At 42.5% G+C, this 72,089-nt stretch overlaps 1 pseudogene; it reads right to left on the bottom strand.

Moving 5' to 3' along the window:
• Positions 1-59,649: 59,649 nt before the first annotated feature.
• On the bottom strand, positions 59,650-61,059 carry LOC127623916 (putative nuclease HARBI1; annotated as a pseudogene).
• Positions 61,060-72,089: the final 11,030 nt, after the last annotated feature.

Genomic DNA, 72,089 nt, shown 5'->3' with positions numbered 1-72,089 from the left:
TTCTATTATTTCTTCTTGATACATGAACACCCTCACTGCTTTTGTTCCCTGAGGAGGTCTCTTGCATGCATTCTCCCTGCATTCAAAGCCATTGTTTGTGCTTTAAATTTATAAGTGAATGAGAGGGGCATTAAACACTTAATTATTAATTTCACATTGTGACATGAATAAACAAGACCAGATCAAAAATCTGAAATGGATCAGAATTACTTTTTGTGGGCAACAAAGGGCTAATGTGATGAGAGGAATAAAAATGTTTAGCTGTGTTTGACAAGTGAAACAGTTGAGGCCCTGTGGATCTAAATTTAATGTATGCTAATGACCTACCATAAGCCTGTGGAAATTGCTGTTGGTATTCTCCAATGAAATGCTTTCTTGGGTCAGATCAAGAGAAATACAATTATGGTGCTTTGTTTCAGCTTTTGAAGGGATAGCACTTTATAACAGTTATTCTACTGTAGAGGAAGAATCGAGAAGTGAATTAGGATTGAGCGTGTAACCATGTTAACTATATTTTATTGATGTGTATCACTATGGGCTACAGTAGTCTACCAAATTGTTCAAATTGTTATGCCTCTTCTGACCTATGTAACTATGTACTATATACTGTATTGATATATTTATCATTCTGTGCTTTTGTTTTCACATGGAACACAAAAAGAGGTAGTTCAACTGCAGTCAGGCTTTACCTTTAGCAACACTACAAGGTAATTATAAAAAGTAACTAACTATGTTGAAGTTATTTAATGAAAAACATCTTTATTTTAATTATTTTAATATAAATAATGTGGGGGCCTGGGTAGCTCAGCGAGTATTGACGCCGACTACACCCCTGGAGTTGAGAGTTTGAATCCAGGGTGTGCTAAATGATTCCAGCCAGGTCTCTTAAGCAACCAAATTGGCCTGGTTGCTAGAGAGGGTAGAGTCACATGGGGTAACCTCCTCGTGGTCGCAATAAGTGGTTCTCAATGGGTGATGTGGTAAGTTGTGCGTGGATCGCGGAGAGTATCATGAGCCTCCACATGCTGTGACTCTCCGCGGTGTCATGCACAATGTCTCAGAAGCAGAAGCAACTGAGACTTGTCCTCTGCCACCCGGATTGAGGTGAGTGATCGCGCCACCACGAGGACCTACTAAGTAGTGGGAATTGGGCATTCTAAATTGGGAGAATAGGGGGATAAAAATAAAGAAATAATAATAATATAAATAATGTAATTAGTTAATATTTAGTTCCATTGAGAGTATTTGTCTGGCACAAAACAATGAAGATCTCAATTAGGGTGACAATGGGAATGAAAAAATTTGCATTTATGCTACACAATGAAATACAACTTGTAATAAATTGAATATTTAACAGAAAAACATGTTGAATGTAGTGACACATGGAATCTTTCTTGAGAGCCAATGAGAAATTGACAGACAGAATTTGCATGTCCCGCCCCTGGACATATGGATATAAAGGGAAGCGGGCGTGTGTCTGTCAGTCAGATTTTTTCTTCGGAGCCAAGCGGTTGTGTAGCAGCAAGCTTAAGTTTACTACTGTTCCACTCACCTCTGTTAGCGAAGCACTGCTCTTGGATCTACGGCTCATTACCAGCAGCTTTCTCCCTCTCTACATGCTGTGCAGTCCACGCTCCTGGGCGCTTCGACAGCGGTTCTGTCTAAAAGAGTGTTTCCTCCTAAAAGAGTTTGTTTTCTCTAAAAGAGTTTAATTTGCACTCACAAAAGAGCAATACACAGGAGACGACAAACATCCTTTTCAGGGCGCATCTTTTTAAAGATGCCTTTCCTGATGCAGTTGATATTTCTGCAAGACTGACGGTCATAGGCGCTGCCTTGTGTGCCTGGGTAGCGATCAAACTGAGGCAGTGTTTGTGGATGGTTCATGTACTCACTGCAAAAAACATGACAATGGCAGCTTTCATTTCTCAAAGTGAATGCCACTTCAGCCACCCCCCGAGTCGCTCCTTCTTCGCATGGGATTGAGGACGAACCGGCAGGCGATGGAGGCGATTTGGGGATGGCAGCAGGCTTGGTATCGCCGGGTAAATCTCCATGAACCACCCGCCCCCCGGCGTGCTCACTTGTTTCTGTCCGGGCTCGAGGTAAATGCAGCTCACCTCATGGCCAGCCTACATTCTCCCACGAGCCCCCGTAATTGGATGATGACTTCGCCGCTGCATCAGAGAACGTTCAGGCTTCTGATGCAGAGGACTCGACTGGGTTTAGCCCGCCCAGTTTGAGGCCAACGCGCAGATGGGCAACATGTTTACGCCGTGAGGGTGGGATTGGACTGGAAACCTCTGTTGTCCCCACAGCCTACATGGCTTGACGATTGGTACCTTGGGTCAGGGTGCTACTCCCAGTGGAGGGGGAAGCGGTCCCCCTCCACCTTGAAGGTGTATGTAGCCGCTATTGCGGCCCACCATGACGCAGTGGACGGCAAATCCTTGGGTAAGCACGACTTTGATTTTCAGGTTCCTTAGAGGTGCCTGGAGGCTAAAACCTCTCCGGCCAAGCCTGTTCCCCTCCTGGGATCTCTCAGTGGTCCTCTCGGGCCTTCAGAGACCCCCTTTGAGCCGCTTGACTCAGTTGAGCTCAAGACCCTCCCCGTGAAGACGGTCCTCCTGATAGCACTTGCTTCTATCAAGAGGGTTGGGGACCTGCAAGCGTTTTATGTCAGGGACACTTGCCTGAAGTTTGGTCCGGCAGATAATCACGTCATCAAGACCGCGACCGGGCTACATGCCCAAGGTTCCAATGACCCCCGTCAGGGATCAGGTCGTGAACCTTCAAGTGCTTCCCCGGGAGGAGGCAGACCCAGCTTTTCATTGCTGTGTCCGGTAGGTGCTTTGCGTATCTATTTGGACCACACGCAGAGCTTTAGAAGTTCTGAGCAGCTCTTTTGCTGCTTCGGCGGACAGTGGAAAGGGAACGCCGTTTCCAAACGGGGTTAGCTCATTGGGTCGTTGATGCTATCTCTCTGGCCTTCCAGACCCAGGCCTGTGGCCCCCTTGCGCGTTGGAGCACACTCAACGAGAAGTGTGGCATCCTTGTGGGCACTGGCCAATGGCACCTACTTAGCAGACATCTGCAGAGCAGCAGGCTGGGCAACACCCAACACCTTTGCGAGACCGGTTGCTCAGCCTCAAACAAGAGGACCGCCCTGTTGAAGACCACATCAGCGACTTCCTCGCGCTGGCGAAGTTCACGGACTTCCCGGACTCAGCCCTGGTGGTTTTCTTCAGGGACACATTACACATTTCGTCAGGGAGCGTTTGCCGCCGGCTACGCGTGATTGGACTCTCCACGACTTCCTAGAGGCGACCTTACTGGTCTGCGGCTCGCCGTACACCGTGGGCTTCGCCGAGAAGGACCCTACCTCTCCACCCACTGTGGAGACCCTTCAGCCGTCCGGGGCTCCTCCTGTCACGCCTACCCCGGTCTGCAAGCCAGAGCCTATGCCTGCCCTGGCCAGCGAGCCTGAAGTCACGCCAACCAGGAACAGCGTTCCAGCGTCGCCAGTCGCCTTCCATGAGCCAGCGCGGCCCACTTCGTCTGCCCGGAGGAGGGAGAGAAGACGGGCTTCCGCCTCCCGGCCCGCGCCAGCCCCGGTCTGTGAGCCAGAGCCCACGCATATCACTGTGAGCGAGCCTGAGTCCTCGTCAGCCACGGTGAGCGAGCTAGAGCCCACGCATGTCACTGTGAGCGAGCCTGAGTCCTCGTCAGCCACGGTGAGCGAGCTAGAGCCCTCGCATGTCACTGTGAGCGAGCCTGAGCCCTCGACCGTCCCCGAGCCAGTGCCTGTAGCCTTAGACGTCAGTGAGCCAGTGCCGATAGCCTCAAACGTCAATGAGCCAGTGCCGTTAGCCTCAAACGTCAATGAGCCAGTGCCTGTAGCCTCAGATGTCCCTGAGCCAGCGCCTGTAGCCTCGACCGTCCCTGAGCCAGCGCCTGTAGCCTCGAACGTCCCTGAGCCAGTGCCTGTAGCCTCGACCGTCCCTGAGCCACCGCCTTGACCATCCCTGAGCCAGCACCTGTAGCCTCGACCGTCCCTGAGCCAGCGCCTGTAGCCTCGACCGTCCAAGAGCCAGTGCCTGAAGCCTCGACCGTCCAAGAGCCAGTACCAGAAGCCTCGACCGTCCAAGAGCCAGTGCCTGAAGCCTTGACCGTCCAAGAGCCAGTGCCAGTAGCCGTGACCGTCCAAGAGCCAGTGCCAGTAGCCGTGACCGTCCAAGAGCCAGCGCCAGTGGCCGTGACCGTCCAAGAGCCAGCGCCAGTAGCCATTACCGTCCAAGAGCCAGTGCCAGTAGCCAGGTCCGTCCAAGAGCCAGCGCCAGTGGTCGTGCCCATCCTAGAGCCAGCACCTCTCGAGCCTTCCAGGGCTCCTCCTCCCGAGTCTTCCAGGGCTCCGCCTCCCAAGTCTCTCAAGTCTCTCGAGTCTTCTAGGGCTCCTCCTCCCGAGCTTTCCAGAGCTCCGCCTTCCGAGTTTCCCGAGCTTTCCAGAGCTCCGCCTTCCGAGTTTCCCGAGCTTTCCAGAGCTCCGCCTTCCGAGATTCCTGAGCTTTCCAGAGCTCCGCCTTCCGAGTTTCCGAGCTTTCCAGAGCTCCGCCTTCCAAGTTTCCCGAGCTTTCCAGAGCTCCGCCTTCTGAGCTTTCCAGAGCTCCGCCTTCTGAGCTTTCCAGAGCTCCACCTTCTGAGCTTTCCAGAGCTCCGCCTCCTGGGCTTTCCAGAGCCCTGCCTTCCGAGCTTCCTGAACTTTCCAGAGCTCCGCCTCCCGAGCTTTCCAGAGCTCCGCCCTCCGAGCTTCCCAGAGCTCCGCCTCTCAAGCCTCTCGAGCCTTACAGGGCTCCACCTCTCAAGCCTCTCGAGCCTACCAGGGCTCCGCCCCTCAAGCCTCTCGAGCCTCACAGGGCTTCGCCTCTCAAGTCTCTCGAGTCTTCCAGGGCTCCGTCTCTCAAGCCTCCCGAGCTTTCCAGAGCTCCGCCCTCCGAGCTTCCCAGAGCTCCACCTCTCAAGCCTCTCGAGCCTTCCAGGGCTTCGCCTCTCAAGCCTCTCGAGCCTATCTGGGCTCCGCCCCTCAAGCCTCTCGAGCCTCCCAGGGCTCCGCCTCTCAAGTCTCTCAAGTCTTCCAGGGCTCCGTCTCTCAAGCCTCCCGAGCTTTCCAGAGCTCCTCCTCCCGAGCCTCCTGGGGCTCCGCCTCTCAAGCCTCTCGAGGCTTCCAGAGCTCCGCCCTCCGAGCTTTCCAGGGCTCCGCCCCTCAAGCCTCTCGAGCCTCCCAGGGCTCCACCCCTCAAGCCCCTCGAGCCTACCAGGGCTCCGCCCCTCAAGCCTCTCGAGCCTCCCAGGGCTCCGCCCCTCAAGCCTCTCGAGCCTACCAGGGCTCCGCCCCTCAAGCCTCTCGAGCCTTCCAGGGCACCGCCCCTCAAGCCTCCCGAGCCTTCCAGGGCTCCGCCTCTCGGGCCTTCCAGGGCTCCGCCTCTTGAGCCACCCGAGCCTTCGACGGCTCCACCCTCAGAGCTTCCCGAGCCTCCTACGGCTCTGCCTCTCGAACCTCCTACGGCTCCGCCTCCCGAGCCTCCCTTACGGCTCCGCCTCCCGAGCCTCCTACGGCTCTTCTCCCCGAGCCTCCTGCGGCTCCGCCTCCAAAGCCTCCTGCGGCTCTGCCTCCAGAGCCACCTGCGGCTCCGCCTCCAGAGCCTTCCTCGGCTCCGTCTCCTTAGCCTTCCTCAGCTCCGTCCCCGGAGCCTTCCAGGTCTCCGCCTCTAGAACTGCCTACGGCGCCACCGCCCTCGGCTCCACCTCCTGAGCCATCCTCGGCTCCACCTCCTAGGCCTTCCTCTGCTCCGTCTCTTGAGTCTTCCTCTGAGCCTCCAGAGCCTCCCTCAGCCCCGCCTCCAGAGCCTCCCTCAGCCCCGCCTCCAGAGCCTCCCTCAGCCCCACCTCCTGAGCCCCCAGAGCCTCCCTCAGCTCCGCCTCCTGAGCTCCCAGAGCCTCCCCCAGCTCTGCCTCCTGCTCCTCCAGAGCTTTACATGGGTGCGCCTCCCTTGGCTCCGCCTCCTGGGCCTCCAGAACCTCCCACAGCTTCGTCTCCAGAGCCCCTCTCAGCTCCGCTTCCGGGACCTGCCCCTGTCCTGAGGTTGCCTCCCAGGCCTCCTGGACCTGTCCCTGTCCGATGGCCACCTCCCAGGTCCCCTGATCCGGCCCTTGCCTTGAGGCCAGCTCCCAGGCCATCCAAACCGGCCTCTGTCCTGTGGCCACCTCCCAGGCCCCCCGAACCGGCCCCTGCTCTGCGGCCATCTCCCAGTCCACCTAAACCTGCCCCTACCCGGTGGAAGCTTCCCAGGCCACCCGACCTGGTTCCCAGCACACACCCCCAGAGACTGCTAATCTGCCCTCTCGCCCTCCTTTGTCTGTCTCCGTGTCCCTTGTGCCCCCCTTGGCCTGCCTGTCCGCCCCTCGTTGCTCCCTGGACTGCCTGCCTGCCCCTCGTCGCCCCCCGGACTGCCGGTCTGCCTCTCATTGCCCCCTGGACTGCCTGTCTGCCCTTTGTGCCCCCTGTCATTTGTCAGTTGTTCTTCCTGTTTTTTGTTTTGTTGATCGTCTGGTATCCGATCCTTGAGGGGGCTATGTAACGGTTACCCTGTCTTGTCTCACTGTTGCCCTTTGTTTGTAATTTTGTCACTTTTGTTATTCCTTAGTTTTCACTTTTGTCACCCTTGTACCTCCATAGTCTTGTTTTCCCTTGTGTTCACTGTTCATTGTTTTCACCTGCCCTTGTTAATTTGCCTTTGGTTTCTGTTAATCACCTTGTCACCTAGTTTGTGTTCTGTTTGTTCATTGGCCCCTTTTTCCCATGTTTTTGTATTTATATCCTGGTTTTTGGTTTAGTCCTTGTCTGTCGTTGAATGCTGTTGTACGTAGTTTGTGCTCGCTCCCATGCCTGTGTTCCAGTGTTCCAGTTCCTGTGTTTTCGTGTTTTGTTTTCATTTGCCCATCGTGGTAGTTTTGTTTATTCCATGCCTGTGTTCCCGTGTTCCAGTTCCTGTGTTTTCGTGTTTTGTTTTCATTTGCCCATCGTGGTAGTTTTGTTTATTCCATGCCTGTGTTCCCGTGTTCCAGTTCCTGTGTTTTCGTGTTTTGTTTTCATTTGCCCATCATGGTAGTTTTGTTTATTCATGCCTGTTTGTTTCCTTTAATCAATAAACCTGCATTTGGATCCTCATCCCTTGTCTGACTCTGACCTCATTCGTTACATTGATCTAGATGAAATATAAAAGATTGACTTTTTATTTCCTGATGTCTGTCGCTGCGTGCTGTTTGATTGACAGGCGCCTGCTGGCTAATGTTTGAGTGCTAATGCGATTACGTGCCTAAATGATCAAATACAGTTTATAATTCAGCCAAAGCCTGTCTTAATGAGGATTTAATGTAAACGCAGTCGTTTATGTCTAAAGTAAATGTAAACAGTGGGATAAAAAGCATATTTGCATCAAAATGTTGGACTTGAACTGTACATGTAACTGAATTGAACACTGTCTAGTAGGCTATGTCATATAAAGGCTATTAATCGAATAACATTAACAAGGAAATGAGAAAACCACTCAATAATTTGGCTGAATAACTTGAGTAGATTTAAAAGTATTAATGTAATAGAATAAAACACTGACATTTTTTATAATAATATTGTTTAAAAATATTTTTTAATAATACTGAGCCCTGATGTAGAGAGTGCGTTAATTGGTATAATAAATTACCAGTAAAGTATAAATGATAAAATAATTTATAATTATGCTTAGCCTTTATAAAGATCAACATTTGCAGAGCAATACTTCAGAAGAACATTCCACCAGTCACACACTGTGGATATATAAATCTAAATCAATATAAAAAAATATATATATAAATCTAAATCAATGTGGCCCCCCATGTGCTACTTAATGAATTAATTCACACAAAAAGGAAAATTCTCTTATAATTTACTCACCCTCATGCCACCTGTCTATGACTTTCTTTCTTCAGAACACAAATAAAGATTTTTAGAAGAATATTTCAGCTCTGTAGGTCCATTCAGTGTAAGTGAAGGGTTGCCAAAATGTTGATGCTCCAAAAAGCACATAAAAGCAGCAGAAAAGTAATGCGTACAACTCCAGTAGTTTAATCAATGACTTCAGAGCTGATTTGACAGGTGTGGGTGAGAGATCAATATTTAAGTAAATTTTTGCTACAAATTCTTCTCTCTGAATAGTAGATGGAAATATGCATGAAGAATGTGAATCACCAAAAACACAAGAAGAAAGTGATAGTTAAAGTGGAGATTGACTGAGCAGGGAGGATTATTAATAGTAAAAAAGGAATTAAATATTGATATAATTAAACATCTATCATATCTCTTCGGAAGACATGGATTAAACAACTGGAGGCACATGGATTAGAAAAATCACATGAATCAGCATAAAAGTAGTCTGAGCTTCAATATTTTAGCACCGATTCACTTTCATTGTATGGACAAAAAGAGCTGAGATATTCTTCAAATTAAAATCTTAATTTGTGTTCTGCAGAAGAAAGTCATAGACATCTGGGATGGCATGAGGTTGATAAATGATGAGAGAATTTTCATATTTGGGTGAATTATTCCTTTTTAAGCGTGATGTAGCCCATGTACCAAACAACGTTTCCCAGGCCTGCTCTACCTCTTCTATTGTGCAGGACATGACGTGCCAAGTGATCCTGCTTATTTGGCATTTTTTTGCATTCATTGCATTGTTTGAACATGTTTTATGCACAACAATAATACTCTTTCGACATTAAGGGAAATTTAGACCCTACACATAAACTGATTTTAATGTAATTGTTTCATACATTATGATTTAAAATAGTGAACAGTGTATTGAAAATACATTTTTAATCTTTTCATTTCTGTTATCATGTCTCCCTTTTATTTTTTGGAATCAGATTCAGGTAGTGTTTATCATAGATAAGTGATGTATTTTAAAATTTGGCATACAGTGTTCATTATAATGGGGCGGTACTCAATACTCATGAGTACTTTTAAATGAACTATGCTTTTACTCTTACTTGATTAGTTTTTAGGACACCTACTTTTACTCTACTCACACTAGATTTTTTGGAAGTAACAAAAATGATTTTTCAGAACTCTTTCCACCCCTGGACAAGACTGATAACAAGTTAACAAGACAATTAACCAATGAGAACAAGAAACATGAACAAGAGGGAAACAGGATAATCACATGACTAGACAAGGCAGTGAACTAATTTCAAAATAAAATACCTGAAAACATGAACAAAAACACATATAAATATGACAATACGCCTACACATATAAAATGATAGTTCCTAAAACATCTTGATAAACTATTCTAATCAATTGACACTCTTAGATTATGGGGGATGGGGGCCTTTGAATATTGTCTTGGACAATGGGATGCCTTAGAGTCAAAAGGTTAAGAACCACGAACAAGATCATGCGGGAAGTGTTGTTTCCGAGAGTCCGTGCACCCTAAGACTCCCACGTTATGCCAAATCTCTGACAAGCGCCATCTCCTATCAAACATTTAATCAGCTCCAGCATGTTTACCTTCTCCTTTGGTCAGCACTGGTAAACCCAGGTTTGGACATTACACAATCTCTAAAATTCAACATACTGTTTCCGATTTCGCTGTGAGATCAGTCTGTAACCACTGCCTTATATGTTTGCTGGTATAACTAACATAAATCACCACAAGAATATTTAAAACCTCTACACCAGACTAACACATATGCATTCTGAGACACTTTTAATGTATCTTGGTAACACCAGCTTTTGAGTCTCATGCAAGAAAGTTCAACGACCTTTCATAAAGTATTATGTAATATTTTATATCGAAAAGTGTAAATCAGAACCACGAGAAAGCTCTATGATTGATTGACTTCTGACATAAAGGCAGTTGCTGGGAGGGACTCTTGTTGACTTTAACATACTTTTTGGCACTCTGTCAAAAATGTTCTTAGGGGTTTAAATTTCGATGGATGAGGGACTGGAATGTCATGCTGACCTTGAAATGATATCTTCTCTCAACTATCAAATGCATATTTCATTCAAAGACTGTCTCAACCCCAACAAATTGGACAAAATTAATGTTTTAAAAGTGTTGAGCACCACTTGAAAGTGCTTTACCAGACAGAAGCGGAGAGTGAGATAGAAGATGATTAAAGTAAGGTAAGATACTAATATGTGATTTCAGAAGAAATTATTTCAATTTACATTCTGCCCCTTTCCAGGAAAGCCATTTAAGATTGTTTTTTTTCCGACTTGTCCTCGTCTGATTGTGGGGAAGGAAGCAACATCTTGTCAGCAGGAATTTTGGCGGTAAACCAACACCTGAGCAGACAGGATTAACAGGGGTTTTACTTGATTAGAGCAGGACTCCAGATGACACTCTTGAAGAAGAATGCATTATGAACTGACTAAGATGCCCAGGCTAAATTAGACCAGCAGGATAATCTAAAATGCACATGGCTACATGAGGTGTGTAGACATGAGGTGTGTACATTTTGTGTGTGTTTGAGGAACTCAAGAATTTCAGAAATGAATAATTTTATCTTGAGATTACATGATAAAATTTTAAGTTAACAAATATAAATAGATATAATATATCTTACAGTAATCATACAGCAAGATCAACCTCAACAGCTTTCTGATGTCTCAGAAGTAATATTGTTTCATTGTCACAATGTCAAATATTGTCATGTGGTGTGACAGCATCTTACAGCATTCTAAATCAACAAAATACTTTTTTAATTTAATAAACTAAAAAAGACTTAAAATGTTTTTTCATAGACTCAGTATGAACAAGCTAACTTTTGTTTAATGAACGTCATGCTTACTGTTGTAACCTCTGTTTCCTGATGGAGGGAACGAGCGGTTTTGTCGAAAGTAGTGACACAAGGGGTCTTTCTTGAGAGCCTCGCATACCTCTGAACTTGAGAAAAGGCCAAAGAGAAATTGGCATACAGAATTTTCATGTCCCACCCCCGGACATATGGGTATAAAGGGAATCGGGTGTGCGTCTGTCAGTCAGATTATTGCACTGAGGAGCCAAGAATAAGGTACGGATGTTTACAGTGGTAGGTCTAGTGTCGTGGCAAGGGGGACATAACGTCTCATTCCCACCATCAGGGAATGGAGGTTACAAAAGTAACCATGATGTTCCCCTTCTGTCACTCACTTGATGTTGTTTTGAATATAGTGACACAAGGGGTCCCATTTAAAAATGCCATGCACTAGACCATGTTATTTGAACTGCTGACACAGGTGCAAGCAAGCTACTGCGTGCTAGAAGCAACTGTTTCAGCTGCACATAACCATCCCCAATGCCCCCAGAAAAAGGTGTCATATACAGACCTTAGGTTCCCAGAACCCCTAAGGGGGGACAGCCTCCCCTCCAACCTCTACTGAAGGAATGAAAGCACTGACCGTACTGTGCATCTCTGTGGGTCTACAGACCGGGAAGAACACCAATTTGCGAATAAGCGCCACTTTAGGCCGTAAATCTGCCTGGTAGAGGGAGCTCTGGCTTGATCGATTGTTTCTACAACCGCAGGTGGTAGGTCACTCAGATCTTCCATGTCCCGTCCAGGAGCCAGATGTGGAGGTTACAGAGGTCTGGGCGTGGATGCCAGAGGGTGCACCGACCTGGAAGTTCCTTCCTCAGGGGAATTTGCCAGGGAGGTGCTGTCGCGAGGAGCATCAGTCCAAGTCCGAGTGGGCCAGTAAGGAGCCACTAAGGTGACTTGTTCCTCGTCCTCCATGACCATGCACAGCACCAGTGCAAGAAGGTTCACTGGGGGAAATGCGCAACCCCAGGGGCCAGCTGTGTGCCAGCGTGTCTGTCCCAAGAGGGGCATCTGTTAGGGAGTAACAGAGCGGGCAGTGGGAATTGTCTTGGGAGGAAAAGAGATCTACCTGTGCCATGCTGAACCGCCCCAAAATCAGCTGGACCACCTGGGGATATGAATGGCATGCAGCAACCTGAGTCACTGCTGACTCCAAAGGAGGAGATGGCGGGCGAGTTGTGACATATGACGAGAGCACACGCCGCCTTGGCGATTTATGTATGCTACCGTCGCGGCTCTGTCTGAATGGATTAAGACGTGCTCTCCCCGAATCAGCGGGAGAAACCTCCGCAGGGCAAGGAATACTGCCAGTTGATGTGCCAACGCAGTCCAGGAGCCAGTGGCTGCGTGCCCATTGCACATGGTGCTCCAACCCAGTTGAGAGGCATCTGTGGTGACCACAACATGTCTGGACAACTGCTGTAGGGGGACTATGGTACGCAGAAAACAGAAGTCAGTACAATGGTTGAAAGTCTGACGGCAGGAAGGGGTGATTAAAACACAGTATTTGCCGCGGCGCCATGCCCATCTCGGGACTTGTGTCTGAAGCCAGTGCTGAAGTGGTCTCATATGCATCAACCCGAGCGGCGTGACCATAGCCGAGGATGCCATATGCCCCAGGAGCCTCTGGAACTGTTTTAGGGGAACCGCTGTGCCAGGCTTGAAGAGAGCGAGCCTGTCCATTGGCGCTGTAGGCTTTCTAAGTCAGTGACGATGTCATCCTACAGGCCTTGGAATGGATTACCGGATAATCCCACCAGATGGCGGAGTTCTCAGGGTACAGGTGGAACAAAACCACCCTATACACCTGGGGGACCTCCGTGTACCCATGGGCCACAAAATGAGAACATAATTGTGGCAGTGGGGGCGTGGTCAAGCGCCCGTCAGGGAGAGGAAGGGCGATTGCACCTGAGCTAAATTATGTCTAACACCTGTCTTTAATTCCAGTGAGCACGGGGAGAGCGGCATAAAAAAGCAGGCACAGAACCTCCAGGGACAGAAAGAGTCGGACCAAGCCTGTATGAGTAACTTATGAGTTGTTATGTAAAGCTGATTGTGAAGCTGTAACTGCACGAATTAAAAAATTACCGGTGAAGTTGAAGCCTGTTTTCTTGTGTCTTTCTTCCCTCCGGGGAGAAGAGTGTCACAATAATCCATTCCCAAATGCTGCCTCAGTGTGATCGCAGCCCAGACACACGAGGCAGCGCTTATGACTGTCAGGAGCGGAGAGAAAACAGCTGAATCCAGGAACTACACAGAGGCGGAAAGACATCTTTAAAAAGATGTGTCCTGAAAAGGACATTCGCCACCTGCTGTGTATTGCTGTTTTGTGAATGAAAATACTCTCTTTTAGAGGGGAAAGATACTTTTCTTTTAGAGGTATACGCTCTTTTACAGAAGCTCTGTCGAAGTGCCCAGGGGTGTGGACTTCACAGCGTTGAGAGAGGGAGAAAGACACTGGAAACGCACCGTAGATCCAACAGCAATACTCTGATAGAGCTGAGTTTAACAGTAGTGAGATTTAGATTGCTGCTGCACAACCTCTCGGCTCCGAAGAAAAAATCTGACTGAGAGACGCATGCTCGCTTCCCTTTTATACCCGTATTTCCGGGGGCAAAACATGCAAATTCTGTCTACCAATTTCTCATTGGCCTTCTCTCAAGTTTAGAGGTACATTCAACAAAAGATATGAGTGAGTGACAGAAGGGGAACTTTTAATAAAGCATATTTAAACATTTGATTTAATTTAACATTACTTCACTCTAACAGTTCCCATTTTGTAGGTTAGGAAAGCAATTCAATCCCTTGCAAAAGCATTGCCAGTGATGGACATGAACTTTAGGTATTTCCACATTTCTTTCTGAGGCAGGTTATATGTCTTTCAAGGGTTGTCTAATTTACCAGGGTTCTTTCTTTCTTTCTTCCCTGTCTCTTTACTCACTCCCCCACCTCCGCCCTCAGTCTCTCTCTTCATATTATCATGCCAGGAGGGCAGGTGAAACACTTGGTTACATTTCATGAATTTAGCTTTACATAATTCACGCTCAGGCCTAAGGGTTAACTACCCTGGGGCAGAGGAACCATGGCTGTTTGAAGTGCATTTGTAATAGGGCAATATTTGTTGTCTTGATTAAGGCAATTGCCTAAAAGACAGATCAATTGACTTTCTAGCATGGATGAAATTATGACTTTAAAGTCCAATAGGGGTGGATTGACACAGCAGTCCAGGGGCCTCATGTATAAAACTTTCTTCCTAAAAGTGTGCGTAAGCACAAAAGTCAGATTTCGCGTAAATCTTTTTTTTTTTAATCTGATTTATAAAACCATACGTAAGGCAGAACCTGCGCATAGATCCCTTCAGGCCCGGCAGGTTAACACCTGCGCATAGATCCCTTCAGGAGCCTGAAGGGAGCTTAGCCCACCCTGGCCCCACAACCATAACAACTAATCACAAAATTTGTGCGATGTTCAATTTAGCTCCAGATTTATTTTATTTTTTTTAAGTGTAGGCTGTCGAACAAATAGCCTTAGCCTCATTCAGCTCTCTACCTTTGCCGTTAACAAACATGCTGAATGAAAAAGCAATATTAATAATGATACTGTTGTTTTAAATTTCAGAGAACATATTACTAAACACTAGTGCATTAAATAATGTGCAACATATTTCTTATTCCAATAGTACAAAAGAAAAGGACTTTTGCTCATCAGGACAAAGCTACCACCTCTTCCATTTGCGGCAATGAGGTCAGAGAATTAGTTGGATCAAGTTCAACGGCATCTTCGGATTGTGTCAAAAACACAATTACACCTAAACAAAAATGCCGAAATTCTGTCCCAAATGATCTAAACAAGGCAAACTTAAATAAGCGTGGCAGGTGTTGTGACATTTTTAGCAGTCAATGAGCTTCCACTATGTGGAGATCAGGAAACATTTAACAATGAGGAGAATTGCATAGCTGCAGGGTTTTTTGCCAAGCTGTTTAAATACATATTGGAAAAAGATAAATACCTTGCTGACTTTACGTCAAGTATCTCAGAAAATGCAAAGTACACTTCCAGAACCATCCAGAATGAAGTGTTTGAAATTTTGGCATACATGGTTCTGAAAAAATATGACACTGGTGATTCAGCTGCATTCTATTTAAAAAGTGATGGCACAAGGGATCAGAAAATTTGTCTGTTGTAATCCGCTTTGTGTGCAATGGTGTGTCAGAGGAACATCTCATTGGCTTGTTAGAACTACAGCAGCTTGATGCAGATTACATCACCACCGAAATATTAAGACACTTCTCATACAGGATTCAGTTCTGACAATATACTGTTATAATGGAGCATCAGTGATGTGTGGGGTGCGAGGCTGTGTTCAGGCTTTATTGCAAAAAAGGTTGGGCAGGCATATCCGTAACATCCACTGCAATATACACCCGCTTCACCTCTCCATCATACATACAATTGAAAGTGAACCTTGTGCCAAAATATTCTTTGACTTGTCAGGCTCCCTTTACTCTTTTTTTCAGGCATCATTTTGTCTGTCAGAGGTACAGTTGCCCATACCTCAAGAGGTTGTTAGATATCTGCAGGACAAGTCATTTTGAAGTTACCAAATATGTTGTGGAGAATGAGGAATTAATTCTTGACATTTATTCCAAGGTTTCCGATGATGACAATGCCTGCAAAAAAGCTTCTGGGCTTCTCTCTCAGCTGAAGCGATGCCATTTTTTTTAAGTTGGCAAATTTCAGATTCATCTTCTTGCCATTTTGAAACCAGCCAATACCATCCTACAGTCTCACCATGTTTATTTGTGCAGTGCAGCTGAAGGACTGCAGGTATCTCTTAGAGACAATCTAAGAGAAAATGACAGTCAATTGCAGCTGGCATGTCTACTGATGAACACTCACCAAAACTCCTAAAGAATATGAATCCCTTCTTTGATGACTCTGTCATTTTATCACCTATAGGGCAAGAAGGGCAGTCAGGCTCTGAATGTTCCACTGAAGCTCTAAGGCGACAGATGTTAAACATTGTTGATACAGCTGTAGCAGAGATGGAAAACAGGATTTCCACAAATAATTTAGAGTTGATGCAAGCCCTCTCATGTTTGATGCCAAAATCCAACAAATTTCTTGATATTCAGCTGCTTTAGCCTTTCTGTAGTCTTGACGGAGTTGCAAAATTTGAGCAGCATAATGAAATTCTTGTTGCCAGATCAATGCTGACCAAAATGCTTCCAACTGATGCTGAATGTACGGCTGTTTGCAAACTCTTGCAGGAATAAAAAGATGCATTTCCAGGTCTTCATAAACAGTATGTGTCTGCCCTGGTCATGGGCATTTCTACTGCTTCATGTGAGAGCTCATTCTCCACTCTGGCAAGAATTTTACACTGTCTCACCGCACAATGCTTCATGAGAGGAACAGACATTATGTTGGCTTGAGAAAGCCTGGCCAATATTTTTAAAAGCTTAAAGTTTGAAAGTTAAGTTTAAGGATGTATGTAGATGATGGAAGACAGACAGACAGACAGACAGACAGACAGACAGACAGACAGATAGATAGATAGATAGATAGATTTATTATGATATGAACTTGTTTTCAAAGAATATATCTTGAATACCCCTTGGAAATTTTTTTTAAATCTTTGCAGACATAAATCTATCCTAAGCAATTTCGCTTCTCGGAAAACATTTTAAATAGTTTTAAGGGTGTTTTTATCGAGAAGTTAAATATTCAGCACTGGAAACAAAACAAAAATTATTAAAATTCTTTGTGCAGCATTGTCTGATATCATCGGATTACTAAGATTTTAAATTTGATTGGTAGCCTATTTTATATAAAAAAAGAGCTGAATGGCAAATGTATTTTATTGGACTAGAATGGGGGTTTCATTGCTATGAGGGTCGAGATGAATTGGAGCTGGCAGCACATTTGATGAGCATTTTGTGTGCATTGATGTACCTGTTAGCAGCTTGTACAGTACTGTTTCTGATGAGACATGTCTTCCCAATCGTCCGTTCGACCACTGAATGTGAGCAGCAGTGCCTGTCTTTTAGCTACTGTTCGTTTTACAAAGCCATTTCACGTCAGTAAAAGTCAAGTGCGCATCGCATTACAGATCTTTAATCAAATGCTGTACTTATCTCACGCTCTCCCTGTGCTCAATGGAATTATAGACAGGTGTTAGACATAATTTAGCTCAGGTGTAAGTGCCCTTACCGCTTCCCTCTCTCTGGACAGGCACTTGACCACACCGCCGCTGCCACATACCCCACCGCCCAACTCAGGCCAGGGAGCCATCCGGCCTGCCTACCACTCCCCCACCATTTCTGGAGAGAAAGTCAGCGGCAGCCATCTGCACCCCCGGTCTGTGGACCACCTTGAACTTAAAAGGCTGGAGAGCCAGATACCACCGGGTGATCCGGGCATTAGTATCCTTCATGCGGTGAAACCATTGGAGTGGGGCGTGGTCCAAGCAGAGGGTGAAGGCCTGCCCCAGCAGGTAGTATCGGAGAGTGAGGACCGCCCACTTGATGGCCAGACACTCCTTTTCCACGGTGCTGTACTTGGTCACCCTCAAGGAGAGCTTACGGCTGATGTACAGCACTGGGCGCACCTCCCCCTCGACCACCTGCGAGAGTACGGCCCCCAGCCCTCTGTCTGAAGCGTCCGTCTGTAATAGAAAAGGGAGAGAGAAATTAGGTGCATGTAAAAGCGGCCCCCCACAAAGTGCGGCTTTAACCTGCGTTCCGACCACTGGACCGGGTCTGGAGCCCCCTTTTTAGTGAGGTTTTTTTGTAGGAAATAGTTGTCAAGGGGATCTGCCAATAACCCTTTGTCAAATCCAATGTCTAATAAAATCGAGCAGTACCTAACCAATCGAGCAACTTATCAATGTGGGGCATCGGGTATGCATCAAATTTAGACACTGCGTTGACTTTTCTGTATTCCACACAGAACCGCACCAACCCATCGCTCTTAGGACTAGAATAACCGGGCTGGACCAATTGCTGTGGGAATCCTCTATTACCCCCATATCGCGCATCACATCTAATTCCTCCTGAACTATTTTCTTTTTGTGTTCTAGCAAACTATAGGGATGTCTACGTACCACCACTCCCGGTTCGGTCTCGATGTGGTGCTGGATGAGGTTCGTACGACCCGGTAGAGGGGAGAACACGTCCGCAAATTCTAGTTGCAACTTGGCAACCTCTGCAAGCTGATACTGTGAGAGGTGATCTCCGCAAGTGACCGGAGTGTTATGAATAGGTGTTGTGTTTACTTCCGGCCCGAGCTCTGCCCTCTCCGGAACTACCATAGCCAATGTCACAGGGACCGCCTCCCTCCATAGTTTCAGGAGGTTGATTTAAATTGATTTAATTCCCAAAAGTTCATAAAGCTTGCATAGTGTACGTGACATAAAGGTTGTGCCCTGATCAGTGAGGATTTCTTTCGGAATTCCCACCCCAGAGATTATTTTGAAGAGTGCGTCAGCAACACTACGTGCTGAGATGTTGCTCTAGGACTACTAGGACTAGGACTAATAAAAAGCGATGTCCGTTTGCTGACCGCTCTAATAGCCCGATTAGGTCCATGCCAATTCTCTCGAAAGGGACCTCAATTAGCGGAAGAGGGCGTAATTGCGCTTTTGGGGTGGCTGGCAGATTCACCAGCTGACATTCACGGCATGCCGTTTACCACCTGCCGACATTGCCTCCAATGCCCGGCCAATAAAAACGGGCTATCAAGCGGTTCAGTGTTTTTCTTTCCCCTAGGTAACCTGCCATCAGATTATAGTGAGTCGCTTGGAAAACCATTTCCCGCCGGCTCCGCGGTATTAAGAGCTAGTTTATAATTGCGAAATAGGGATATGAAAGTGCGACATTCGGGCAGAGTCGTTGACCATCAATCACAAGGGCATGCTTGAGGGTCTCGTCTCGCGACTGCTCCAGAGGCCAGGGCTCTCTCCTGGCCAAGGAGGTTCCGGATCGTGTGCCGGTCCTCTGCTTGAGCCCACAGGATTTCAAAGAACTGTCAGTCCTTGTCTTGGCGCAGCTCAATCAGGGACTGTTGGTGTGTCTGATGCATCCCGGCAAGGGACTGGAGGATCGCGGTCAGCTGGGAGGACTCCATGGGGCATACTTTGAAGTTCCTGGGTTTCGGCACCAGTGTAAAGCGTTAAGAAGGGTAAGGAGGACACGAAGGCGAGTTGCTCCTCTCAAGGTAAGGATCTTTAATGGGTGCTCTGCAGTGCACACAGCTTCACAATAATATCACAGCTTGTTTACAAATCAGTGTCACAATAATCAGTTTGCGTCCCAGACTCTCTCTCCCTCTCTCTCAAGTGCTGGTGGCGTGGGTGTTTTATCCGCTCTCCCCATGCTCACTAGAATTAGAGACAGGTGTTAGACATAATTTAGCTCAGGTGTAAGTGCCCTTACCGCTTCCCTCTCTCCGGACGGCCACACCGCCGCTGCCACAGCCTACTATTGGCTTGATAACGATTAATTCTGTTTCAAGTGCTTAACTACATACTTTTTATTCTAAATGTGAATTAAATGAAAATCTGAGTTTATAATCAGTCTGTTCAGGTCATTATTTGTCCAGCTGGATTCGCCATTCACACACACTCCAGTAAAAGAGTGTGTACGCACAGTCAAGTGTGGCTGGAGGGTGCGCAAATATTTAGGGCAAGTTTATTTTTATAAATTACGATATGTTCATGGGAAATTGATTATGCACATTTCAATGCCCATTTTGTGCGTACGAAACGTTTATACATCAGGTCCCTGATCTTTTCTTTTCTCAAATTAGAATGATGAACTTCTTTAATATTAAAATCAACAGCAATTATTCACACAAAGGAAACAGATGTGCCCCCTGAATGTATTCATAAAGATACATTGTGCTTTATATATTTTACAGAACATCAGCCAGATATAAACCTTTGCCTGTGGATAGTCAGAGAAATGTGTCAGACTCTGTGGTGTAGTAAAAAAGCAATCTTGCTGTAATCCATATCTCTCGCTGACTGTAATTGCTCCTTTGAGCCTCGTACTTACACAAGTATGTGAGAACATGTGGTCAGTGAGTCCTGGATGCACCAGATTTCCATGAAAACACCAGGGATCAAAAGAGTCATCATCAGGGAGCTCATGGGAAGGAACTTGACATGTCATCTCAAGTTATAACATATCCAGACTTGTGATGGGGCCAGAAACTGTTTTTCCATGAAAATGTATACCAAAAGACCAAAGGCACGGCATTTAAATAATATATACAGATCTGTATGTGTTCAATGTTATACTTGTGAGCATCATCCTTACTGCATGTTTGTGTTTGACTGCTCAGTGACCCCCATCTTTGGTTGGGACATTGGAAGTCAATATGAATACAAATGAAATCATGATTGAATGAATAATTTTCCAGTCAGAGTTTCACATCCCTTTAATGAAACAGTCCCTGCATTCAAAATGGTATAAATTATCCCCCAAAGGGCACTTTGAAGGGTGAACCATCATGATAGTAATGCTGTAAGTGAATTTCCAATAAAACTGATTCAAAAAGTGAGTTTCGATTCACCCTTATTATGGAGTCCAACACCTTTTTGCCCTACAAAGCTCTCACAGTGGATGGTAAAGTCTTTGAAGGGAATAGGGCATAGGGTGATCCCTTCTGGACACAGTGTTTTCATGCTTTGCTCTGTCATTCTTCTAAAGTCTTGTTGACTATCTGCATAGCCTGCTGTAAATATTGGATAATTTGATGCACATGCTGTGTGCACATGTCTTAAGTGTCATAAAAAATAAATGAATTGTAAATTTAAATGAGTTATGGATATATATATATATATATATATATATATAACTCATTGGAAGTATTGTCTGCTCCCTACTTTAACTCTGAATATTAATCCGCAGCACAAGAAATCTAATCGGGTGCAGACTTCTATAAGGTTACGTAGTGGGCTAATGCACATAACTGGTAATCAGAAGGTTGCTGGTTCAATCCCCACAGCCACCACCATTGTGTCCTTGAGCAAGGCACTTAACTCCAGGTTGCTCCAGGGGGATTGTCCCTGTAATAAGTGCACTGTAAGTTGCTTTGGATAAAAGCATCTGCCAAATGTATAAATGTTAATGTAAATGTTATAGAATTAAATCGCAGAATTTTGCGCTTTAATAATCACACTGGGCCATTTAAACAACTGCTTATCCGGAGGTGTTAAAATACAGAAATTGAAAAGCCTTCATGTCAAACTAAAACCTCAATTTAAGTTGCAACAGAAATATGTTAATACTGTATAGTAAAATGTAATATTCACTTAAACGTATATTCACAATATTAATAATTATAATAATATTTTTTAAGCAATATCTTACAATCAAGAGTGCTGTTGTAGAGAATATTTTTTTTTCTGGATGCTCTTATATATACTGTAAAAATCTGTCGACGTTGTGTGACACAAGGGGTCTTCCTTGGATGCCAAATCATACCTCTGAACCTGAGAAAAGGCCAATGTCAAGTTGGCAGACAGAATTTGCATGCCCCGCCCCGGACATACGGGTATAAAGGGAAGCGGGGCAGCGAATGCCAGTCAGAATTTTTCTTCGGAGCCGAATGGTTGTGCAGCAAGCAGCTGAGTTTCACTCCTGTTCCACTCACCTCTACCAGCGAGAAGCATTGCTGTTGGATCCGCACGGCGCATTTCCAGCTGGCGTCTCTCTCTCTGCACACTGTGCAGTTCACGCCCCTCAGCGCTTTCTTTCTGTTTAAAAGAGTGTCTCCTCCTAAAAGAGTTCTATTTTCTCTGAAAGATTCTGAGTTTTCCACTCAAAAAAAAGAGCAATACACAGCGGCATTGAACGTCCTTTTCAGGATGCGTCTTTTTCAAGATGCCTTTCCGCCCCTGTGTTGTTCCTGGATGCGGTTGATTTCTCTCCAAGAGCGACGGCCACAAATGCTGCCTCGTGTTCCTGGGTAGCGATCACACTGAGGCAGCATTCGTGGATGGTTCATGTTCTCACTGCGAGAACATGACCATGGCAACGCTGCGGTCGTGGCTCTCCTTCCTGAAGGTGAATGCCACTTCAGCCGCCCCCCGCGTCGCTCCTTCTTCTCAAGTGCTAGTGGCGTAATCCTGTGCAATCCACAGGATTGAAGGCGATACGGGGATGATGACGGGCTCAGTTTCGCCGGGTAAATCCCCACGAACCACCAGCCCCCCGACACGCTCGTATGCTTCCGTCCGATCTCGGGATGAGTGTGACTCACGGCCAGCCAGCATTCTCCTTAGAGCCCCTGGGCTTGGATGAAGACATCACTGCTGCATTGGAGAGCGTCCAGGCGTCTGACTCGTAATACTCGACTGGGCTGCCGCCTTCGGGCCTGCCCACCCAGTCGGAGGTGGACACGCAGATGGCCGACATGTTTTCCAGGGCTGCCGTGAGCGTGGGCTTGGAATGGAACCCCCGTCCTCCCCATAGCCTTCGTGGCTTGACGACTGGTACCTCGGCGCCGGATGTTCGCTCCGGAGATGGTACCAAGACCACTCCATCCTCCGGTGGAGGGCCGGGAGGAGAATCCTTGTTTTCCTTATTTTCATTTGCCGCAACCTCTCCAGGTTGCGGTACCCAGATGTTCAATAAAAGAGCGATTTCCCCACTGCCTGGGTCATCCAGCCAGTTTGCGCCGTTCACACGGCACTTGACGAACAGGAATAAACCAAAATGTAATGCTGTAATTGACACCTTTCATGATTAAAAAATGTTGGCATCTATCTTATATATATATATATATATAGTTAATTGTGCTGCCCTAATACATTTACACACTATGTACAAATAACTACAAATGCTTATCAGATCACCCTGATACATAATACCAGAAAAACTACCAGATACGCAAATATTAGAAAACTTTCCATGTGTCACTTTCTTGTCCAGAGGTGCCAGTGTGTTTTCACATAAAACAGACAACATTGTGGGTTGATAGCTTTTAATTTTGGGCTGAAAGCAGAACAATCAATGTTCACATCTGTGTCATTTTCCTAAAGCCAGCTCCTCAGCTAGGGCCAAGAGTACAGAATATTTGATGAGCCAACATAAATTTGAGCAATCGCTTCACTACAAAACCCGAGGAGTCCACGTGAGGCTTCTGACCACCTGGGAAATCACTCTTTAGGCATCTATAGAAGCTCTCGCTTCAGTGCTTCATCTGAAGCAGGCAAGGCCAAGGCCTCTGAATACACATTAGGATGATGCGACTGAAAGAGCTGCTGTGCCCAAAGGGGAAGATTTTGCTCAGTGGTGAAGGGAATGCATATTCATGTGGTGTTGCCAGGTTCAGAAAGTTGAAACTGGAGGGTGGGAAGCTCAGTGGAGGGGCTGCGAGCCGACATGGCGGCAGTCATCAGGAGCGATGCTTGTCTCTAGATGGATATCACAGTGATGAAAGATGAAGTGTGAGCAGCCATCCAAATCTAACAGGCAGGCTGAATGCTGAGCACAAAGCTGTCAATGCCAAAACTTCACACATACATTCACATACCCAGGGGTACAGCTACATATTTTCGAGGATGCATTCTGGGGAGGTGGAGGGTGAGGGTGGGTGGTGTCCCCTTTTTAAATTTTCTTCTTTTGAGGATGGGGGGCTGTGGTGCTTCCCCATTGTGCCCCCTTAGTGTGCTGCCAGCAGCCCCCGAAATGTGGCGCCCATATGCGTTGCATACAGTGCATATGGTTTTTGCGCATCTACACACACCATAAACACACTTACACTCATCTTTCTCTCGCCCCTCTCTTATTCTTTCAATGTTTTTTCTCTCACTCTTTCCAGGGCTGCCAACTCTCACACACTGAGCACGAGAGTCACACAATTGACACTGTTCTCATGCTCTCATGCCACACATCCCTTTTCTTGCGCAGTGATAACATCGCAGACAGCGCAAAGACAGAGCAGGCAGCACCGTGCAGCAGCGGGTTATTCAGACCAATCAGGGGGAATGCAACAGTACAGCATCTCTCAATCTCCTCTCGCAAAAGTTCTCAAAAGTTGGCAGCCCTGCTCTTTCTCTCTCTCTCTCGCTGCAAAAATAAATAAATAAGGTTCTTGTAACTATTTGCCAATAGGAAAAAAAAAAAAAACATGTTCATACAAATGACTAAAACACATAATTTGCCACTACACTCCACACCAACACACAATTGAATCACCTTTCCCTCTGGTGCTACTGATAGCGTATTGCACAAGCAACCACCGAGACACAGTTTTTGATCCTAGGGGACCAGGAAGTAATCACTTTCACATAAGAAAGTGTGATTCAGAAGTTGCAGTTTTGGTCTAAAATTAAATTTTGATCCACTGACACTTTACACTTTCTTAGTTTACAAATTTTAAACCATGACCTGCACTGCACATAAATAACTAATATTGGCATTATATTCATGCTGGTAAGCCACAGGGGAACTGGCCCCCACAGTGAGTCTGGTTTCTCCCAAGGTTATTTTTCTCCACTAACCAACATCGTATGGAGTTTTGTGTTCTTTGCTACAGTCGCCTTCAGCTTGCTCACTGGGGTTGTAAACAGAATTATGAATTAATTATTTATTTTTTATACACAATATACAATCATATTTAATCAAATCACACAATGATGACTCTAAGACTTTACAGATATTACAGTTTTCATTTTCTGTTAATGCAAGATTTTCTATAAAGCTGCTTTGAAACAATGTGTTTTGAAAAGCACTATTCAAATAAAATTGACTTGACTATTTTGTTACATTGTTTTGTAAATTTTTCCAAGGAAATATTGTTTTTGAATGCCTCCAAAACTATCGCCGATCTTTATACACAAATAACGCAGTCTGCATAGGGCACCAACTCTAATGCCTAGGGGGGCACTAGAAACTCCACCAGCTGCCCTTCTTCGCATGGCATTGTCACGGAACACAGACGATCACTTTGCAGCTCACGCCGCATCACAGCATCACCCCCCAAAGTGTGAAATGGGCTTTTATTTTCCCCAATCTACTGCCACTGACGCATTGACGAGGTTAATGAATGAAATGGCAAAAGAGAAGAGTAGATGTGTTGGATAAATATAAAAATACTAAACTGTGTATTGCACATAAGTATTCTCAATTGGGCAATTTTAACTGTTCATGAGATGGATAGCCTGAGGGAAAAAAATGTTTCCTGTGCCTGACAGTTCTGGTGCTCAGAGCTCTGAAGCGTCGGCCAGAAGGCCGCAGTTCAAAAATGTAGTGTAATGGTGAGTGGGGTCCAGAGTGATTTTTCCAACCTTTTTCATCACTCTGGAAGTGTATAGTTCTTGAAGGGGGGGCAGGGGGCAACCAATAATCCTCTCAGCAGACCAAACTGTCCTTTGTAGTCTTCTGATGTCTGTTTTCGTAGCTGAACCAAACCAGACAGATATTGAAGTGCAGAGGACAGACTCAATGACTGCTGAGTAGAACTGTATCAGCAGTGCCTGTGGCAGGTTGAACTTCCTGAGCTGGCAAAGGAAGTACAACCTCTGCTGGGCCTTTTTCACAATGGAGTCAATGTGTGTCTCTCACTTCAGGTCCTGTGAGATGGTAGAACCCAGGAACCTGAATGACTCCACTGCTACCACAGTGCTGTTTAGAATGGTGAGGGGGGATCAGTGTTGGGTGCTAAGAGCTGATTGGTTGGTCTAGTGGTAGTATTATTGTAATTGATGAAAAAGGTTGTGGTTTCAAGTCCACCTTTTGAAACTTTTTATTTAAAAACAAAACAAGATTGCATCCACACATCTGTGGATGTACAGTATATCTTGAGTGGAGACTCATGCGTTTGCATATTTATTTTCGATTCATCTCAAAAGGAGCGAGTAGAACACACGTGTGCACTAGAGAATATTACAGCTGTCACTCAACACCCCTGATAACATCCAGGAGCACTCATTATAACATTCAAAATAACACATTATCGCGTCCGATCACCACTCCTTTTAATACACATAAACTAAATGGAAAATCATGCTTAAAATGTTCCCAAACCCCCCTGGACATGAAGGAAAAAGTACCATACACCCAACCACTAAAAAAGTTATGTCCCTTTACATGAACTTCTGTCAAGACTTTACTGTACCCTAGAAACATGGGATGCATATGAGATTTCAAGAAGACAATATAGAAACACCGATCAGCCACAACATTAAAACCACATTCCTAATATTTTGTAGGTCCCCCTCATGCCGCCAAAACACCGCCATGCAGCATCTCAGAAAAGCATTCTGAGATGCTATTCTTCTCACCTCAATTGTACAGAGCGGTTATCTGTTACCGTAGACTTGTCAGTTGTCATTCTCTGTTGACCTCTTTCATCAACAAGGCATTTCCATCCACAGAACTGCCTCTCATTGGATGTTTTTGGTTTTTGGCACCATTTGGAGTAAATCAGCAGTTACAGAAATACTCCAACCAGCCCATCTGGCAACAACAATCATGCCACGGTCCAAATTGTTTTTTTCTTCCCATTCTGATTGTTAATTTGAACATTAACTGAAGCTCCTGACCTGTATCTGAATTATTTTATGCACTGCTGCCACAAGATTGGCAGATTATATAATCGCATGGATGATTGTTGGTGCCAGATGGGCTGGTTTGAGTATTTCTGTTACTGCTGATATCCTGTGATTTTCACAAACAACATTCTCTAGAATTCAAAAAGTACAAAATAAAAAACTTCCAGTGAGTGGCAGTTCTGTGGATGGAAATGCCTTATTGAAGAGAGAAGTCAGCAGAGAATAGCCAGACTGGTTCAAACTGACAAAGTCTACAGTAACTCAGATAACCACTCTGTACAATTGTGGTGAGAAGAATAGCATCTAAGAATGCTGTTATGAGATGCAGGTTGGCGCTGTTTTTGTAGCACAAGGGGGACCTACACAATATTAAGCAGGTGGTTGTAATGTTGTGGCTGAACAAAAAAGCTATTTGAAACGGATAACAAAGACAGCAAGAGTAACAAAGACACATAACCAGTAACTAAGACATAGGCTATAACTAACAAACTAATATTACTGCAAATGAACAAGATTGACATTACCAGTTGTACAAACAACATTATTAAAAGAACTTGATTCAGTGGTACACACACAAATGTGTCTTGATGTGACTTGATACTTTAAGTCTACTTATTTTATGCTCTCCTTAATTAATAAGCTGAAAGGCAGTGGCAAAAGCATCAACACGAAGGTTCATGCGCGAACGTGTTGACATGCTACCTTCTAGACACGAACACTGACGAGTGCCAATGAGCAAATATGGCAGCCTCCATTTTGCGCCCGTTGAACAAAGGTGCCTTAATTTGTTCCTGGCAGGCAGCAGATGTCCACTGGCTAATATTCCGATACAACATTGTACCCTCATCAAAATCAGAGGCAGACATGTTAATGAGAAACCAGACCCAATGTCTATTAATCTACTCTATGCAGACCCTCTCAACCACAATCTGTCTGATGACCCTTTTTTCTGCTTACTCTCACACTTAAAGGTTATTTGATTTTAAAGCCTCCTGTTATTGGGGTGCAAGACTGCAATATAATGATGAAAATCCTTTTAAATTAATCACATAAAAAGAAGAAGAAAAACTAGTAATTCCTTAAAAAAACACAAGGAAAAAGTTAGCTTTAGAAAATAATTTCGTGGATTTCCATTTTTCATGTTCAGTTTCTTATAACATATCAGTTAATTCCTTTCCTCTAGCCTGATTGTATAAGCGGCATTTTAAGATTTTAAGCAGATTTTTGTATAATTAGAACACTGCACTGGGACACTTTTTGTATTACCTCACTTATCTGTGTTTGTGGCGTTTCAGACAAGCTATACGTTTGCAATCAAACCTGCTTTGGCTATGTTGGAACTATTTTCATTAACAGAGAAAAAAAATAGAGCAAATGCTAATTACTTTAAATTAACTCCTTGTTTATAGAACTTTTGTATAAAAACAAATCACATTCGCAATCATATGGTTGTACTGAATAAATAACAGCACTCTTGTGTAATATTGCTCAACACATACTTTAATAACACATCTTTACCACACTCTTGTTGACCTTGCTGAATCTATAAATCATTAAACTACCCTCTCAATCCTCCATCTCATAAGATTTAGGGGCAAAAGTGCCTGAACTCTTTCATGCTGCGTTATCATTCCCGAAGGATTAGAAAACAAATTATGACCAACACAACTTGAGTGGCTCGACAGGGCAGTGCAAGACATACACACTCTCACAAACATACAAGATGCACTGCAAATCTATTAGGTTTAGGGTGAGGATCTGGAAACTGATCTGTGACCCCCAACTCGTGTTTTTGAGAAAATTGCGAGTTACGCACACTGGAAAAGATGCAGTACATTTATACAGTGTGTCTAAGGGATGTAATCTTATATTAATTTCACCATGTTATTTAATTAAAACCCTGTGCAGGAGTGAAATAAATCTGCTGATGGTAATTATTTGCAAATTAACTTGCATGCAGATTTGGAGAGGCCCAGATGATATGAAAATCATAGGAGGCTACTTCCAGCTCGTACTTCCTCCTCTCTCACAGCTTAACGAAGTTTATTTTCTGCCTAAATTACCATAATAAAGAAAAACCACCCTTAGAGGAAACAAATAAGAAACATAATGCTACATATAATAATAAATCACTAATTAAAAATAGTACAAAAGGGAAAGATGTGAGATAAACAATTTCATGTTGTCAGAGAACAAACAGTTCTTTCTATTTTCCACTTCCAACTCTGCTCCAATTACCTCACCCGCTGACCTGTAGATCAACCAATCACATTGCCCTGTCAACCCTGATTGCCTGGACCTGCAAACAGTCCAATAGCTCAATATATTACAGCATTGCTCAAACCCCCACAGACTGCTTTGAATACCCCATCCATTCCTATGAATATACCTTTATACAGTAATTGTAAAAAAATTAATTAAAAAAAAAGACATTGTAGCTCTGTGCCAAAACCTAGTGCTGCTCTCCATAGCCTTGATGTATATAGCCTACTGTGACGAGGGTAGACAGAGAATGTGGATCTATATACAGCTTTTATTCATGAAGAAAGAAAGAAAAGAGGAGGAGGAGGGAGGGAGGAGGAGGAGGAGAGAGAGAGAGAGAGAGAGAGAGAGAGAGAGAGAGAGAGAGAGAGAGAGAGAGAGAGAGAGAGAGAGAGAGAGAGAGAGAGAGAGAGAGAGAGAGAGAGAGAGAGAGAGAGAGAGAGACAAAGAAAAGCAACAGAGACCTAGCACAGAACATAATAACATATGCAAGAACCAACAAACCAAACAAGAAAACTAAGGGCTTAAATACAAAAAGGAACAAACAAGGGAATGAGGAACACCTGGGGAAACAATTAGGGAATGAGAACTAATCAGGGGAAAACCAATCATAAAATGAAACTATAAAGGACTACAAAAACCAAACAGGAACTAAACTAAACTTCAACATAAAAGCACAAAAACAAAAGACAACAGTGAACATGACACCTACAATGGCAGCTGCTTTCTAAGGCAGAGTACTAATCATTATGGAAAGTGATTGAGTGCTCAACATGGAAGACACAAATCTCAATTGATTTCAGTAGAGACGTGATATTCTAATAATGTAATATTGCAATAAGCATGAAGTACATATCACACAAATATTAAAATCCATTAAAATAAAAATCTATTTTTTATTATACAGGGCTAATTTTTATCAATATTTGTTGCTGTATTGAATTAAATAAACATTTATCATAAAAATACCATTTGTTTTATTAATTTATTTTTATTAAGCATATCACAGTGCATTTTGGGATCGCCTTGTCCATGAAGGATACATGCAATGCTGCTATTTATTTTATTAATTATTTATCATTTTTTTGTATTTTTTCATCCGTTCTGATTTTGCTGGACCTTTCTGCTGCCTTTGACACAGTCAACCATCAGATCCTACTCTCCACCCTCTCTAAACTGGGTATCACTGGAACTGTGCTTGACTGGTTCAACTCTTATCTCTCAGAAAGGTCCTTTGAGGTAGCATGGAGAGGGGAAGTATCCAAGCCACACCAGTTACTTACTGGGGTACCTCAGGGATCAGTGCTTGGGCCACTTCTCTTCTCCATATACACAACATCACTGGGACCCATCATCCAGTCACATGGTTTCTCTTACCACTGCTACGCTGATGACACGCAACTCTACTTGTCTTTCCAGCCCAACGACACCACAGTGACCGTTCGAATCGCTGCCTGTCTGGCAGACATCTCGGCCTGGATGAAGGAACACCACCTTCAACTCAACCCTGCCAAGACAGAACTCCTTGTCTTTCCAGCCAACCCTGCTGTTGAACACAACATCACCGTGCAGCTGGGTCCAACTACAGTTTCAGCCTTCCAAAGCGGTCAGAAATCTAGGGGTAACCATTGATGATGAGCTAAATTTCATGAGACCACATTTCAAAAACTGCAAGATCTTGTAGATTTACACTCTACAATATCAGGAAGATAAGACCCTTCCTCTCTGTACATGCAACACAACTGCTCGTTCAGTCCCTTGTCATAACTAGACTGGACTACTGTAATGCTCTCATTGCAGGCCTTCCTGCATGTGCTATTAGACCTCTCCAAATGATCCAGAATGCAGCAGCACGTCTGGTCTTTAATGAACCTAAGAGAGCACATGTTACACCACTCTTTGTCTCTCTCCACTGGCTGCCGGTTCATGCACGTATTAAATTCAAGGCCCTGATGCTGGCATATAAAACAGTCACTGGGTCTGCTCCAGCATACCTAAAAACATTTATGCAGAGCTACGTTCCCACCAGAAGCCTGCGGTCGGCTAAGGAACGTCGCCTTGTCGTACCAAAACAAAGAGGCACCAAAACACTTTCCCGGACTTTCAGTTTCATCATACCACGGTGGTGGAATGACCTTCCCAACTCAATCCGGAAGCTAACTCACTCTCTATCTTCAAAAAGCGGCTAAAAACACATCTTTTCCAAAAGCACTTAACCGGTCAATAATAAAAAAAAATAAAATAAAAAAAATATATATATATATTTACATTTCTTGTTGCACTTAAATCTGTTTTGTATACTATTATGATGATAGTGAAACTTTGTAAGATGGCACTTTTTGTACCACTGTCTCCCTAAGATGATTCGCTGATGTTCTTCCTCTTTTGTAAGTCGCTTTGGATAAAAGCGTCTGCCAAATGAATAAATGTAAATAAATGTTGTATCATTATTTACAAAGTAAAGGAATAGATCGCCCAAAAATGAAAATTCGATCATCATTAGTCTCAACCTCTTGCTATCCCAGATCTGTATGACTTTCTTTTTTCTGCTAAACACAAACAAAGATTTTTAGAAGAACATAAAGCCCTGTAAGTCTTCACAATGCAAGTGAATGGGCGCATACAGATGACATTTGCCAAATACATTTGATCATAGAAAACATTCCCTGTCTTGGGTGAGTTAGGATCAATAATTTATTTTAAGAATGTGAAATTATATAGTAAATACTAGTAGAGAAAATTATTCATTTCCCAGTGGGCTTTAACTTCCTGGCTGGTGTCTTGAGATGTTGCTTCAATATATCCACATAATTTTACTTCCTCATGATGCCATCTATTTTGTGAAGTGCATCAGTCCATCTTGCAGCAAAGCAACCCCACAACACGATGCTGCCTCCCCCAAGCTTCACGGTTGGGATGGTGTTCTTCAGCTTGCAAGCCTCACCCTTTTTCCTCAAACATAACGATGGTCATTATGGCCAAACAGTTAAAGTTTTGTTTCATTAGACAAGAGGACACTTCTCCAGAAATTAAGATATTTGTCCCCATGTGCACTTGCAAACTGTAGTCTGGCTTTTTATGGCAGTTTTGGAGCAGTGGCATCTTCCTTGCTGAGCAGCCTTATTTCGATTATGGGACTATGGATGTAGATATTTGCCTACCTGTTTCCTCCAGCATCTTCACAAGGTCCTTTGCTGTTGTTCTGGGATTGATGCACTTATTGCACCAAACTACGTTCATCTCAAGAAGACAGAATGCATCTCCTTCCTGAGTGGTATAATGCCTGCGTGGTCCCGTGGTGTTTATACTTGTGTACAATTGTTGGAAATTGCTCCCAATGACTAACCAGAATTTTGGAGGTCCACAATTGTTTTTCTGAGATCTTGGCTGATTCCTTTTGATTTTCCCATGATGTCAAGCAAAGAGGCACTGAGTTTGAAAGTAGGCCTTAAAATACACCTCCAGTTTAGTACACCTCCTATCAGAAGCAACTGGCTAATTGTCTAAAGGCTTGGCATAATTTTCTGAAATTTTCCAAGCTGCTTAAAGGCACAGTTAACTTTGTGTATGTAAACTTCTGACTCACTGGAATTGTGATATAGTCTATTAAAAGTGAAACAATCTGTCTGTAAACAATTGTTGGAAAAATTACTCTTGTCATGCACAAAGTAAATGTCCTAAACGACTTGCCAAAAACTTAGTTTGCTAATATAAAATCTGTGGAGTGGTTAAAAACGTCTAGGTTACTGTCGTAACCCCCATTCCCTGATGGAGGAAACGAGACACTGTGTCGGTGAAGTGACACTAGGGGTCTCTCTTGAGAGCCTCAGTTATCTCTGAGCTTTGAGAAAAGGCCAATGAGAATTGGCGAACAGAATTTGGATGTCCCTCCCCCAGACATACGGGTATAAAAGGAGGGAATCATGCATTTGTTTATTCAGGTTTTGTACTGAGGAGCTGAGAATAAGGTACGACTGTTACAGTGGTTGGTACGGTTTTGTGGCAAGAGGGACACAACGTCTCGTTCCCTCCATCAGGGAACGGGGGTTACAACAGTAACCTAGACGTTCCCCTTCTGTCACTCACTCGACATTGTGTCAGTGTAGTGACTCTATGGGTCCCTATGCATTATTGCCACGACACTGAACCGTGTTACGTGAACTGCTAATGCGGGTGTGAGCAGGCTGTTGCGTCTTTACAGCTTTAGAAATGTTAAATATTAACAAATCCATTAAAACTATATTTGAATACACGAATCGATTCTAAATATTTTTGACATTTTTACTGTTTTATAGATATTTTATATCCTTTAACCCTACCCCAACCTTTAAACATAACCACATTTCAACAGCCACAATAATTTATTCAGAAAAATAGAAAAATTCAGAACAAAAGTAGTCCAAAGGTGATGTGCTCCCTGATAGCATACGATCGCATTGTATGGTGGAGATTAGAATTGTAATTATTAACCGGTGTAAATCTTCTCCTGATGCAATCCATAACAGTGCTGGTGGACACCTTCAAGGTGGAGGGGGTCTGCCGCCCATCCAACCTTCTGTGCAGAAATGAGAGCACTGATGAGACTGTGCATTTCTGCGTGTCTTCTGATCAGGAAGAGTACCAGATGCAAACAGATGCCACTTTAGGGCGTAGAGACTTCATCAGCTCGTTGTGTACTTCTGGGTAGGGGGGCTGTGAGCGGCACCTTGACCCGAGGAACCAATCATCTAGCCACGAGGGTTGAGGGGAGGATGGAGGGTTCCAGTCCAACCCCACACTCACAGCGGCCCAGGCAAGCATGTCGGCCATCTGCGCGTCAGCCTCAAACTGGGCAGACAGACCCGAAGGTGTCTGGTATCACCTCAAAACGGACGGAAGCAAGTGAGCGTGTGGTTCATGGGGTTTTACATGCCGAAGCCGTGCACGCTGAACTACCCAAATCACCTACATCGCCAGCCGGGTCGAGAAAGGAAAGTCGCAACCGCAACATTTACATGGTCAAGTTCTCGCATTGAGAACAAGACCATCCACAAACGCTGCCTCGGTGTGATCACGGTACACACGAAGCAGCGCCTATGACCGTCTGAGGAGGAGAGATATCTGCCACATCCAGGAACTACACACAGACAGAAACATTTTCAAAAAGACGCGTCTTTAAAAAGACATTCAACGCCAAATGTGTTACTCTTTTAGAGAAATGAATGCACTTTTAGAGGATTTTTGCTCTTATAGAGGATTTTTGCTCTTTTAGAAGCGCTGTCGATGCACCCGGGGCGTAGACTGCACTGGTGTGCAGAGAAGAGAAAGCCACTGGTAATGCGCCGTAAGGTCCAACAGCAAAAGCTCTATAGAGGTGAGTGGAACAGTTGTGAAACACCAGCTCGCTGGACACACAACCGCTCGGCTCCGAAGAAAAAATCTGACTAAACAAATGCACGATTCCCACCTTTTATACCCGTATGTCTGGGGGAGGGACATAAAAATGATTCTCATTGGCATTTCTCAAATTTCAGAGACAACTGAGGCTCTCAAGAGAGACCTCTAGTGTTACTTCACCAACACAACGTCAAGTGAGTGACAGAAGGGGAACTGAGTTTATGAATGGATGTAAACTTCTGACTTGAACTGTAAATTTACTGGAGACGTATGGATTACTTTTATGCTGCCTTTATGATTTTAGAGCTTTCACATTTATGTACCCATTTACTTGCATGCTGAGTACCTACAGAGCTGAGATATTCTAAAAATCTTTGTTTGTGTTCAGCAGAAGAAATAGAGTAATACACATCTTGAATGGCATGAGGGTGTGTGAATGATGAGATCATTTTAATTGTGCATGAACTATTACGTTAAGAATTTGGTCTAAACAACATATCTTAGGCATCTGCTAAATTCTGTTCTCTTACGTTCTCAAGGTAGTTGTTTACAACAGGGCAGCCTGCCATATTAGTTGTTCATCTGATTTATGAAATTGATGTAAACTGTATGTGTAGTGTGTGTGGGCATATGGCTATGAGATTAGATCACATTACACATTTTATGAATGACTGCCAACTGAATAATCAAATATCAAGTGTGCAGTTGTGTACATTAGATATTTTCACAGAAAGTAGGTCTCCTACAGGCATCACTCTTTCTTAATTACTGCAAGTTTTAGAAGAAATTACTAATTTTATAAAATCAGAATTGGTACAGATGCAGGTTTGGACTGATTTTCTCTGAGAGTGAGAGCTGAGCTGTGTGTTTCTCTGGCACTGAGGCAAAGCCACTTAATGCATATGCACTAAATTCACTGAATGTCTCCATTTATCACAAACAATCCCAATAAAATGAAGTGCAGGCAGTCAGAACAGAACATATCTCTTCAAATTATATACCACCGTGACAATACATTGGATTACTCTGACATTGATTAAACTCCTCTCCCTTCATATTTCCATGACTTTGCAAAAGTGGGAACAGTTGATTCAGCACATTGAACATCTCTGGTGAAGCTCATGGGAAATTTTAAAGATTACATTTGTAAACTATATTAGTTACACGTTTCTGGAACGCTACACCAGACTGAGAACAATCTGAAATAGCCAACATTTCTCTTTCAAAGGGTGGGTCTTGGTTCAGGTTTAAGTTTAGGTCAGGGTTTGGCTCTGTTCATCTGTCCCGTTATCGTTCGCTGTGAATGGAGAAAGAAACCTTGAGAGATTCAAGGCTCACTTTGGGGGCCAGAACCCTTGTTACAGCACGAATATAATGCCAATATTAGTTAGATACTGTATTTATGTGTAGACCAATTCATGGTGTAAATGAGTAAACTAAGTAAAAGTTATTGGCCAATTTTTAAACAAAATTATTTTGCCTGAACTGTAAGATTAGTGACAAAATCTTTGGAGTCCATCCTGTATAAACTGTGGAAGTCCACGCAGATGTGTCTTTTGTTGTTTGGCTGATGAAGGCTTTAGTTGGCAGTTAATTCTTTGTCTATTTATTCCATATCAAGAGATTGTAGTTTATCTTTTGACCAAGATGATACAAGCAACAGTCAGTGAGGGGCATCGCAGTCCAGCTGGAAGCTTATGGCAGGATATTTTGGTGAAGTCCATCCTGAGTCCAAGGTTCAGACAGTGGCACATGAAGAATCCCATGTCTTGGAGTTTGCATCAATTCATCCTCTGTGAAGTCCATCATAGTAGACTGAAGTGAAGTCTGGCTGGCACAGGCTGCAGTTGGTTGTCATCACTCAGCGACAAATAGCAGTGGGAGTCAGACATCAGACAGGACCAGAGCTGGATCTGGCAGGTTCTGGTAACCTCGTGATAGGGAAAGGATCTTCCTCTTTTTGTGGATTTTGATATTCTAGGAATTATTAACAGGCTGCAATTTTGCAATCATAATGAATGATGATGGATTGTATTGTGATAGAAGGTCACTTAAACTTTTCGCATGTGAGTTTCTCCTGTACTGGACCATCCAGCATGAGTTCTTTTATGCACGCTGTAATTAAAATAACATTTTAGTGGATAGATTATATCACAGCAGGTGCACTGAATGTCAGATTATATATTATGAAAAATATAATGTGTTGTTTAGATTTTTATAATGATTGATTATGATTGATAAGATGTGATCGTGAACATGCTTGCTGGCTATGCGTGTCAGCTTATTTTAGTTGCAATGCAAGATGGGATTCTGAGTTTGTCTCGTCACATAAGCATACAGAATGAGGAGCATAGACGGTTCTAAAATCCTTGCCCAAAGCCCAGAAACCTACAAGGTTCGCATAGATTAGCATAACACGGCAGTTCCATAGACGTTCTATGGGTGGTACAATGGCGAGGAGACAAGAGGCCGTTCTTTTTTAATGGATATCTATAGAGGAGATGCTTCACAATGCTAAATAAACCACTTTTGTGAGGAAACAGCTAATCATTTAATGAATTAGCCACCTGTCTGCTAATCTTCAACATGTTTTACACCAAAAAATATTTTGGAGTGAACTATGTGTGGAGTTTACTATAATATGTCAGGCATGATTTTATGACCGGAAGGTGTCAGTTTACGGCTCTCTCCATTCATTTGTATAGCATCAGCAAACCTTCATAAAATGCTAGTTGACCGTTATAGCTGTACACTCTCTCCAATGATAAAAATGTGAAGCACTTCCACTTTCCCAGCCCCGGTAGTGGTCGGAATGAGTGATGGATGGAATGCGTGAATGCTCGATTGGACTGACTAATTTGTATATTCATTGTTTGATGTCAGAAAACATGGCCGCAGCGCTGCATCAAAACAGTGCCCTCTGATGATAATAGCTTTAATTTAGTGATTGTTTGAAAGTGTGTGACAAATAAAATAAAGATATTGTGATGTTGAAAGACTATTTGAGCAGCAGGTTCATTATGAAAACCGCATTAGTTCCTCTTTTGCTTGTAAACTGCAGCACAAATGCAGATTGCACCGGTTTGATAGTACGTGCGAATGGGTTAAGTACTGTGGAGCTAAACCATTCAAAGCTTTGCAAGTAGTTGAAGGGTGATTGGGCCTTTATGTCATCCACAAACTCTGGAATAATCTCCCCTTACATGTGACATTCACTCCTTCTCTAGCCATTTTTAAATCTTCCCTCAATAGCTATCTTTACTTTTAACTTTTGGTACAGTTTGATATGAGGCTGTATTTTTCTTAATGTGAGTAAAATCCATAAATGTTTGTACGAGCCAACTCAAACGATTTCTTACAATTTTTACCTTAATAAATGTGGCCAAGTAGTATAAATATACATCGTTTCTATTTTGTGTTAAAAATGTTCGTGGCCCCTTTAAGAAATCTCTCTCTTCTCGCGATACTATTCACTGGTTTTGGATGCGCACGCGACCAGAGAAGCTATTTTCAGTGTACAGAGGAGCTCCATGTGGTTGCTCGTGCATCGGTCTGGTTTACTGGTTTAAACTATCGTCTTTCTGGATGTATTTGGATGTGCGGGATGTGTGACGAGTGAACCTCGTGGTAATTGGTGAAGGATTGGCCACTGCCGTATTCCAGTCTGTTTTGACATATTCAAATATGTGGTACCATATTTTGATTTGGTATTGAGTAATATAGTTAAATCTGATCTATAGCAGTGGGTTTCACAGTATTTCAGTGTGAATTGAGTTAGGCATTTTGTGGATTTGCCATTTATCCACTGGTTAAAATCTAAATGTCATTTTCAAATTTACTGTGAAGTGTATCCGCAATTTGATTTTTTGTTTAACTAGTGAAATCAAATATTTTTTTTTGTTGTGAAATCTCTATACAAGTTAAACTTTTTTTTCCTTCAATTAGACTTTTATGTGTCTAATTGTGCTCCCATCGACCGCTGTCACTTATTTACAACAGCAGTGAGAATAAAAACCCAATAAAAAAACATAATTTGCTTCCGGTGTGTATTTTTTTCCCCATTACACCCGATTACATAATTATGACCCGTAATGAGACCGAGTTAGATATGGCAGATTTCAAATAAAATATTTTCATGGGAGTTGTGTGCCAACCAAGCAAGTGCCATTGAGATTAGGTACATCAGGAGGTACTTTAGATCTCTTTGGATGGAACTGCAAGTGAAGCTTGTCTCTTTCTCTGTGATCCTACCTGTGTCACATTAACACACACATCTCTGTAATTTGACCATCCGTATAATAACACCCAGCCTGATCTGAACTCAGATTGGCCTGAAGACATCACCAAGCTTCCTCCCTCACTGGATCCAATCCATCATGCCTTCAAGTCCTCTGACCTGCTGCTTGTGTCTGCTGTTTCATAAACACAACTGGACTTTGTTAAGAGCTGGCTGCTGCAACCAGCTCACTCTGAAACCTGAAGAAGGGAAATTCACCACCAGCAGAATTCCAGCAGCTGGGGACGTTTAATTCCTATTTATCTTTTGCCAATTTCCTAAATTCTTGGGATGCATCCAGTGGGATCACTCACTACAATTTATCATTACAGAATCTTTTTTAGCCACTCACTCAGATCAACTAGGTGTCTGGTTGTAGCAGGGTAAAGCAGGGGTTGGGCCTTTAACACATCGAATTTTGGCACACAAACATTTGTTCCTCTGAAATGTTCTACCGAACCTAGTCAAAAGTGCCATCGCATTTATGATTAATGTTGTATGCCCGACAAAATAAGCAACTAGTGGAAATATGAGCATTACTTCTTTAAGAAGAACTACTTAAGACAGAGAGAGAACAGGGTGACAGCAATAAATAATGACCTGGGGGTTTTGGACGTTATTTGTTTATGAAAATCAAAAACTTTACCAGGAATTTGATAGAGCTGTGTGATGTTTTGTTTTAAGAAAGAGAATGAGAACAGTGGCGAGAGAAAAAAAAGAATTTAGTGAGTTATCGGGTGGGTTAATAGCATAAGACGAGGAGTTTGAAATCTATTCAATTTCAGGTTTATGTGTCTCATAATGAGAAGATGAATCTTAAACTTGGATCCCTAGTTTTACTCAAAAAATAATCTTAATCCCAGTATTATATACTGTATATTGTTCCCTATCTATCACTCACTGTTGTGCAAGTTGTGTCGATGTAGTGACACAAGGGATCACTCTTGGGAGCTCGAGACCCCTTGTGTCACTCCGCTCTCCCCTGAACCCTCGCGGCTTGATGATTGGTTCCTGATCCTGCGGCGCCGCTCACTGCCATGCCCCGCCCCAGTTCCTTTCTTCCCGGAAGTGCATGAGGAGCTGACAAGGTCGTGGGAGGCACCTTTTACTGCCTGGTCCCGATCTTTCGGCTCCCCTGCCCTCACTACCCTCGATGGTGGGGCGGAGTCTGAGGCACCACATTTGCCGCCCCACCATCGAGGGTAGTGAGGGCAGGGGAGCCGAAAGATCGGGACCGCAAGGCCCCACCCACCAGTACGTCCGACGAGATTGCGTTTTTACGAGGGGGACCGAGGGGACATTCTAACGAGCGTCCGGCATCAAGTTTGGTTCACGGCAAGATTGGTAGACCTGAAGAAGCGTACTTCCACATCTCAATTGTACCTCGGCACAGACACTTCCTACGGTGTGCATTCGAGGATCGGGCGTACCAGTACAAGGTACGTTTCGGCCTGTCCCTGTTGCCTCACATCTTCACGAAGATCACAGAGGCATCCCTTGCCCCGTTAAGGAAAGTGGGCATTCGCATCATCAACTATATCGATGACTGGATAATTATAGCTCACTCTCGTGATGTGTTGTGTGCGCACAGGGACCTGGTGCTCATGCACCTCAGTCGGGTAGGGCTTCAGGTCAAATGGGAAAAGTACAAGCTCCTTCAGGTTCGGTGCTGACCTGTTTGAAGGTGTTCAGACAGAAAACAGTGTGTTTCACACTGCTTTGGTTGATGAATATGAGACCGCTTCAGCACTGGCTCCAGACTCGAGTCCTGAGATGGGCATGGCACTGCGGGACACATCGCGTGGCCATCACTCCGGTCTGTCGCTGCCTCTTCATCCCTTGTTGAAACCTCACAATTCTATGAGCATGTGTTCCCCTAGAGCAGGCGCTGTATGCAACGGGCACGCAGCCGCCAGCTCCTGGACAGGCCCAGGGCTATGCTGGCACATCATCTGCCTCAAGGGCAAGCATTTGTTGGTTCAGGCAGACCACATGGCAACGGTAGCATACATCAACCATCAAGGTGGCTTACGCTCCCATTATAAGTCACATCTCGTCCGCCGTCTCCTCCTGTGGAGTCAGCAGCACCCTCAGGTGGTCCAGCTGATTTGGAGTCGATTTGGACAGGCACAGGTAGACCTTTTCACTTCCCAAGAATCCTCCCACTGCCCACTTTGGTATGCCCTGACCGAGGCACCCCTCGGTATAGACGTGCTGTCACACAGCTGACTCTCTATGCAAATATGCGTTTCCACCAGTGAGCCAACTTGCACAGACCTTGTGGAAGGTCAGGGAGGAAGAGGAGCAGGTTGTCCTAGTAGCACCCTCCTGGCCCACCCAGACTTGGTTCTCGGACATCATGCTCTCCGCGACAGCCCCCCTCCCCCTCGAAAATTACCCTGAGGAAGGACCTTCTTTCTCAGGGAAGGGGCACCATCTGGCACCCACGACCAGATCTCTGGAATCTCCATGTCTGGCCCCTGGGCGGGAGGCAGAAGACCTAACTGGCCTTCTACCCGCCGTGGTAGACACAATCACTCAGGCTAGGGCTCCCTCTATGAGGCTCCTGTATGCCTTGAAGTGGCATCTGTTCGCTAAGTGGTGTTTTTCCCAACACGAAGACCCCCAGAGATGCGCAGTTGTTCTTTCCTGCAGGAGAGGTTGGAGGGGCGGCTGTCCCCCTCCACCTTGTATGTGTACGTAGCTGCTATAGCAGCACACCACAACACAGTGGACGGTAAGTGCTTAGGGAAGCACGACCTGATCATCAGGTTCCTGAGAGGCACCAGGAGGTTGAATCCTTCCAGACCGTGCCTCGTTCCCTCATGGGACCTATCTGTGGTCCTTCAGGGTCTACGGGAGCCCCTTTTGAGCCCTTGGAGTCAGCTGAGCATTAGGCACTCTCTTTAAAGACTGCCCACCTGACTGCACTCACTTCCATCAAGAGGGTAGGGGACCTGCAAGCGCTCTCTGTTAGCAAAATGTGCCTGGAGTTTTGTCCGGGCTACACTCATGTGATCTTGAGACCCCGACCGGGCTATATGCCCAAGGTTCCCTTGACCCAATTCATCAGGTGGTGAACCTGCAAGCACTGCCCCAGGAGGAGGCAGACCCAGCCTTGACCTTGCTGTGTCCGGTGCACGCATTACACATATATTTGGATCACACGCAGTCTTTTGCAAATACCACTCGCCAATTCCCATTGGCCTTTTATCAAAGATCAGAGATGTCGTGGGCTCCCAAGAGTGACTCCTAGTGTCACTACATCGACACAACATCAGGGAATGGAGGTTACGAATGTAACCAAGACGTTTTCAAGCATATTGCTGTATATGCATTGCATGCATATTTCGCAGCTGCAGTCCAACATAGTTAATTACACTGTAACATTACTAATGTACATCTAGACTTGGCAAACTACTGCAATTGAGATGTGTCTGTATTTTCTCCTTTTCGATGTGTTTATACTAAATTACTGTCAAACAATGGCACATTAAATCAAAAAGTTAAATAAAATATGGGTAACATTGTAAAATATGTGTATCATGCTGTATAGGACAATGGTTCAATATGTTAACATTAGTTAAACCATTAGGTGTCATGGATTAACATTGAGCGATAATTCTTTAAAGCAATTTGTAGTCTCAATTAAAGTCATTTATAAAAATACATTTGTTAAATGTTAGCTTGTGTTAGTTCTTAATGTATTTTCTCATTTTATTGTATGCAACTTGCTATTTAAAAAATATATTTGTATATAAAGACTAATGCTGTAAAAGTATTTTAAATAGCTCATGCTGCCTTTTGTATTAACAAATGTTAATACAGTATGTACAACCATATTGTAAAGTGTTACAGAGATACAGTATGTAAAACCCACTAAATAAATACTTAAGAGTTAAAGAAGATTACATTCACACATTAGCACAGTGCTAATGTTGCTTGTCAAATTTCCTGGTCCTAAACACTCAATTTCCAAGAATTTTCATATGTAAATATTCCTACTTTCCTGCAGTTTTCTTCCAGTTACTGTATTTATTAGCCCTGGTAAGCTTGTGTGTAATACGCCCTTGTTTATGGGTTACTTGAATGACTCGTTGATTAAATTATCTTAAAGATGCCTGTATAGGCATCATTTGGAATACCTAATGATGATTGGGCACGTTTCTTATGTGTCATTTAGATAAATCACATTATTGTGTTCAAAAACATTTAGATGGAGGGATAGACTTACAGTCTCTTTAATGGGCTCTATTGCAGTTTAAAGGAATAATTCACACAAAAATGAAAATGTACTGATAATTTACTCACCCTCAGACCCAAGGCGTATACACCCAAGATATATCTTAGTTTATTTCTTTATCAAAACCGAATTTAAGATTTTTTAGGATTTTATTTGAGGCCTCCTCCTTTAAACAAAGCAAATGAATGTACTCCATTTTTTGACGGTCCAAAATACATATTTAGGGTGCATCAAAATAATCCACAATACTCCAGTCGACAAATAAATTCTTCTGAACCCAAACGATTTTTTTTTTTTTTTAGAAACAAAACAATACTTATATAGTTTTGTAAAGGTGTCAATGGAAAGGAGGAGGCGAGATCCAGCTTGATAATATAAATAATAGTTTTAATGACAAACTTAAACACAAGGACACAAACACACACATTACGGACATGTCCGTAAACTATCTCTCTCTCCCGCACGATCCTCTGCAGTCGACCTTTATCCCTCTCGGGAGGCTTGATTAGCCTAATACGGGACCGGGTGTGTAGGATCATGACCCGGGCCCGCCCTCCGCCCTGCCACAACTTTTTAACTACAAATATTTGCTTCCCTACATCTCTGTGATGTGAAGGATGAGGTAGGAAGCGCGTCTGTAAAGCGATTAATAGAAAGGAGGAGGTGAGAAACGGCTTGACAATATAAATAATAGTTTAATGAAGAAATAAACACACAAACAAAAGACACAAACACACACATATGATGCACAGCCACCGTAAATGCTCTCTCTCTGTCGCACCACCGTCCGCATTCTGCCTTTATTCCCTTGGAGGCATGATTAGTCTGATAAGGGCCGGTGTGTAAAATCATGACTCGGCCCCGCCCTCAGCCCTGTCACAGCGTCATTGCTTATAAGAGAAGTAAAGCTGTACAAAAGTTTAATTGTCTTTGTTGTAGATTTGTATAATAAGTGTATTGTTCAAAATGGTAATTTGGCATGTGTATCCAGGATGCTTCAAACTTCAGAAACCCCAGAGAAAATGCATGCCGGGAAAAATATTAACTTTTCATCGATTGCCTATACATGATCATGGGCGATTGATTCTCTGGCTTATCGTGCTAGATATCAGTACACCCCTACATTCTCTCAAATATTGGAGGGTGTGCAGTGAACATTTTACTCCTGAGGATTACAGACCATCGAAAGAAACAAAGGGTCGATATCTGAATTCATCGTCTGTGCCTGTGCTGTTTTTCCAACGAACTCTATGTGTCAAAACTATCATTGTATGGAATTTGTGGTTAAAATTTATATAAGTATTGTTTTGTTTCTTAAGATAATCAATCGTTTGGGTTCAGAAAAACTTTAATTGTTGACTGGAGTCATGTGGATTATTTTGATGCACCCTAAATATATAGAGGAGGCCTGAAATGAAATCTTAAAAAACTTAAATTCTGTTTTGATGAAGAAAGAAACTCAGATACATCTTGGATGGCCTGAGGGCGAGTAAAGTATCAACAAATTTTCATTTTTGGGTGAACCTATTACGTGTTTTTGGAACATTCTGCAGACAAAAATGATAAAATATCTGTCCAAGAACATTTAGTATATAAAGAACAGGAGACGTGGAAAATCTGATGTGATCAAGGAGCTTTTTACAGCTTTATACTCTTAGTGCCACCGAAGAGATGGTAAGTCTATCCTTCACGGCCTCATTACCATTAAAAATCAAAGATGGTGCTAGCATGAATAAGGCCTAGAACGAAACAGAACACAGGGACACTTGAGACAAGACTATTTTAAATTAGATTTTAACTTTTACATTAAAATTACGTGAAATTATACAATTACAACCAGTAGACTGCTGCAGAGGTCCACCTGGTTGTAGCAAAAATACATATTTCTTTTTTCTTTTTAGATCTTATAAGATCTACATTTGGATATATATTTAGACATAATCAAAGTTGAAAGTCTAAGACTTTCAAAGTGAAGTGAAATTTAGTGTGACATTTTTTTAACAAATTTCTGTAGTTTTCACAGCATTATCACTGTATAATGAACAACTGCTTACTCTAGAACCTGTATAAAGCACGTTGCTGCACTGTAAACCCGGATTTCATATCTAATCAAACATTTAAAGTATAATGTACTTACATGACTCAAATCGATTAAGTTTTGATTGCATTAATAGCAAATGTAAGTATGTTAAACTAATTTGTAGACCTAGTTGAGTCTGTGAATAACTTTAAGTGAAATAGCTTAAAATTCCCAAGTTTTAGTCATGCAATGCACGATGGGAACGTGAAAGCCGTTACTTTGCCGCCGTTTCTATGCTTTTTGCTGAGAAGACGACGTCATTTTCCTGCCGCACACCGGACAGTCCAGTTACTTACCTAGCTAGCTAAAAGTTAAGTAAGTTACTTTTATCACTGGAGGGGCTTTTTGTGACGGTTCTTGAACGGACAGACGTTTTCAACGTCAAGGTCAACGGACATCACCTGTAGCCACTGGTTTGATGGCTTAGCTATCCAAATTGCCTTTCTCGCTTGACGCGCTGTTTGTGAACTTGGAAAACTGTCGTTTTAACCAGTTCAACGGGACATTTTTCACCTGTAACGTTAGCGTATTGGCGGACGCTGCCCCGCTTTGAACCGCCTCTCGGCAGATTAAGAGACACTGCGGACGAAAACCACGTTGTAACGTTGCTAACTTTTTTTCTTACTGGAGGGGCTTTTTTGAGCAGTGTAAAACCGTTGTTGTAACCAGTTCAACTGGACGTTTTTAACCTGTAACATTAGCGTCTTGGTGACACCGCCCGATCCACGCTGAACAAGGGACACGCACTGTTTTTTCCCTAGTATTAAATGTGAATGACAACTTTGACCATTCATTTTATTATTGTCTTATGCATGACATAGGCTCCGCTTTAGTGATTATTTTACCTTCAAGCACTTAAGAGAAAGTGAATTGCAACCGGATTATGCAAACTGAGTATATTAGCAATACACACCCCTAATAATGACATTATGGCTTTAATGTTAGCTTATTTGAAAATACAGGTATATTGTTTCAATAGAATACTGTAGCTTATATAAGTTCCCTTGTCTCTTATTTTCTTTGTTTTATTGTGTTGCAGGTCATGGGAAGAGATTCTTTTGAACCCAATATCCTGAGATTAGCAACAAACTGAATATCAATCTCTGAAAAATATGCTTTGGAAGTGTAAGTATTGCGCTCTTAGCTGTGAAAAGAGGGCACAGCTATTTAAGCATTATAGGCTAAAACATGGAAGTTATGCAAGAACAGAGCCTTTTCCTTGTTTACATCAGGAATGTCCATGTACATTTAAATCACTCAATGCACTAAAAGTACATTTATCCCGCCTTCACACCAAAACTCCTGATCAGCAGCAACCAGATGCACCAGTAAAATTTTGCTGTCTGTCATGTGGGTTTGCCGAGTCTTGTTCTCAGACCGACTACTTTACTCACCTGCGTACTGCACACTTAAAAGTAAACCATAAAGTCAGGTGCCCGTATAAAGACTGTAACTTTGAAACCAGTATGTACTCCACTTTCAAAGCACACAAGAGTAAAGTACACCAGGACCAGAACTGGAAAAGGTTCAAGTCAGAAATCATTGGTTTGGATACTGTAAGCGATGACAGTGATGCTGCACAAGACCAATGTCACATGCTGATGATATGGACGATTTAGAAGATGTCAGTGTAGAAGCCAGTGAGACTGATCTTCGTGATTTAGAAAAACAGCTTGAGCACAACTTAGCATCTCTTCTGTTAAAGATGCAAACTGTCCTGCACATACCAGAGACTTCTGTGCAAGAAGTAATACAACAGCTTTGTCAAATCAATAAGCTGTCACAGCCACTTCTGCATAACAGAGTGAGGGACGTTCTAAAGAAATATTATGTTGACGTCAATGAAACAGTTGTGAGAGAGCTTACCAGTGTCGTGTCAGAAAGTAACATAATGGCATTTTGTGCCAAAGATGGATCCCTAGGAACTGCTAGAAGGAGAGCGGCCTATGTACGTAGAGAGTTTCCACTGGTGAACCCCATTGAATACTGTGTGGAAAAAGGCAAAAAAACACTTGCATATGTCCCTATTGTTCCCATGCTCCAGAAGTTGCTGAACAAAACTGACATATTAGATAAAGCCATGTCAGAAAAAGTACATGTCCCACAGGAATATAGATCATATGTAGATGGCCAGTGCTTTAATGAAAACTCTCTTCTTGCAAGGGACGAGTTCACAATTGCTCTTGGACTTTACATTGATGACTTCGAAGTAGCCAATCCTCTAGGAACATCAAAGCTGAAACATAAAATGTGTGCCATATACTGGGTCATTGCCAACATACCTGCAAAATATAGGTCAACCCTTAACTCAATCCAACTTGCACTACTGTGCAATACCTCAACAGTCAAAGAATGTGGTTACGCTAAAGTTCTGCAACCTCTTATCTATGATCTAAAGTCATTGGAGAAAAATGGTGTTTACTTGGAGCAACTAGGTGAGAGTGTGAAAGGTGTGTTGTTGCTGATAATCTTGGTGCCCACTCCCTTGCAGGATTCCTGGAGAGCTTCACTACTGAAAAGTTCTGCAGATTCTGTTCGGCAAGCAGTATTGACACACAACACCAAGAGGTATGTTCTGGTTTCTTTAAACTCCGAGACAAAGACTCCCATGATAAGCAGGTGCAGGAGGTGAGAGAGGACCCAGTATTGAGTCGGACTTATGGTGTGAAAAGAGCATGTCCTTTAACTGAGAATCTTGAGCACTTTCATGCAGTCACTGGTTACCCTCCTGACATCCTGCATGATATATTGGAAGGCATTGTTCCAACTGAGTTGTCCCTTTGTCTTAAAGACCTGATAGACAAGGGGTATTTCACACTAGAAATGTTAAATCAGGCCATCAGAAACTTTAACTACACATTTACTGACAAAACAGACCGACCTCAGATTATTGGAAAGGGATTTTCCGCCAAAGGGACCATTGGTGGAAATGCCCATGAGAATTGGTGTCTCATAAGGCTCCTTCCATTTTTTATTGGTCACTGTGTCCCTGAGGGTGACAACACTTGGGAAATTGTCATGCTTCTCAAAGATGTGGTTGAGCTAGCTGTTGCACCAAGGCATACTGAGGAGACACTGCATTTCCTGGACTGTAAAATAGCAGAGCACAGACAGCTGCTGCAGTCAACATTTCCAGATTTTCGTTTAAGGCCAAAGCATCACTTTGTGGAACATTACCCTCAGCTTGTAAGGAGATTTGGTCCCCTGTCTGATGTTTGGACGATGCGCTTTGAGGGGAAGCACAAGTTCTTTAAAAAGGCAATTCGCAATGTGCAAAACTTCAAAAATGTTGCCATGACACTTGCTACAAACACCAGAAAGCAGTCAGTTACCACCTTGACTGTAGCTCTTTTTTCAGACCATCAGTTGAGATGACAAAGGTTACCCCAGTTTTGCTCGCCTCTTTCCCATTGAACGTTCAGTGAGTAATCGCGCAAAATATTACAAAGCCTGGGTCGGTTCTTAATGCATCATCTGTCTGTGTAGATGGAATCAAATATCATCCCGGCATGATACTCTCTACTGGCTCATGCTCATGTCTCCCTGAATTTGCCCAGATTCAAAAGATTGTGGCTGTTAACACAGAAATTATGTTTGTTTGCCACAAAATGACAGCATGGTATTGTGAGCATTTAAGATCTTACCAACTTGTCTGTAATGAGGTCCCCTCTTTGGTTGTGGTTCAGATGTCAGACTTGAATGATGTCTTCCCATTATCAGCATATAGGGTACAAGGAGAACTTATGGTAACACTGAGACGATATGTTATTTGCTAAATACCTGTCTTTTATCATGGTTTCACAGATGGCTGAGCAACAGAATATAACCATGAGGGTTATTGTCTCCGATGGAGATATAAGAAAGATGACGACAAAACGACCTGACACACTTGATGATTTGATTGGCTGGCTCAAATGCACTCTACAAGCGAACTATAGTTTCACCCTACAGTACCAGGATCCTGAATTTAAAAATGAACTGTGTAACCTCACCAATCTCTCTGAGCTCCCAGAGAAGCCAACAATCAAAATCATCCCTATGATTGAGCTTGTACCAATCTCAGCAAACACTGAATCATATGGTGACACAAGCAGCCAGGCTGACACCGAGATCCTGTCCAGCTCCTCTCTGGATAGAAGTTTTCAGTGGCCAGAGGAATTTGACGTTCCCAAATTTTCGGTTGATGTTGAGTACAGACTTTGTCAAGGTAACCTGTTGTATCTCAGGGATGGAACCTATCTTAAGGTGACTAAAGAGTTGAAACATGATATCCTAGAGAAACTGGCTGAGACCATGTATGCATTTAAAGCATACCCAGAAAAGGAAGATTTTGAAGCCGTTGCAAAAGCCTTAGTACAAACCCACCCGTGTCTCCAAGAATCAGGGTCATACTCCGGCTGGATTGGATGGAAGAACAGTCTGAAGTTCAAGATGGGTAATTATAGAACTAAAATGCGCCAGATTGGACGAGTTGATGTCACTGTCAATGGTGGTAAACGTGGAAGGTACACTGCAAATGCCGACCCTCCTCACAAAGGCATAAAGAAGCCAAGGAAAGGGGAAATAAATATCCTACCTGAATATCCAGAGGGGAAGGATGACCACAACCTGGAAGAAGCTCGCCAGGTTTTGGTCAATGAAATGATGAAGACAAAGCCAAATGGGTCCCTTGTTAAGAAAGAGATGGACCTGACGTTTGCGCTTCGGAGAAAAGAAGTTGTCCAAAACAAGCCTGCCATCAGCCAGATGGTACATCGATGGCCAGCTCTTTTCACAGAAAGCCAGGTATGTATTACTGTTTAAAAACGACGTATGTGTCACTGTAATGTTGAATACAATTTGTCCATAGATTCTTGTTTTTCGCTTCTTATGCAATACATGTTTTGTTTCAGGTTTTTTATGAGTTCACCAGAGTGGTGGGGAAAAGTCTGCAAGAGAATTTCTTTGATGAACTTGACCGTTTCTCTCCAAGGCTGATGGACCTCTTTAGGAAGAAGAAAGGCCTGACCGGCCAGATTTTGGCTGAGCTTTTACGTCACACAAAGGTGGGTTTGACTACATTAGTCTACTACATCTTTTCTTTCTCTGTTCATCTCTTTTGTCTTCTTTTCTTCTCTGCTCTATATCTTTCTTTCTTCCCATCTCATTTCCCTTAATCGTCTCCTTTACTCTCTTCATTACCTAATTTTCTTTTTTGTCCTCTCCATTTTCATCTCCTTTTGTCTTCTTGTACATAAACATTGTGGTGAATTTCTGGAATTTATTTGATAAATACATGTGCAGTGTTTCCCACAGAATTAGATTCTATTTGCGGTGGTGTGGTGTTTGAATAAGGCACGACAAAAGGGTTAAATATATCATATATTTTTATTGACAAGTACACATTTCCATTGCCAACACTTAGTGTCAGATAACTTAAAGACATTGCTATTGCTACATTGCTAAGCCATTGCTACACTTTCTATGACTGCTCCGCAGACTTCTTGTTGCAAATTTTGCTCATACACACACACACACACACACACACACACACACACACACACACACACACACACACCAACCTGGACCTGGAGATGGAGGTGGACACACACACACACACACACACACACACACACACACACACACACACACACACACACACAGAAACAAACCTGGAGATGGAGGTGGACACACTCACACCAACCTGGAGGTGGACACACACACACACACACACTCAAACTTACTGACACACTCAAACACAGGCTCACACACACTCACACATTCAAAAAGACTCGCGCACACAGATTCAAACACTCAGACAGACACACACACACACACACACACACACACACACACCCCAACCTGGACCTGGAGGTGGACACACACAAAGACTTACACACACACACTGATATTGATATTATGGCGGGCCACCACAAATTAATGAATGTATGGGAAACCCTGATGTGGGTATCCTTAGCAAGATATGTTTTAACTCTTGTGTCCACTATCTTGCAGACCACTGAGCCAACAGACATCAGGTGCCTATGTCTTCGGGGACTGCCTGTCATCTTGGCGGATGATTCTTCTGCCTTCTTCAAGACATGCTCTGTAAGTTAATTTGTTTTGTAAATGTTGCAGGTGCATGCTCTTTTGGTCTAATTTTTAGCTGTTAATGAACACTTCCATTCATTTTCAGAATTATTTGATCAGCATCAGTGTCTCCATTAAGTCTCTATTTAATGGCCGAACAAAGATAGTTTACCCACTTTCAGTCCCAGTCCTATTGAAAAAGTAGAAAATATCTCCCAATAACTAAGGTTGTATGAATCCTTTTTACAATTGCCCAATTAGTTTTTGACTTTACTGTCACCGGTTGGAACTTGTGAAATTGTTTTTGGGTCTAAAACTCAAATGGGGAGTTCTGATTGCACTTGTTAGATTCTGGTTGCTCCAGTGATCAGATATCTTATTGTGTATGTTACTTTCAACTGGTAAAGTAAAAAAAAAAAAGCAATTAAGGTGAAAGGTACTGAGAGTCATAAAAAAATGTTTCAGCACGACTGTGACATAAAGTGGGTAAACTCCATATTTTGGGCAAAGTGTTGCAAACTGTACAGATCCGAATATGGCATTTGATAAAAATTCAAGACTGGTATCGTCCTTTTAATATAAATTACTTTCAGTGTGGTTCATATTGTACAATGCTTTTCATTATAAACAGTCACAGGTTATTTTTGGTGGACAAAACACCATTGTCTAACTGGCATGTTTATGTTCTCTCCTTGTCAAAACGTTTCTTTCACTGTTAGGATGTAACTGACAAGGACTCGTACATTGAAACTCCAGTGGGAATTCTCTGCCTTGGTCAAGAAAATACCCAGCTCAACCCATCCAGAGTAGGGATCATCTTGGAAGGGTCTGTGGTAATGGATGAACTGGCCAACCTGCCTCAGGCCTTCTGTGTCCTTTTCGGACTTATCTATGCCTTGCACCTGGACTACCCCAAGTGCATGAAAAACACTTTCAGCTTTATTCAGCAAGTAATGCTCAAACTGGGTAGAAGTGAGCTGGTACCCAAAATTCAAACTTTGAAAAATCAGCTGGAAGCATAAAACGGGATTCTAAGTGGCTCTACTACTGTTCCAGATTTGTTTGCCACAGTTTGTAACGTTGGACTTTTATGAAAATATGTTTACTGTTGTGTATGGTTTGGGGTACATGTGTCCTGTGGTATTTGCACTGATTTTTTGCACAAGATTCCATGACACAGGCTTTGATAAAATTTCATTTCAAATTAGTTGGGTATTTTAGTTACATTACCAACTAAAAGGCAGATGTCTTGGTGCATTTTGGATTTCCAAGATATATAGAGTAGATATTTTAGTCATGTAAAGTCATATAAATGCGAATGTCCAACTATATAAAAAAAGTTCCCTTACAGGAGTGTAAGTTATAATACAGTTTTAATGTGATTTGTTGTGATAATGATGTACACATGCTTGCACGATAAGTGTTTTTGTTGGCATGATGGTGGTGCTTTGTTTTATGCAATGTTCAGGGCATGAATGACACATTTTGCCACTGTTTCAGTCTTATGATTCAAGGTTGTTAAAGCAGGGGGCAACAACCTGTAAGTTAATGCTGTTTTCAAATAAAACGGTAAAAAAATGACTTTTGTATTGAGTATTTGTCTTAATTTAAATGTTCTGGTTTAGTATATTCAATGAATACAAAGGTTTAGTTACTTTAACTTAAAATAGTAAGTGGAGTTCATGTGACAAGACAATTAATATTACAAGAGATTGTAAGTTAAATCAACTTGGCATTCAGTTTTTTGAACTTAAAATAATAAGTCCACCCTTTCATTCATTTAAGTTAAATGCACTCAAGTTTTCATAACCCATTACTTAAAGTTTTTAAGGCAACCGGTTTCCTCAAATTTTTTAAGTGAATTCAACTTATCCGGGCTTACAGTGTGTAGATCTGCAAAGCATCATGGTCAAATTTCTTTGGCGGGTGAATTCTACCGTGAAAATATTTTCCTTTGAATCACAACACAGTAATTTTGAGCAGGATTTTTTCAGCAATAGAAACAATAATCTGTTATTGCTGATGGTACACTTTGCATTATTTCAAACACACATGTTTTCTAGTTTTTGTAATGGGAGTATAACAATATGCTGATGGACACATTCTTTTCTCCACACTATTTTGTTGCAAGAGCTTACTCACAAGATTCCACACTTTCTTCAGGTTTTGATTTCAGCAAGGTAACTTTGTTCATTATTTTGCAATGCTACGTTAATTTAGCACAATTTCCTCATGTAAAGTTACCTGTGTTTAACTTTAAGAGTGCACTGGGGGAGAGAAGTAGAGAGAGAGACACCCTCCTTAGCTAGTATGCTGGTGTGCATAATATTACAAAAGAAACTATTTGCACATTCAATTTTGATAGATTTTGTTATCTGGTGACATTTAGGTTGATAACGTCATCAGTTACATTAACATTATTGGATGAAAGTTAAATTGGAATCATGTGTGTGTGTCCGCGTGTGTGTGTTGGTGCTAGCTAGCTCTGTTTGGAGAAGCTTGTCACTTGTTGTTCTCTTGCTAGCTACCATGAGGCATGAGCACAACATTTTTGATAACATCATGTTTTTTTCTGAGCTTCTTCATAGGGAAGACTGCAGCATCTAAGTTGGATAAATTGTTGCTAACCTAACTTGAGCATACAGGGGTTTCATTCCCGACTTGAGGAAGCATATTACATTCCACTGTATTACGATTTATTTCCAATTTTTTTATCTCACAGGCTATTTTTGTACCATTTTGTTCTTTTCTTTCAGGCTGAGTAGTTGCAGCAAAGAAAATAAAACAAACAATAATTTCAGCTACATACAGGAACTAACTAGTATGCATATGATATGGTTTTGAAGTGCAAATTTTTTTCTCTCTCTGCAGACACAATCCCTAGATATATCAAGCATGTTAAAGTGCACAAAAACCATACAAACTTCCATGTAGAGGTTTCCATGTGGGATTTCACATGTACCAAAACCACACAAAACCAAAACCAGCGAATGTGTGTGTGTGTGTGTGTGTGCTGTTGTACCATGCTACTGTCCTTATATTTAGTGTTGTCAGTAGTAGACACATATTGTGGTATTTCTAATGGGAAGTAATGAGTCAACAAAAATTCTCAAAGAACCATCAGTCTTGTCTATAAATGTCTACATTAGTAACTAATTCCTTCCACTGCAGGGAAGCAGAATCCAGTTTAAGAACAATAAAGTTTTTGGTTCATATTTAATTTGTGTTTTTATACATTTCCACTTTTAACTGAACATTTTTAATTGCTTCCACTGCTTGGATTTTACTGTTTTGTTTGTAAAAATCACTCTAGTGGGACAGAGTTTTCTACAAAGTGATGTTTTTGTCTGTTTTTTCACATTGAATCAATGTTACTAGAATACATGTGTCTGTCAATGATTCTCAGAAAGCAAATGTAAAACAATAGAGGACTTGCACACATCTTTATGATTGACAACTCCTTCCCTTTGTTTTTTTTCCCCATTTATTTTATATTTGTCTCTAGAAGTACATTCAAATTAACTAAAACTCCTCAAACAATAAATCAATCATTTTAAAACTCTCTAAATATTCATGAAAGATTAACAAAATAATTTCAGGCCATGAAATAAGCCTCCACACGCACTTGTTTATAAGCCTCCACACGCACTATGTCTCTGCGGTAATGTGCTCAACAAGCCAAGTGTTAAGATGCGCGGGTTGATGTTCTCAGACATAGAGGCAACTGAGATTCGTCCTCCGCTACCTGGATTGAGGCGAGTCACTATGCCACCACAAGGACTTAGAGTGCATTGAGAATTGGGCATTCCGAATTGGGGAGAAAAAGGGCCGAAATAAAAAAAAACATCCCAATTCAAAAAGTCAATTTAATAAATAAATAAATAAAAACATTCAATCAAACCAACAGAAATTAACAGGAATGAACAGTGATAATGACTTTTGTGTACAAACTAGACTTAGAATAAACATTTTGCTCCCACACCTAAGTGTAAACTTTCACACAGTGAAAAAAAAAAATCAACTATCTAAAACTAGATATCTGTGTGTGTGTGTGTGTGTGTGTGTGTGTGTGTGTGTGTGTGTGTGTGTGTGTGTGTGTGTGTGTGCGTGTGTAAGCATGCTTGCTTGCTAAGTATTACTGCCTTATATTGATGTGTTTAGGTGTGTGTGTGTGTGTTGTCATTTCTGAATGTGTTATGGTCTCACCCCTACATTTCTGTGTGTGTGTTCTGCATTTTGTGTGATTTATTGATTTTAATTCACAAATAATAAAAAAAATGCTTGTTTTATCCTGTCTCCCAGTAATTTCCTACATGGGGTCAAATTTGTCCCGAACATCACGAGTGTGATTTTTTTTGTTTTTATCACACCACCACACAACTTCAGTCCAGTCCATTTTGTGTGTGTGTGTGTGTGTGTGTGTGTGCACATAGCAAATGTAGGAAAAGTCACCAAATCTAATGCCACTGAGGTGAAGGAAACCATATTTTTTAAGGGAGCAAATTTCAAAAGGGCATAAGGGTTAATAGTGGCAGGATGCTCAAAAAGAGTTAAAGACCAAAGACGTCCATCTGAATGTGTATGGCTGTAGCAACAAGTTAGACTTAGACAATTTGCATGGTAAACCCCTCTCAGAAAAGATACACGAGCATGCTAATTATAGCACCGTCATTAAAACTATAAAAAAAGTAAAAAATTAAGTAGTTGACTAATTGACTAGTCAGTTGTTGCCCATCCTTAATTTGTAGTTAACTGATGATAGGATGCAAGTCTGAAATGTGAGATCACTATTGACCCTCTTGCCCAGTAAGTTCATGCTGAAATCTTGTGAGCTATGTTTTGGGGTTCTGGTTTGGTTGGCTTGCACCAGCTTTCCATCAAAGGCCTTAACATGACCTCTCTTGACCCCAGTATGGTCCACAGGGGTGCTATCATGGCAGCATTTCATTCAGCATCACATGTAGAAGTCTGAAGGACTTTACCCCTGTGTATGTGTTTGTAAGTGATACCCACAACCCAATCTCTCGACAGTATCCAACAGGCTATTAGTGTTGTTTAGAACTCCTTGCCCAAAACATGTTATAATAGACAGTGAAGCCTAGCACAGGCCCTCTTGTCAGGTGAATTAATGAACACTGGATCCTTTCTTTATACACAGGGGATGGCATGTCTGAACTGGCAGGCATATTTGGATACAGCGACAGTGAAGCTGTTCCTTAGCAGTGCTGATAACTAGAAGTCATATTTTATAGTTTTTTTTAAAACATTCACCGCCCCTGGAAGTATCAGCTTTTCTTGAAGTCTGGAATATGTTGTTTATAACCTTTTCCCTTCAAGTGAGTTTAACCGTCTGTTTCCTCAATTTCACCATCCTTATCTCATTCTCTTTTTAATTATTTCCATGAATTAGGCTGGACAGACTTAATTTAAAACTTTGGTTCAAATTAAAGTGGATTTAGGTTTTAGTGATGCAAACTTTACAGAGACAAATTACATTGAGTTAATTTTGTTGAAGTGTATTTTATTTTATTTATTTTTTAAATACAGGAACAAAATTAACAAAATTAATTATTCATTTTTAGATAAAAACGTATTCTGAGATGAAATATGGTATGAGAAGTTGTTGATCCATTTGTAAATTATTGTCAATTATTAATGACAATGGACTTCATCCTTAAAGAAATAACTTCTCATTCAGGCAAAATTTATTAATTAAAGTAACGTTGATTATGTCTCCTGTTATGGTAAAAATTAATTGCTGGATGACTTGACAATGTCTTTTAACACATTTTGAGTAGGGCTGTTGATTTAACGCGTTAATTTATTTGAAAAAAAAAAATAACCTGTAAAATAATCCCCCTGGACCATAAGGAGGAAGAGTCCTGAGTAATGCAAGATTGTAGTACCACCTGTTTACTCCAGAGGGCAGTAAGTGAAATTTCATCTGTATGAGCAACGCGCAGTTTATACAGTGAAGAAAAAACTTTCTTGCATTCACAAAAGAACAAAATGTTCTTGCATTCAAAACACTTGAAGAACTAAGGGATCTCAAGATGTGTTTAAAGATTGAGTATTAAACTATATTTAACTTGAAACAGTGACCTAAACATTTTATGGTTATGATGCAACGCACCTGAGACACTACACAAGCATGTCTGATGCTGGATTGAGATGGTGCAAAATTTGGAAATTACCCATAAATATTTAACCACGAATAAAATCAAAGAAATTTCCTTCAAACTTATTTATAAGTACTACCTCACTAATTATTTTCTTGTAGAGAGATTTAATTGTGATGTCGATATATTCTGTACATTTTGTTGTCTGCAGGCGGAAAAAATGTTTCATTTATTTTGGAGTTGTCCCTACTCGACTTGTTTTTGGTCTGATTTCTGCAAGATTGTTAGAGATCATTCCCAGCTTTCAACTTTGTTTTGAAAATGTTTTATTCTTTTTTTTTAAGCTATGACATGTCTCTTCATAAGGAATATTATTTGATTAATGTTTTGCTTTTGTTGGCAAAGTTTAGTATTCATAAATGTAAGTATAGTGGTTATAAACCATTATTTTTAATTCAGAGGTTCAGCAATACCTAAGAACAATTTTCAATTTGAGTAACAAGAAAGCTGTAAAGTGTATTGAAATATGTAAACAAGTTGATATTTTTATTTAAACTGTTTATTTATTTATTTTCCTTTTTGTTGTTGTTTGTTTTAATATGCCTCTTGGCTCTAGATGTAAAAGTTTTGTAAGCATTAATAAAAAATTTTAAAAAATGTCTGACGCAGGTGTAAATTGACGGGTCCTTAAACAAGCCCTCATCATAAATCTCCAACTGATTGACAAATTCACTTGTGAAATGGATTGCTGAGAACTGTATTGCTAAGACAATGATTGTCTTATGATCAGTAATATGGTAGTAAACAATACATTGTATTCTAAAACCGCTTTTTATATTGTCTTATCAATGATTAAGAATGTAATGCATTTTAATTATCTTAATAGTTGTTATTTATATATATATATATATATATATATATATATATATATATATATATATATATATATATATAATATGGCCAAGACGATTTTAACGTTTTTTTTTTTTTTTTGTTTGTTTTTTCCTGAAATTGCTCAGGGGCCTGTACCATGATGGTAGTTGAACAAACTCAGGGTTGCAGAATTGGTTTAGAGTTGACAAAACCAAACCGATGCAATCAGGCTTTATTGGTACCATGACGCAGCTCATCAACTTTCTTTGTCAACTCAGGCTTTGATCCTTAAACTATGATACTACACAGGCACGTGCACATAAAAGAGTGACGTCGGCATCGAACAAACCAATTGCGTTCGATATGGATAGAGCGAGAGCTATATATTTTTCTGCGGAGGAGCAAGAGATTATTATTCAGAAATACGAAGAATATAGATGAATATAGTCTTTCAAGCATGCAGTAACACCGTCTCTGCTGCCAAAGCAAGAGAATCCCCTTGGAGGAAGATTGCTGATTGCGTTAATGCGTAAGTTAAACAAATACATTCTATAGGCCATTAATGTAAAATTATGTATATAATCATATTAAAAATGTTTTAAATAAAATGAAAATGTGTGTATTCATGTTAATATATAAAACATTTGTGTGTGTGTGTGTGTGTATATATATATATATATATATATATATGTATATGTGTGTGTGTGTATGTAAAATGTGAATGTATTGGCATGACATCCTAAGAAAGATTAATATTCATTGTTTTTAGATGCAACTCCAAACGTTCTTGGCAACAGATCAAGACAAAATGTAAAAATATAATTCAAAGTGGTGAGTATTTACCACAACCTTTTATTATTTTTGTGAACATTTTATCACAAACACTTGTTTGCAGCAAACAGAAAAAAGTGTGAAATACGGAAAACTGGGGGAGGGCCACCTCCTCCAGAATACACTGTGGCGGAGGAGTTGGCTCTGAGTAACAATAAGGGACGGCCGATTATGGATGGGATTGCAGGTACTGTCCAATCTGACCCTGGTGTCGGCTCCTCGAAGCAAGTGACACTGGGTATGTGTGTGCAATGAATTACTAATTTTTAAACATTTTAAATATGGCTGACTCTGTTCTGCAGTAGAGGGAAATACAGTGTTCCTGTTGAAGCCAACAAACATGCACACAGTCTCCCACACAGAGGTCCGTATACAGCAAACAAAACACAACAGTTTTACAACAGTTATGCTTTATATTGGCCTACTTTTATTTATTAAGGTGAAGCAAATGATGAAGACACTCTGTCTGTGTGTGTTCTGAGACCGTTGCTGAGGTGAATGCATTGGGCTTTTTATTATGGCACACATTTGAATGTCATATTTAAGTGACTGGCCCTTACATATCTCTTTTATTGTAGGTTTTTTCACAACCTGACCCAGAAACCTGCTACCTCTACCTCAATGGGCTACAGAAGGAATGTGAGCAAGGTAATACTTTAAACCCTTGACATAAATTACAGTCAGTCCTATGTTTGTAAAAAGTCATGCCACTTTTTGTGATTTGATTAACCTCCAGAAAACTTGTAATGATTGTTTGTGGTGGAATTGTTTCAGGTGGAAACCGACTCAATCAGGGCCCTTTACAAAAGGAGTCTAGAACTAGACTGTTCACTAAAGGAGCTGGCCTGTGAGCGAAGGACGCTCCAAATTAAATTGGAGATCAAACAGCTGGAAAAAACAGATCTCAGTGTGTGAACTTATTTAACCAAGTAACCCTTTAGTATGAACACTGAATATTTATTAATGTAACTTTCTCTTGCTCTCTTTCTTCCTCCCAAGCCACATGACCAATAAAACAGTTTGAGACCTATCTGATTCTGCAGTGTCAATGTGCTTTTATTAAGTAAAATATTGTGTTGTGATTTCACCTCTGACAGCTGTGCCAGCTGTGTGGTCAAGTGTGATGGGGTCAATTTCATCAGGGAGAAGCTGGTTTTGTGGTGGTACTCGCTCCTTTCTGATAGTGGCTATATTGTGCAGAATGGCACATGCAGACACTATCTGTGATGCCCGCTCTGGTGATACTCTTAATCACCTAAGGCAGTTGAAACGTGCCTTTAGGATGCCAAAGGTCATCTCGATCTTGACTATGGTTTTACTGAGAGCCACATCGAAGCGGTTTTGTGGCCCTGTCTGAGGGTCAGGATAGGGGGTTAGCAAAAACCTCTGGCATGCATAACCCCTGTCTCCTAACAACAGTCCATCAAAAAGCCCTGCCACAGAAAAGGGAAAATTGTGTAAGGTTTGCTGTGTCACAATTAAAATGAACACTTTAAAGTGTTTTGTACTGTAACAAATTTAACTTGCCTTCCTCAAAGCGCTGACACAACATAGACTCACGGAACATTTGTTTCGTCATGCACTGAGCCAGGCCATTTGGAATCCAAGCTTGTGATCATGCATTCATGATCACAAGTCATCTGCAGATTAAATGTACAGTAAAACATTGTCCTATCTGTTAGTTACTATTAATTTAAAGATTGATCTAAATTGCACATAAAAATCATCTCACAGCCCTACCTGAACATTAAGGCTGTGAAAGGACTTTCTGTTCACATAATCGCCTCATGTTCTCCTAGAGCTGTGGAGATGGCAACATGTGTGCAGTCTATTGCTCCAATGACTCTAGGAAATCCTATCATAGGAATAATAAAACAAAGAAATAGGCTACATATTTAAAACCATTCTTAACATGTAGCTACTGTAGACTATTGTATAATACATTTAAGTGCTCTAAGTGAAATCTGCTTCTTGAAGAAAAAAAACCAACTGAATGTGAAAGGTTAAATTTGTTCATGTCACCCTATCAATATATCTTACCAACAATTTTATAAAAGCCCTCTTTTATGGACATGGTTGATAAATGTCCAGGGAACACAATCAAGCTGTTTATGTACCCCTGCAGTGCGAGGACCACCTTGCGAATGGTTCGACAAACTGTGTTTTTCCATAGATTCTCTGCATCACTGACCGAATACAAGTATGTTCCACTTGCAAAAAAATGCAACGCAATACATACCATTTGCGGTACAGTAAGTGCATGGCTTCGACGAGTCACATTTGTTATGTGCGGCTCAAGAAGTTTGCAAAGATAAGACATTCCTTCCATGGAAAATCTGTATCTTTAATACAAGTATCAGGAAAGTCAAGGGGATTTTGTCTGTCCCTAAAAACTCTTTCTCTATGAAGTGCTCGTCTAACAATTTGCGCGGAGATGTCCACAGGATTTGGAAGAAAAGGTGAAGCCATTGCAACAGAGAACAGAAGCTGGGAATTAGTTACGTCACCTATATGTTTCTTTGCTCACAGCTGATTGGTCAAACTTTGTCTGAAATCTCGAATCCAGAACATAACTTGCCCCGGACCAGGTTATCCGTGGAGCGTTAGTTACTATGGCGATGAACACTGCTAAAAGCCAAACCACTTTCATGGTACCTAAAACCCAGGGTTGGTGCAAACTAAACTGAAACATACCTGGCTAGCCACCTAAACCGTCTTCATGGTATAGGCCCCAGGTTTAATACTGTAAAGAATTAGTATGTGTGATAGGCGACCACTTTTGTGGAAAGCAATTCTGAACACAAAAGACTGGAGGAGATTGTCTTTTTGATGATAAGAAATTGGCACAGGATAAAGACTCATGGTTTTGTGTAAAAATCACAGTTTTCAGACATGTTGAAAAGAAAAAGTGGATGTGAATTCGCCACAGGTTCTCACATCATAGACACTCAAAAATAATAAAGTCTCAACATACAGTACAGTACATTTGTTCAGCTTCAGCGCAATGAATTACACTGAGAATTCGGGTAAATATATTAACAAAGAATGTATGTTCTTTTTAAATAGGTACTGAATTGGTAGTAATTCACTGATCATTATTGTGTGGGTTTTAAAAAAACATTCATGACTGATGTCAATTCAATACCTGTCTGTTGACAGAAACCAGATTAAATTAATGGGACAATGTACACTGAAAATGGCTTAAATAGAATTTGAATATACTGTACATATGGATTAAAAAAAAATCTAATAAACAAACTATTCCAATGGCAATTCCCATGATATGTGTTATAATTATAAGAGTTTTCCATTGGTCCCCCAGGCTCTGTGACCAGTTTAGCCAAATAAGACTTTTAACTGTGTGGTTTTGTGACAGTTTTTAGAGATAAGTGTTATTGTGACCTTTCAATCACTGGGTGCAAAATATGTGTCTAATTTTGTGTAAAAACGTGGAATTTGTCCGTGACACAACTTGAGTGAAAATTTGACAAGGAGAAAGATAATTTGTTATTCTTGAATAGATTAGTTTGGTATGTTTTTATCTCAAGCCAACACATTCCTTCACTTTTCATGGATAAACATCAGGCCATATGTGAGCACATCCCTCTCCACACACCACCAGTATGTAATGTCTAGCCTTCGGCAAACACTTTCTGCAGTTTTCATCTGTCACTAAGCAGTGTGTGAATGCCATGAAATGAAGCAGTTGGCCTTCCTATTTAAATAAATAATCTCTTCACATTAAACAATAGGAAGCTGAGAGAAAGTAAATAAAAACATACCTCCTGCCACTCTGACTGTTTAGAAGCAAACTCGATGAATCCTCCACTCATTCAGACCCGTATTTCCAACGTTGTGTGAGTGAGTGAAATGTAATTACTGGAAACACTGGTTGAATCTAATGCAGAAGGCTAATATATATATATATATATATATATATATATATATATATATATATATATATATATATATATATATATATATATATATATATATACACACTCACCTAAAGGATTATTAGGAACACCATACTAATACAGTGTTTGACCCCCTTTCGCCTTCAGAACTGCCTTAATTCTACGTGGCATTGATTCAACAAGGTGCTGAAAGTATTCTTTAGAAATGTTGGCCCATATTGATAGTATAGCATCTTGCAGTTGATGGAGATTTGTAGGATGCACATCCAGGGCACGAAGCTCCCGTTCCACCACATCCCAAAGATGCTCTATTGGGTTGAGATCTGGTGACTGTGGGGGCCATTTTAGTACAGTGAACTCATGGTCATGTTCAAGAAACCAATTTGAAATGATTCGAGCTTTGTGACATGGTGCATTATCCTGTTGGAAGTAGCCATCAGAGGATGGATCCATGTTCTCATTCTGTTTACGCCAAATTCTGACTCTACCATCTGAATGTCTCAACAGAAATCGAGACTCATCAGACCAGGCAACATTTTTCCAGTCTTCAACTGTCCAATTTTGGTGAGCTCTTGCAAACTGTAGCCTCTTTTTCCTATTTGTAGTGGAGATGAGTGGTACCCGGTGGGGTCTTCTGCTGTTGTAGCCCATCCGCCTCAAGGTTGTGCGTGTTGTGGCTTCACAAATGCTTTGCTGCATACCTCGGTTGTAACGAGTGGTTATTTTAGGCAAAGTTGCTCTTCTATCAGCATGAATCAGTCGGCCCATTCTCCTCTGACCTCTAGCATCAACAAGGCATTTTCGCCCACAGGACTGCCGCATACTGGATGTTCCCTTTACAAAAAGCTTCACTTTGATGCTGCGCTGCTAAGCGCTACGGGGGAACAACTCTAGCTGTGAACCAAGCTGAAATAGTGTGTGTAACACGTCAATGAACATTGACTGGAATTTATAGCCTCGGTTGATGTAATCATTAGATGCACCTGTGGCCAGGCTATAAATGGATACATCACCAGGTGTCGTCAGAAACTCTTTTTTCAGAGCGATTCTGTTTCTGTGTGTTTCACAAACCCTGTCAAAACTTTCTTTCCTCTGTTAGGAGTTAGAATCAGTTAGGCAGTGTGCAGTGAACGTTGTTCTTTTTGTTCTGTTTTTTCTTCTCTCTTCTGTTTAGAAAATATTATATATATATATATTTCTAAAAAAAAAAAAAAAAAAAAGAAAGAAAAAAGAGAGAATGACTGAAAGCCGCAAACGGTGCGTGTTCCCCTCTTCTTGCTCTATAGCTGAAGATGACACACATCAGTTTTTGCTCTGTTTGTTTGGGGGTAAGAGCACGCTGCTCTTGCGTTGCAGCAGGGCGGGTGCGAGCACTGCGATTTGCTTTAACAGGCAGAGTGCTTCGTGCTCGCCTCGCTTGCTTCCGGGAGTCAGCACTCACGAAAAAAAAATATATATAAAGATCGTTCGTGGGGCTCTTGCATGGATTTGGCTGAGGAGCAAGAGACGGGTTGATCCCTTTCTCTCACTCTCTCCCCAAACCCAGCTGGTCCTTCACATGATCTCGAAGCGCGTTCCGACGCTTCTTCGGATCATGAGGAGGATCGCGATTCTCTTCCCGCCTCCGAGCTTTCCGTCCGCGATAAAAAAAATCCACGGAGGAATTGCTCGATGTTGTTACTCAAGCGGTTGCCAGATTGGACTGGCCACGTGAAAAAGAGACACCAAACCCTCCAAATTAGGGGATAGATTTTATCTTCCAGTCTAAGAAAGGGAATGCCTCATGAGTCCCTTCCCTTCTTTGATAACCTCCATGAAGAGCTTTTTCGCTCATGGAGGAACCCCTAGAAAATAAAAAATAAATAAATAAAATATATATATATATTTTCTTCCCGTGTTCACATACCCTCGACGTCATTATATTTGACCATCGTGGGTGCTGAGGCACGGTGGTATTCAGTGATGCCGCCGGTCGAAGAGATCTCTCGCCGGGCTCGGCATCGTCACTTAAGAAGCCCTCTCTCCCCTCAAAGCCTTGTAGGACAACCTCCACTTTAGTGGGAAGGGCTTATCAAGCAGCAGGTCAGGCTGGTGCTGTTCTGCACACCATGCTGTTTTACAGGCATACCAGAATGACCTCCCGGACGACCTGAGGGTGGGTTCTGCGCTTGACGAGCAAGCCTCAGACCCGCCTCAGTCCTGTCTGAACGGAGGCTCAAAAGCAAAGCGTGGCGAGTCGTGCTCCTCCTCCCAGGGATTGGGGACAGTCTCACCTCCCTCGCCAGCCCCCGTATCAAGACCTCAGGGCTATCATTTCTAGTAAGAGAAAACCCAGATGGTCTTCTGCCTAGATTAGGGGGTAGCTCCCCTCGGGACGGGGCGCGTGCTTCACTTCACCCCTCCCGGTACCCCCTCGAAGCCCCTCCATTCCCGCCACCTCTTGGTGTTTCGGGTTGCAGAGGCTTCCGTCAAAATTGGGTGTTTTCGCTGTTCCTGCATTTTATTCAGGATGCGAAACACCCGACAACCCCTCAACAGGAAGTGTTCAAATATAATACCCATCTCAGAGATCCTGGCAGCGTGGAAACCTCTTATAAGGGCGTCAGGATTTAATTCACTCGCCGCTTTTCCGTGTTTCAACGGCGTGTTCTCACTACCGTAAACCGGATTTCTTTTTTTGTAAAAACAAAAAAACTCAATCTCCTGGTTAAAGGGGCCATGGTATGTGTTCCCCTTCCAGAGAGAGAGTTAGGTTATTACACTAAATACTTCCCATTTCCCATGGAGGGTGAGGGGTGGCATCTGGCTTAGATCTTAAAGCTTGAACTACCCGTGAGTGTTCAAGTCCAAGATGATGCCTGTCAAGACGGTCGTGTCTCAAGCCCTACAACAAGTTTGGCTGGTCACCATCGATCTTATGACGCACTTCTATACTTCATTTAGAAGCTCTGCCACAACATGGAAAGTTCCTGAGGTTCACTTCCGGGGGCGAAGTCTTCCAGGGTCAGGTTCTTTCACTCAGCCTAGCCCTTTTTACCCGCACATTCACAATGCATGATGTAGCGCTGGCTCCTTGCGACTCCGGGGCATCTGCATTCTGAATTATGTAGACGACTGGCTGATCCTAGCGCAGTTCCAGGAACTGGCAGTTCAGCACAGGGACATCGTCTTAGCTCATCTGTTTCTCTGGGGTTGAGGCTCAACGCCAAGAAAAGCGTCCTCTCTCCCACTCAGAACACTGTCTATCGGGGCATCGTATGGAGTTCAATCACAATGCGGGCACAATTGTCTCCCGTTAGTATTGAGTCCATTCAGATCACCCTGAGCAAAGTCAGGCTAGGTCAAGGTTGCACTGTTATCATTATCAATGATTTCCAGGTCTCAGGGCGAACGCGTCCACGGTGATCCCTCTGGACCTTCTGCTCATGAGACCGTTTTTTGTTGTTGCCAAAAGCCAGGGGATTTCTTCCAAGGGCCAAAACCCCTAGGCTAAATAGGGTTACGCGCCTCAGGCTTCGTTCCCTTTCTATGTGGTTCAGACCCCGGTTTTCTGCCTTGGGTCCCACTCTAGGTGCGTCTTGTTGTCGCAGGCTGCTAACGACAGATGCCTCCCTGATGGGCGGGGTAGCGGCCTTAAGTGGTCGTCCAGCTTAAGGGGATAGGAGGGTCGTCAGCTCGGTTGTCACAGTCACTGTCTCGGGTTGATGGCTGTATTTCTGGCCCTGAAATACCTCCTCCTGAGGCTGCCATGTCTTGGTGCGGGTGGACAATACAGCGGTAGCCTCTTACATAAATCATCAAGGAGACCCACGTTCTTGTCAGCTGTATTTCTGACACATTGGGTTCTCCTTAGGGCCCAGGGCAAGCTCCTGTCACTCAGGTCAGTTATATCCCTGGATTCCCGTGTATGGGAGCAGATTTACGGTCCAGACAGAAAATACCAACGGGGGAGTTAAGAACTCCACCCTAAGGTAGTAGTTGCCCAGAGTTCGCCAGCAAGGGTTTTTGCCTCTTACTGATAGCACTGCGCTGGCCGAACAGGGCTTGGTTCTCGGAGCTAATCTCTTCCCTCGATGGCTCGCCTTGGGCGATTCCGAAGAGGAAGGATCTTCTATCTCAGGCACAGGGCAATATTTCATCCCTGCCCCAAATTGTGGAATCTTTCATGTTTGGCCCCTAAGGGTACCAACTGAAGGACACAGGGCTCTCTCCTGAGGTTATCGAGACCTTTTTAAATGCCAGGCTTTTTCCACTTGGAACAAGTTTGGGTGAGATCTTAGGGCAGAAGAGGACCTCTTCGCCTCTATGAATAGCGCAATGTCTCCTCTACTTCTCCCTGAAATCACCCAGCCCCCTTGGGTCTGGACGTTAAGACACATACATGACCCAGAGAGCATCTGTATGCATTTCTTTCCCCGGTTTCTCTGCTCCCGGGAGTCTTGGCGATGTTCACCAGCAAGGGTCTTGCCTCCTATTAATGGCGCTGCGCTGGCCGAACAGGATATGTTTCTCGGAGCTAATTCCTCTCCTCGACGGCTCGCCTTGGGCGATTCCGAACAGGGAGGACCTTCTCATCCTTGGCCCGAATTGTGGAACCTTTCATGTCTGGCCCCTAAGGGTACCAAATGAGGTTCACAGGGTTTTCTCTTGAGATTATCGAGACCATTTCAAGTGCTAGGGCTCCCTCCGCTTGGAACTGATCTGGGTAGATTTTACAGGGCAGAAGAGGACCTCTTCACCTCTGTTGATAGCGCAATGTCTCCTCTACTTCTCCCCGAGTCGCCCAGTCCCCCCTCTCCCCCTCGGGAGGGGCTGAACGTAGTAACGCAAATGCGCCTGCATGCGTTTCCTTCTACTAAAGTTCTTATTACAGAACCAGCTAACTGCCAGTTTGCTTCAGTTCTGGATTTTCTGTAGAAAGAACTGTCAGCGGGCACTTGCCTCGCCATTGCCAGGTTCTATGTGGCCACTGCGGTTTGCCATGGCTTGGTGGGTGGGGTGCCCTCAAAGTGGCATCCTCATTATTGCCCGGGCCTACAAGGCGCACGGTCAAACTTCGCCAGTAGGTTTCAGGGCGCACTCTACCAGAGGGCTCTCCTCCTCTAAAACCTTGGCTAGAGGTCTCCCTCTGCAGCAAGTTTGTGATGCGGCAGGTTGTCCTTTCCGCACACATTCATTGGACTTTTCTAGTTTGGATGTTCTGCACTCCGGGCTCTTATGCCCTTGAATCGACATCTCAAGCTCATGTCTGGACAAGTTTGTGATGCGGCAGGCTGGTCCTCTCCACTCACATTCATCAGTTTTTATGACAAGTTTGTGTTGCGATAGGCTTCTCTTCGCACACATTCATCGAACTTTATGGGCTAGATGCTTTGCTACACCGGACTCTTATGTCCTTGAGTCGACATCTCAGCCCATGCCTAAACAAGTTTGTGATGCGGCAGGTTGTCCTCTCCGCACACATTCATTGGACTTTTTTAGTTTGGATGTTCTGCACTCCGGGCTCTTATGCCCTTGAGTCGACATCTCAAGCTCATGTCTGGACAAGTTTATGATGCGGCAGGCTGGTCCTCTCCGCTCACATTCATCAGTTTTTATGACAAGTTTGTGTTGCGATAGGGTTCTCTTCGCACACGTTCATCGAACTTTATGGGTTAGATGCTTTGCTACTCCGGGCTCTTATGCCCTTGAGTCGACATCTCAGCCCATGCCTAAACAAGTTTGTGATGCGGCAGGCTGGCCCTCTCCACTCACATTCATTAGTTTTTATGACAAGTTTGTGTTGCGATAGGGTTATCTTCGCACACATTCATCGAACTTTATGGGTTAGATGCTTTGCTACTCTGGGCTCTTATGCCCTTGAGTCGGCATCTCAGCTCATGCCTGAACAAGTTTGTGATGCGGCAGGCTGGTCCTCTCCGCACATATTCATCAAAATTGAATGGTTTAGATGTTTATGCTACTCCGGGCTCTTATGCCCTTGAGTCGACATCTCAAGCTCATGTCTGAGACCTCTCGCGTTTTTATGAGTACACTGCACAACCGTAGGGGTCCGGACAGCCCCAAGTGCGGCGCCGTGGGTATTGCGTTCCCCGTAGCGCTTAGCAGCGCAGCATCAAAGTGAAGCTTTTTGTAAAGGGAACATCTCGGGTTACATGTGTAACCCATGTTCCCTGAAAAAAGCGGAATAAGATGCTGCACTGCTTTGCCGCACTGGGACGTCCCAGGACTGCTCTTCAAAAAGAAGTATCTGACGACACCTGGTGACGTATCCATTTATAGCCTGGCCACAGGTGCATCTAATGATTACATCAACCGAGGCTATAAATTCCAGTCAATGTTCATTGACGTGTTACACACACTATTTCAGCTCGGTTCACAGCTAGAGTTGTTCCCCCGTAGCGCTTAGCAGCGCAGCATCTCGTTCCGCTTTTTTCAGGGAACATGGGTTAAACATGTAACCCGAGACGTTTTTCCCTTTTCACACCATTCTTTGTAAACCCTAGAAATGGTTGTGAGTGAAAATCCCAGTAACTGAGCAGATTGTGAAATACTCAGACCGGCCCGTCTGGCACCAACAACCATGCTTCTTCTTCTTCTTCTTCAATTTTTTAAATGGTGGTTGACAACTATTTGTTGCATTACCGCCACCGCTGGACTGGAGTGTATAACAGGAGTTACCTATTTTCTATAAAATTATATTATTTTCAAAAGGCCTGTATTCTTTAAAAACAAAAACAAAAAATGCAAAATCTTCCCATCCTTTCTTTGTAAAATATTCCTGTATTCAAATACACTTTCATTGGCTTCTACTTGAGCAATATACCTCTGCCTATCTTGATAATATTTTTGACAATGTATTAATACATGCTCTACTGTTTCAGGGCTACACCTGATACAATACCCACAGTTTCTATCAACATGCTTTTTCATTAGAAATAAGGTACTATTAAGTCTGGTATGCCCAATTCTCAACCTGGACAATACCACTTCCTCATGTCTAGTTCTGATCGAAACTGCAAACTTTTTAACTTTAGGCTGTATACTAAAAAGATGTCTCCCACCGGGTTCATTATCCCAATAGACTTGCCATTTTTCATAAGATTTTGTTTTAATAATACTCTTAACTTCTGCTTTGCTGTATTTTATGTCCACATCAATGTTGACTTTTCCTGCTGCTTTCTTGGCATATATATCAGCCAGCTCATTCCCCACCACCCCTATATGGGCTGGAACCCATAAGAAGGAAAATTTTAAACCCACCTTTTGCAATCCACTCGCTAACTGTAAAATATCCAGAAGAATGTCTTTCCTAGACCCTGAGTGGGAATTCTGGAGACTTAAAAGAGCAGAACTAGAGTCAGATGCTATAACTACTTTTCTATTACCCCCATTACTTTCTACCCATAACAGGGCAAACCATATAGCTACAAGCTCTGCTGTATATACAGCCAAATCATCATTTAGCCTTTTACCTACAGCCAACCCCAATTCAGGCACCACATTCGCCACTCCCACCCTCTTATCAGTTCTTTTCGAAGCATCTGTAAATATGATCATATCCTGCCTGTAATGTTCTGCTATATATCTACTAACTCTCCATTTGTCCACTTCATTCTCCTGCTTTTCTTCAAGTAGCCCTAGATCCACTTTTAGTTTCTCAAAAGTCCAAGGGGGAACTGTAGAGTATGGTACTGTAGTACAGATATTAAGTTCACTTAACCCCATATTCTCAACTTGTTGTTTGATATACCACCCAAAGCTTTTAACTCCCTCATTCAGTCGCTCTTGACAGTTTCTTAATACTGGCTGTGCAATGTGATCATCATTATGTCCCATAAGATTAGCCCAGTACACTAGAGCAAGCTGATCTCTTCTCAAATACAATGGCATCTCCCCCACCTCCACTTGGATGGCTGCCACTGGAGAGGTTTTGACTGCTCCACTACATATTCTCAAGGCTTGGTTTTGCACTACATCAAGTTTATATAATAATGACTTGGAGGCTGACCCATATGCTACACACCCATAATCAAACACTGATCTCATTAGCCCAGTGTCCAACAACCATGCCACGCTCAAAATTGCTTAAATCACCTTTCTTTCCCATTCTGACATTCAGTTTGGAGTTCAGGAGATTGTCTTGACCAGGACCACACCCCTAAATGCATTGAAGCAACTGCCATGTGATTGGTTGATTAGATAATTGCATTAATGAGAAATTGAACAGGTGTTCCTAATAATCCTTTAGGTGAGTGTATACACACACACACACACACACACATACACACACACACTGTCACGGATCCACCAGGCTCTCGCTCTCTCTCCCCCTCACTGCTGACACACTCCGTTCACTCTCCCCTGAGTGTTGATCACATGCACCTGCACTCCATTAGTGGCTAATTAAGGACTGCATATATACCCAGCCTTCACACACACTCTTGGTCTGTTCTCATCGTCAGTACACTCCAGACATCTTGATTCTGTTCTACCGATAACTACAGACTCCCTAGTTTGCTGATACTTACCTGTTTATACTTATGGTTTAGTGTTCTCCTCGTTCTCGAGTTTGGTGTGGTGAATTTGCACGTTCTCTCTCTGGTGTTTGGACTCACCTGTGTTTACTTTCCCTACAAATATCAGGACTTATGTGAGTTTACTGCTCATCTGCACATTGCTACATAACACTGTCTGGATCTTACTAGTCAACTGTCATCATTGCTACCATTTCTGGATTGTCTCACCTGTTGTTTACATCGCTACTTCAAATCACCTGTTCAAAACAATGTGCGTGTGTGCCCCATACAGTGCAGCCTAGTGATTTTAAATCATCATGGACAGTCCACATCTTTCAGTATACATCATCTGTTTGCTTTAATTGTGTGAAGTCTAGCAAAGCAGGAATGTTCTTATGCTTACAGGTTCAGCTACTTGCTGAATAGACCATACAGGCCCTCCTAGCCTGTTGATACGCACCCCCTTTTTGAGCACAAACCATGAAAATGACATACCTGAACTTAAATGGTTGTATTTACTGAACCCTTTGGAGTATGGACACAGTTGTAGTACATTTTGAAAGAAGACACTTTGGGCTTCATTTCCCAATTTCAGAATTAATATACATTGTTATTTTTTAAAGTTCGAGAAGCTAAAGTTTATAGTAATGGAAATATTTTGTGCTGAACATTTTTTATAAACTAAAAAATGCAATAATAAAAGTACCAAGACAACCCAGAATTACAATGTTCTCAAAGCCACAAGTCTAAAGAAGTTCTGTTTCAAATTTGAAGATGATCTAATGAAATGAGGTTCCTGCAAGCTTTTTTTTTTTTCTCTGTAAAATCACTGGAAGCATAGAAAGTAAAATTTAAGGCTCTGCCTTTTTAAGATGATAAAATCTGACTGCACTGCTTGGCTTTTATGAATAAAACTGAGACTTTAATATATAAGATGAAATACAACATGAATGCTGCTCAGATTGCATAGCTTGTTTAAGAACGATGATGAAGGGTAAATCTTTCAGGCGATATCTCATGTAAACTATGTAGTATATATATATATATATATATATATATATAT

This window comes from Xyrauchen texanus, chromosome 30 (genome assembly GCF_025860055.1).
Source record: "Xyrauchen texanus isolate HMW12.3.18 chromosome 30, RBS_HiC_50CHRs, whole genome shotgun sequence".
NCBI lineage: Eukaryota > Metazoa > Chordata > Actinopteri > Cypriniformes > Catostomidae > Xyrauchen > Xyrauchen texanus.
This window is presented reverse-complemented; position numbering and strand designations above follow the sequence as displayed.